Source organism: Anarhichas minor, unplaced genomic scaffold (genome assembly GCF_050575085.1).
Source record: "Anarhichas minor isolate MPS153535 unplaced genomic scaffold, ASM5057508v1 ptg000086l, whole genome shotgun sequence".
NCBI lineage: Eukaryota > Metazoa > Chordata > Actinopteri > Perciformes > Anarhichadidae > Anarhichas > Anarhichas minor.
Window position 1 is genome coordinate 2,279,752 of NW_027466532.1, and position 72,089 is coordinate 2,351,840.

Below are 72,089 nucleotides of genomic sequence, written 5' to 3' on the forward strand. Positions count from 1 at the left end.
CCTGAGCCAGTTTTCTGAAACTATGTTGACTTTCACAAAATCCACTTTTGGCCTCTTCCAAGCCTGAAACGTATTTTAACAACATAAAAGGCTACATTAAACCAGTAAAGGTGGGTATGCATCAGGTTCTAATGAAAACATCATGAAACAATGAAATCAACTGCCCTGAGCCAGTGTTTTGAAGAACATCCTTGAAACTATGTTTACTTTCACAAAATCCACTTTTGGTCTCTTCCAAGCCTGAAACGTATTTTAAGAGCAGAAAAGGCTGAGAATGTACCGTAAACCAGTAAAGGTGGGTAAGAATCAGTTTCTATCGAAAACATCATGAAACAGTGAAATCAACTGCCCTAAGCCAGTTTTTTGAAACTATGTTGACTTTCAGAAAATGCACTTTTGGCCTCTTCCAAGCCTGAAACGTATTTTAAGAGCATAAAAGGCTGAGAATGTACCGTAAACCAGTAAAGGTGGGTAAGAATCAGTTTCTATCGAAAACATCATGAAACAGTGAAATCAACTGCCCTAAGCCAGTTTTTTGAAACTATGTTGACTTTCAGAAAATGCACTTTTGGCCTCTTCCAAGCCTGAAACGTATTTTAAGAGCATAAAAGGCTGAGAATGTACCGTAAACCAGTAAAGGTGGGTAATCATCAGGTTCTAATGAAAACATCATAAACTGAACTGCCCTGAGCCAGTTTTTTGATGAAAACCTTTGAAAGTATTTTGACTGTCACAAAATCCACTTTTTTTTTTCTTCCAAGCCTGAAACGTATTTTAAGAGCATAACAGGCTAAGAATGTACCGTAAACCAATAAAGGTGTGTAAGAATCAGTTTCTATCGAAAACATCATGAAACAGTGAAATCAACTGCCCTAAGCCAGTTTTTTGAAACTATGTTGACTTTCAGAAAATGCACTTTTGGCCTCTTCCAAGCCTGAAACGTATTTTAAGAGCATAAAAGGCTGAGAATGTACCGTAAACCAGTAAAGGTGGGTAAGCAGGTTGTAATGAAAACATCATGAAACAGTGAAATCAACTGCCCTAAGCCAGTTTTTTGAAACTATGTTGACTTTAAGAAAATGCACTTTTGGCCTCTTCCAAGCCTGAAACGTATTTTAAGAGCATAAAAGGCTGAGAATGTACCGTAAACCAGTAAAGGTGGGTAAGAATCAGTTTCTATCGAAAACATCATGAAACAGTGAAATCAACTGCCCTAAGCCAGTTTTTTGAAACTATGTTGACTTTCAGAAAATGCACTTTTGGCCTCTTCCAAGCCTGAAACGTATTTTAAGAGCATAAAAGGCTGAGAATGTACCGTAAACCAGTAAAGGTGGGTAATCATCAGGTTCTAATGAAAACATCATGAAACTGAACTGCCCTGAGCCAGTTTTTTGAAGAACATCCTTGAAACTATGTTGACTTTCACAAAATCCACTTTTGGCCTCTTCCAAGTCTGAAATGTATTTTAAGAGCAGAAAAGGCTGAGAATGTACCGTAAACCAGTAAAGGTGGGTAATCATCAGGTTCTAATGAAAACATCATAAACTGAACTGCCCTGAGCCAGTTTTTTGATGAAAACCTTTGAAAGTATTTTGACTGTCACAAAATCCACTTTTTTTTTTCTTCCAAGCCTGAAACGTATTTTAAGAGCATAACAGGCTAAGAATGTACCGTAAACCAATAAAGGTGTGTAAGAATCAGTTTCTATCGAAAACATCATGAAACAGTGAAATCAACTGCCCTGAGCCAGTTTTCTGAAACTATGTTGACTTTCACAAAATCCACTTTTGGCCTCTTCCAAGCCTGAAACGTATTTTAAGAGCATAAAAGGCTACATTAAACCAGTAAAGGTGCCTGAAACGTATTTTAAGAGCATAAAAGGCTGAGAATGTACCGTAAACCAGTAGAGGTGGGTAATCATCAGGTTCTAATGAAAACATCATGAAACTGAACTGCCCTGAGCCAGTTTTTTGAAGAAAACCTTTGAATGTATTTTGACTTTCACAAAATCCACTTTTGGCCTCTTCCAAGCCTGAAACGTATTTTAAGAACATAAAAGGCTACATTAAACCAGTAAAGGTGGGTACGCATCAGGTTCTAATGAAAACATCATGAAACAATGAAATCAACTGCCCTGAGCCAGTTTTTTAAAGAACATCCTTGAAACTATGTTTACTTTCACAAAATCCACTTTTGGCCTCTTTCAAGCCTGAAACGTATTTTAAGAACATAAAAGGCTACATTAAACCAGTAAAGGTGGGTACGCATCAGGTTCTAATGAAAACATCATGAAACAATGAAATCAACTGCCCTGAGCCAGTTTTTTGAAGAACATCCTTGAAACTATGTTGACTTTCACAAAATCCACTTTTGGCCTCTTCCAAGCCTGAAACGTATTTTAAGAGCATAAAAGGCTGAGAATGTACCGTAAACCAGTAAAGGTGGGTAAGCAGGTTGTAATGAAAACATCATGAAACAGTGAAATCCACTGCCCTAAGCCAGTTTTTTGAAACTCTGTTTACTTTCACAAAATCCACTTTTGGCCTCTTTCAAGCCTGAAACGTATTTTAACAACATAAAAGGCTACATTAAACCAGTAAAGGTGGGTACGCATCAGGTTCTAATGAAAACATCATGAAACAATGAAATCAACTGCCCTGAGCCAGTTTTTTGAAGAACATCCTTGAAACTATGTTGACTTTCACAAAATCCACTTTTGGCCTCTTCCAAGCTTGAAACGTATTTTAAGAGCATAAAAGGCTGAGAATGTACCGTAAACCAGTAAAGGTGGGTAAGCAGGTTGTAATGAAAACATCATGAAACAGTGACATCAACTGCCCTGAGCCAGTTTTCTGAAACTATGTTGACTTTCACAAAATCCACTTTTGGCCTCTTCCAAGCCTGAAATGTATTTTAAGAGCATAAAAGGCTGATAATGTACCGTAAACCAGTAAAGGTGGGTAATCATCAGGTTCTAATGAAAACATCATGAAACTGAACTGCCCTGAGCCAGTTTTTTGAAGAACATCCTTGAAACTATGTTGACTTTCACAAAATCCACTTTTGGCCTCTTCCAAGCCTGAAACGTATTTTAAGAACATAAAAGGCTACATTAAACCAGTAAAGGTGGGTAAGCATGTTGTAATGAAAACATCATGAAAGAGTGAAATCAACTGCCCTGAGCCAGTTTTTTGAAGAACATCCTTGAAACTATGTTGACTTTCACAAAATCCACTTTTGGCCTCTTCCAAGCCTGAAACGTATTTTAAGAACATAAAAGGCTACATTAAACCAGTAAAGGTGGGTACGCATCAGGTTCTAATGAAAACATCATGAAACAATGAAATCAACTGCCCTGAGCCAGTTTTTTGAAGAACATCCTTGAAACTATGTTGACTTTCACAAAATCCACTTTTGGCCTCTTCCAAGCCTGAAACGTATTTTAAGAACATAAAAGGCTACATTAAACCAGTAAAGGTGGGTACGCATCAGGTTCTAATGAAAACATCATGAAACAATGAAATCAACTGCCCTGAGCCAGTTTTTTGAAGAACATCCTTGAAACTATGTTGACTTTCACAAAATCCACTTTTGGCCTCTTCCAAGCCTGAAACGTATTTTAAGAGCATAAAAGGCTGATAATGTACCGTAAACCAGTAAAGGTGGGTAATCATCAGGTTCTAATGAAAACATCATGAAACAATGAAATCAACTGCCCTGAGCCAGTTTTTTGAAGAACATCCTTGAAACTATGTTGACTTTCACAAAATCCACTTTTGGCCTCTTCCAAGCCTGAAACGTATTTTAAGAACATAAAAGGCTACATTAAACCAGTAAAGGTGGGTAATCATCAGGTTCTAATGAAAACATCATGAAACTGAACTGCCCTGTGCCAGTTTTTTTGAAGAACATCCTTGAAACTATGTTGACTTTCACAAAATCCACTTTTGGCCTCTTCCAAGCCTGAAACGTATTTTAAGAACATAAAAGGCTACATTAAACCAGTAAAGGTGGGTAAGCATGTTGTAATGAAAACATCATGAAAGAGTGAAATCAACTGCCCTGAGCCAGTTTTTTGAAGAACATCCTTGAAACTATGTTTACTTTCACAAAATCCACTTTTGGCCTCTTCCAAGCCTGAAACGTATTTTAAGAGCATAAAAGGCTGAGAATGTACCGTAAACCAGTAAAGGTGGGTAAGCAGGTTGTAATGAAAACATCATGAAAAAGTGAAATCCACTGCCCTAAGCCAGTTTTTTGAAACTCTGTTTACTTTCACAAAATCCACTTTTGGCCTCTTTCAAGCCTGAAACGTATTTTAACAACATAAAAGGCTACATTAAACCAGTAAAGGTACGCATCAGGTTCTAATGAAAACATCATGAAACAATGAAATCAACTGCCCTGAGCCAGTGTTTTGAAGAACATCCTGAAACTATGTTTACTTTCACAAAATCCACTTTTGGCCTTTTCCAAGCCTGAAACGTATTTTAAGAGCAGAAAAGGCTGAGAATGTACCGTAAACCAGTAAAGGTGGGTAAGCAGGTTGTAATGAAAACATCATGAAATAGTGAAATCAACTGCCCTGAGCCAGTTTTCTGAAACTATGTTTACTTTTACAAAATCCACTTTTGGCCTCTTCCAAGCCTGAAACGTATTTTAAGAGCATAAAAGGCTGATAATGTACCGTAAACCAGTAAAGGTGGGTAATCATCAGGTTCTAATGAAAACATCATGAAACTGAACTGCCCTGAGCCAGTTTTTTGAAGAAAACCTTTGAATGTATTTTGACTGTCACAAAATCCACTTTTTTTCTTTCTTCCAAGCCTGAAACATATTTTAAGAGCATAAAAGGCTACATTAAACCAGTAAAGGTGGGTACGCATCAGGTTCTAATGAAAACATCATGAAACAATGAAATCAACTGCCCTGAGCCAGTTTTTTAAAGAACATCCTTGAAACTATGTTTACTTTCACAAAATCCACTTTTGGCCTCTTCCAAGCTTGAAACATATTTTAAGAGCATAAAAGGCTGAGAATGTACCGTAAACCAGTAAAGGTGGGTAAGCAGGTTGTAATGAAAACATCATGAAACAGTGAAATCAACTGCCCTGAGCCAGTTTTCTGAAACTATGTTGACTTTCACAAAATCCACTTTTGGCCTCTTTCAAGCCTGAAACGTATTTTAACAACATAAAAGGCTACATTAAACCAGTAAAGGTGGGTACGCATCAGGTTCTAATGAAAACATAATGAAACAATGAAATCAACTGCCCTGAGCCAGTGTTTTGAAGAACATCCTTGAAACTATGTTTACTTTCACAAAATGCACTTTTGGCCTCTTCCAAGCCTGAAACGTATTTTAAGAGCATAAAAGGCTGAGAATGTACCGTAAACCAATAAAGGTGTGTAAGAATCAGTTTCTATCGAAAACATCATGAAACAGTGAAATCAACTGACCTGAGCCAGTTTTTTGACACTATGTTGACTTTCACAAAATCCACTTTTGGCCTCTTCCAAGCCTGAAATGTATTTTAAGAGCATAAAAGGCTGATAATGTACCGTAAACCAGTAAAGGTGGGTAATCATCAGGTTCTAATGAAAACATCATGAAACTGAACTGCCCTGAGCCAGTTTTTTGAAGAACATCCTTGAAACTATGTTGACTTTCACAAAATCCACTTTTGGCCTCTTCCAAGCCTGAAACGTATTTTAAGAACATAAAAGGCTACATTAAACCAGTAAAGGTGGGTAAGCATGTTTTAATGAAAACATCATGAAAGAGTGAAATCAACTGCCCTGAGCCAGTTTTTTGAAGAAAATCTTTGAAACTATGTTGACTTTCACAAAATCCACTTTTGGCCTCTTTCAAGCCTGAAATGTATTTTAACAACATAAAAGGCTACATTAAACCAGTAAAGGTGGGTACGCATCAGGTTCTAATGAAAACATCATGAAACAATGAAATCAACTGCCCTGTTTTGAAGAACATCCTTGAAACTATGTTGACTTTCACAAAATCCACTTTCGGCCTCTTCCAAGTCTGAAATGTATTTTAAGAGCAGAAAAGGCTGAGAATGTACCGTAAACCAGTAAAGGTGGGTAATCATCAGGTTCTAATGAAAACATCATGAAACTGAACTGCCCTGAGCCAGTTTTTTGACTGTCACAAAATCCACTTTTTTTCTTTCTTCCAAGTCTGAAACATTTTTAAAGGTTTTCTTAAAAAAACTGGCTCAGGGCAGTTCAGTTCCATGATGTTTTCATTAGAACCTGATGATTACCCACCTTTACTGGTTTACGGTACATTCTCAGCCTTTTATGCTCTTAAAATACGTTTCAGGCTTGGAAGAGGCCAAAAGTGGATTTTGTGAAAGTCAACATAGTTTCAGAAAACTGGCTCAGGGCAGTTGATTTCACTGTTTCATGATGTTTTCATTACAACCTGCTTACCCACCGTTTCTGGTTTACGGTACATTCTCAGCCTTTTATGCTCTTAAAATACGTTTCAGGCTTGGAAGAGGCCAAAAGTGGATTTTGTGAAAGTCAACATAGTTTCAGAAAACTGACTCAGGGCAGTTGATTTCACTGTTTCATGATGTTTTCATTACAACCTGCTTACCCACCTTTACTGGTTTACGGTACATTCTCAGCCTTTCTGCTCTTAAAATACGTTTCAGGCTTGGAAGAGGCCAAAAGTGGATTTTGTGAAAGTCAACATAGTTTCAGAAAACTGACTCAGGGCAGTTGATTTCACTGTTTCATGATGTTTTCATTACAACCTGCTTACCCACCTTTACTGGTTTACAGTACATTCTCAGCCTTTCTGCTCTTAAAATACGTTTCAGGCTTGGAAGAGGCCAAAAGTGGATTTTGTGAAAGTCAACATAGTTTCAGAAAACTGGCTCAGGGTAGTTGATTTCACTGTTTCATGATGTTTTCGATAGAAACTGATTCTTACACACCTTTATTGGTTCACGGTACATTCTTAGCCTTTTATGCTCTTAAAATACGTTTCAGGCTTGGAAGAAAAGAAAAAAAGTGGATTTAGTGACAGTCAAAATACATTCAAAGGTTTTCTTCAAAAAAATGGCTCAGGGCAGTTCAGTTTCATGATGTTTTCATTAGAACCTGATGATTACCCACCTCTACTGGTTTACGGTACATTCTCAGCCTTTTATGCTCTTAAAATACGTTTCAGGCACCTTTACTGGTTTAATGTAGCCTTTTATGCTCTTAAAATACGTTTCAGGCTTGGAAGAGGCCAAAAGTGGATTTTGTGAAAGTCAACATAGTTTCAGAAAACTGGCTCAGGGCAGTTGATTTCACTGTTTCATGATGTTTTCATTACAACCTGCTTACCCACCGTTTCTGGTTTACGGTACATTCTCAGCCTTTTATGCTCTTAAAATACGTTTCAGGCTTGGAAGAGGCCAAAAGTGGATTTTGTGAAAGTCAACATAGTTTCAGAAAACTGACTCAGGGCAGTTGATTTCACTGTTTCATGATGTTTTCATTACAACCTGCTTACCCACCTTTACTGGTTTACGGTACATTCTCAGCCTTTCTGCTCTTAAAATACGTTTCAGGCTTGGAAGAGGCCAAAAGTGGATTTTGTGAAAGTCAACATAGTTTCAGAAAACTGACTCAGGGCAGTTGATTTCACTGTTTCATGATGTTTTCATTACAACCTGCTTACCCACCTTTACTGGTTTACGGTACATTCTCAGCCTTTCTGCTCTTAAAATACGTTTCAGGCTTGGAAGAGGCCAAAAGTGGATTTTGTGACAATCAAAATACATTCAAAGGTTTTCTTAAAAAAACTGGCTCAGGGCAGTTCAGTTCCATGATGTTTTCATTAGAACCTGATGATTACCCACCTTTACTGGTTTACGGTACATTCTCAGCCTTTTATGCTCTTAAAATACGTTTCAGGCACCTTTACTGGTTTAATGTAGCCTTTTATGCTCTTAAAATATGTTTCAGGCTTGAAAGAGGCCAAAAGTGGATTTTGTGAAAGTAAACATTGTTTCAAAAAACTGGCTTAGGGCAGTTGATTTCACTGTTTCATGATGTTTTCGATAGAAACTGATTCTTACACACCTTTATTGGTTCACGGTACATTCTTAGCCTTTTATGCTCTTAAAATACGTTTCAGGCTTGGAAGAAAAGAAAAAAAGTGGATTTAGTGACAATCAAAATACTTTCAAAGGTTTTCTTCAAAAAACTGGCTCAGGGCAGTTCAGTTTCATGATGTTTTCATTAGAACCTGATGATTACCCACCTTTACTGGTTTACGGTACATTATCAGCCTTTTATGCTCTTAAAATACGTTTCAGGCTTGGAAGAGGCCAAAAGTGGATTTTGTGAAAGTCAACATAGTTTCAGAAAACTGGCTCAGGGCAGTTGATTTCACTGTTTCATGATGTTTACATTACAACCTGCTTACCCACCTTTAATGGTTTACGGTGCATTCTCAGCCTTTTCTGCTCTTAAAATACGTTTTAGGCTTGGAAGAGGCCAAAAGTGGATTTTGTGAAAGTAAACATAGTTTCAAAGATTTTCTTCAAAAAACTGGCTCAGGGCAGTTGATTTCATTGTTTCATGATGTTTTCATTAGAACCTGATGCGTACCCACCTTTACTGGTTTAATGTAGCCTTTTATGTTCTTAAAATACGTTTCAGGCTTGAAAGAGGCCAAAAGTGGATTTTGTGAAAGTAAACATTGTTTCAAAAAACTGGCTTAGGGCAGTTGATTTCACTGTTTCATGATGTTTTCGATAGAAACTGATTCTTACACACCTTTATTGGTTCACGGTACATTCTTAGCCTTTTATGCTCTTAAAATACGTTTCAGGCTTGGAAGAAAAAAAAAAGTGGATTTTGTAACAATCAAAATACATTCAAAGGTTTTCTTCAAAAAACTGGCTCAGGGCAGTTCCGTTCCATGATGTTTTCATTAGAACCTGATGATTACCCACCTTTACTGGTTTACGGTACATTCTCAGCCTTTTATGCTCTTAAAATACGTTTCAGGCACCTTTACTGGTTTAATGTAGCCTTTTATGCTCTTAAAATACGTTTGAGTCTTGGAAGAGGCCAAAAGTGGATTTTGTGAAAGTAAACATAGTTTCAGAAAACTGGCTCAGCACAGTTGATTTAACAGTCTGATGATGTTCATGAATATCTGCAGCTTTCAGCACTTTCCTGCCTAGAGATGCATTTTCACTTTTTATGCTCTTAAAAGACGTTTCAGGCAGAGAGGAGGCCAAAAGTTGATTTTGTGAAAGTAAGCATAGTTTCAAAGATTTTCTTCAAAAAACTTCCTCAAGACAGTTGATTTCACAGTCTGATGTCATGTTCATGAATTTATGCAGCTTTCAGCACTTTCCTGCCTAGAGATGCATTTTCACTTTTTATGCTCTTAAAAGACGTTTCAGGCAGAGAGGAGGCCAAAAGTTGATTTTGTGAAAGTAAGCATAGTTTCAAAGATTTTCTTCAAAAAACTTTCTCAAGACAGTTAATTTCACAGTCTGATGTCATGTTCATGAATATCTGCAGCTTTCAGCACTTTCCTGCCTAGAGATGCATTTTCACTTTTTATGCTCTTAAAAGACGTTTCAGGCAGAGAGGAGGCCAAAAGTTGATTTTGTGAAAGTAAGCATAGTTTCAAAGATTTTCTTCAAAAAACTTCCTCAAGACAGTTGATTTCACAGTCTGATGTCATGTTCATGAATATCTGCAGCTTTCAGCACTTTCCTGCCTAGAGATGCATTTTCACTTTTTATGCTCTTAAAAGACGTTTCAGGCAGAGAGGAGGCCAAAAGTTGATTTTGTGAAAGTAAGCATAGTTTCAAAGATTTTCTTCAAAAAACTTCCTCAAGACAGTTGATTTCACAGTCTGATGTCATGTTCATGAATATCTACCAGCTTTCAGCACTTTCCTGCCTAGAGATGCATTTTCACTTTTTATGCTCTTAAAAGACGTTTCAGGCAGAGAGGAGGCCAAAAGTTGATTTTGTGAAAGTAAGCATAGTTTCAAAGATTTTCTTCAAAAAACTTCCTCAAGACAGTTGATTTCACAGTCTGATGTCATGTTCATGAATATCTGCAGCTTTCAGCACTTTCCTGCCTAGAGATGCATTTTCACTTTTTATGCTCTTAAAAGACGTTTCAGGCAGAGAGGAGGCCAAAAGTTGATTTTGTGAAAGTAAGCATAGTTTCAAAGATTTTCTTCAAAAAACTTCCTCAAGACAGTTGATTTCACAGTCTGATGTCATGTTCATGAATATCTGCAGCTTTCAGCACTTTCCTGCCTAGAGATGCATTTTCACTTTTTATGCTCTTAAAAGACGTTTCAGGCAGAGAGGAGGCCAAAAGTTGATTTTGTGAAAGTAAGCATAGTTTCAAAGATTTTCTTCAAAAAACTTCCTCAAGACAGTTGATTTCACAGTCTGATGTCATGTTCATGAATATCTGCAGCTTTCAGCACTTTCATGCCTAGAGATGCATTTTCACTTTTTATGCTCTTAAAAGACGTTTCAGGCAGAGAGGAGGCCAAAAGTTGATTTTGTGAAAGTAAGCATAGTTTCAAAGATTTTCTTCAAAAAACTTCCTCAAGACAGTTGATTTCACAGTCTGATGTCATGTTCATGAATATCTACCAGCTTTCAGCACTTTCCTGCCTAGAGATGCATTTTCACTTTTTATGCTCTTAAAAGACGTTTCAGGCAGAGAGGAGGCCAAAAGTTGATTTTGTGAAAGTAAGCATAGTTTCAAAGATTTTCTTCAAAAAACTTCCTCAAGACAGTTGATTTCACAGTCTGATGTCATGTTCATGAATATCTGCAGCTTTCAGCACTTTCCTGCCTAGAGATGCATTTTCACTTTTTATGCTCTTAAAAGACGTTTCAGGCAGAGAGGAGGCCAAAAGTTGATTTTGTGAAAGTAAGCATAGTTTCAAAGATTTTCTTCAAAAAACTTCCTCAAGACAGTTGATTTCACAGTTTGATGTCATGTTCATGAATATCTGCAGCTTTCAGCACTTTCCTGCCTAGAGATGCATTTTCACTTTTTATGCTCTTAAAAGACGTTTCAAGAGAGGAGGCCAAAAGTTGATTTTGTGAAAGTAAGCATAGTTTCAAAGATTTTCTTCAAAAAACTTCCTCAAGACAGTTGATTTCACAGTCTGATGTCATGTTCATGAATTTATGCAGCTTTCAAGCACTTTCCTGCCTAGAGATGCATTTTCACTTTTTATGCTCTTAAAAAGACGTTTCAGGCAGAGAGGAGGCCAAAAGTTGATTTTGTGAAAGTAAGCATAGTTTCAAAGATTTTCTTCAAAAAACTTTCCTCAAGACAGTTGATTTCACAGTCTGATGTCATGTTCATGAATTTATGCAGCTTTCAGCACTTTCCTGCCTAGAGATGCATTTTCACTTTTTATGCTCTTAAAAGACGTTTCAGGCAGAGAGGAGGCCAAAAGTTGATTTTGTGAAAGTAAGCATAGTTTCAAAGATTTTCTTCAAAAAACTTTCTCAAGACAGTTGATTTCACAGTCTGATGTCATGTTCATGAATATCTGCAGCTTTCAGCACTTTCCTGCCTAGAGATGCATTTTCACTTTTTATGCTCTTAAAAGACGTTTCAGGCAGAGAGGAGGCCAAAAGTTGATTTTGTGAAAGTAAGCATAGTTTCAAAGATTTTCTTCAAAAAACTTTCCTCAAGACAGTTGATTTCACAGTCTGATGTCATGTTCATGAATATCTGCAGCTTTCAGCACTTTCCTGCCTAGAGATGCATTTTCACTTTTTATGCTCTTAAAAGACGTTTCAGGCAGAGAGGAGGCCAAAAGTTGATTTTGTGAAAGTAAGCATAGTTTCAAAGATTTTCTTCAAAAAACTTCCTCAAGACAGTTGATTTCACAGTCTGATGTCATGTTCATGAATATCTACCAGCTTTCAGCACTTTCCTGCCTAGAGATGCATTTTCACTTTTTATGCTCTTAAAAGACGTTTCAGGCAGAGAGGAGGCCAAAAGTTGATTTTGTGAAAGTAAGCATAGTTTCAAAGATTTTCTTCAAAAAACTTCCTCAAGACAGTTGATTTCACAGTCTGATGTCATGTTCATGAATATCTGCAGCTTTCAGCACTTTCCTGCCTAGAGATGCATTTTCACTTTTTATGCTCTTAAAAGACGTTTCAGGCAGAGAGGAGGCCAAAAGTTGATTTTGTGAAAGTAAGCATAGTTTCAAAGATTTTCTTCAAAAAACTTCCTCAAGACAGTTGATTTCACAGTCTGATGTCATGTTCATGAATATCTACCAGCTTTCAGCACTTTCCTGCCTAGAGATGCATTTTCACTTTTTATGCTCTTAAAAGACGTTTCAGGCAGAGAGGAGGCCAAAAGTTGATTTTGTGAAAGTAAGCATAGTTTCAAAGATTTTCTTCAAAAAACTTCCTCAAGACAGTTGATTTCACAGTCTGATGTCATGTTCATGAATATCTGCAGCTTTCAGCACTTTCCTGCCTAGAGATGCATTTTCACTTTTTATGCTCTTAAAAGACGTTTCAGGCAGAGAGGAGGCCAAAAGTTGATTTTGTGAAAGTAAGCATAGTTTCAAAGATTTTCTTCAAAAAACTTCCTCAAGACAGTTGATTTCACAGTCTGATGTCATGTTCATGAATATCTGCAGCTTTCAGCACTTTCATGCCTAGAGATGCATTTTCACTTTTTATGCTCTTAAAAGACGTTTCAGGCAGAGAGGAGGCCAAAAGTTGATTTTGTGAAAGTAAGCATAGTTTCAAAGATTTTCTTCAAAAAACTTCCTCAAGACAGTTGATTTCACAGTCTGATGTCATGTTCATGAATATCTACCAGCTTTCAGCACTTTCCTGCCTAGAGATGCATTTTCACTTTTTATGCTCTTAAAAGACGTTTCAGGCAGAGAGGAGGCCAAAAGTTGATTTTGTGAAAGTAAGCATAGTTTCAAAGATTTTCTTCAAAAAACTTCCTCAAGACAGTTGATTTCACAGTCTGATGTCATGTTCATGAATATCTGCAGCTTTCAGCACTTTCCTGCCTAGAGATGCATTTTCACTTTTTATGCTCTTAAAAGACGTTTCAGGCAGAGAGGAGGCCAAAAGTTGATTTTGTGAAAGTAAGCATAGTTTCAAAGATTTTCTTCAAAAAACTTCCTCAAGACAGTTGATTTCACAGTTTGATGTCATGTTCATGAATATCTGCAGCTTTCAGCACTTTCCTGCCTAGAGATGCATTTTCACTTTTTATGCTCTTAAAAGACGTTTCAGGCAGAGAGGAGGCCAAAAGTTGATTTTGTGAAAGTAAGCATAGTTTCAAAGATTTTCTTCAAAAAACTTCCTCAAGACAGTTGATTTCACAGTCTGATGTCATGTTCATGAATATCTGCAGCTTTCAGCACTTTCCTGCCTAGAGATGCATTTTCACTTTTTATGCTCTTAAAAGACGTTTCAGGCAGAGAGGAGGCCAAAAGTTGATTTTGTGAAAGTAAGCATAGTTTCAAAGATTTTCTTCAAAAAACTTCCTCAAGACAGTTGATTTCACAGTCTGATGTCATGTTCATGAATATCTGCAGCTTTCAGCACTTTCCTGCCTAGAGATGCATTTTCACTTTTTATGCTCTTAAAAGACGTTTCAGGCAGAGAGGAGGCCAAAAGTTGATTTTGTGAAAGTAAGCATAGTTTCAAAGATTTTCTTCAAAAAACTTCCTCAAGACAGTTGATTTCACAGTCTGATGTCATGTTCATGAATATCTGCAGCTTTCAGCACTTTCCTGCCTAGAGATGCATTTTCACTTTTTATGCTCTTAAAAGACGTTTCAGGCAGAGAGGAGGCCAAAAGTTGATTTTGTGAAAGTAAGCATAGTTTCAAAGATTTTCTTCAAAAAACTTCCTCAAGACAGTTGATTTCACAGTCTGATGTCATGTTCATGAATATCTGCAGCTTTCAGCACTTTCATGCCTAGAGATGCATTTTCACTTGTTATGCTCTTAAAAGACGTTTCAGGCAGAGAGGAGGCCAAAAGTTGATTTTGTGAAAGTAAGCATAGTTTCAAAGATTTTCTTCAAAAAACTTCCTCAAGACAGTTGATTTCACAGTCTGATGTCATGTTCATGAATATCTGCAGCTTTCAGCACTTTCCTGCCTAGAGATGCATTTTCACTTTTTATGCTCTTAAAAGACGTTTCAGGCAGAGAGGAGGCCAAAAGTTGATTTTGTGAAAGTAAGCATAGTTTCAAAGATTTTCTTCAAAAAACTTCCTCAAGACAGTTGATTTCACAGTCTGATGTCATGTTCATGAATATCTGCAGCTTTCAGCACTTTCCTGCCTAGAGATGCATTTTCACTTTTTATGCTCTTAAAAGACGTTTCAGGCAGAGAGGAGGCCAAAAGTTGATTTTGTGAAAGTAAGCATAGTTTCAAAGATTTTCTTCAAAAAACTTCCTCAAGACAGTTGATTTCACAGTCTGATGTCATGTTCATGAATATCTGCAGCTTTCAGCACTTTCCTGCCTAGAGATGCATTTTCACTTTTTATGCTCTTAAAAGACGTTTCAGGCAGAGAGGAGGCCAAAAGTTGATTTTGTGAAAGTAAGCATAGTTTCAAAGATTTTCTTCAAAAAACTTCCTCAAGACAGTTGATTTCACAGTCTGATGTCATGTTCATGAATATCTACCAGCTTTCAGCACTTTCCTGCCTAGAGATGCATTTTCACTTTTTATGCTCTTAAAAGACGTTTCAGGCAGAGAGGAGGCCAAAAGTTGATTTTGTGAAAGTAAGCATAGTTTCAAAGATTTTCTTCAAAAAACTTCCTCAAGACAGTTGATTTCACAGTTTGATGTCATGTTCATGAATATCTGCAGCTTTCAGCACTTTCCTGCCTAGAGATGCATTTTCACTTTTTATGCTCTTAAAAGACGTTTCAGGCAGAGAGGAGGCCAAAAGTTGATTTTGTGAAAGTAAGCATAGTTTCAAAGATTTTCTTCAAAAAACTTCCTCAAGACAGTTGATTTCACAGTTTGATGTCATGTTCATGAATATCTGCAGCTTTCAGCACTTTCCTGCCTAGAGATGCATTTTCACTTTTTATGCTCTTAAAAGACGTTTCAGGCAGAGAGGAGGCCAAAAGTTGATTTTGTGAAAGTAAGCATAGTTTCAAAGATTTTCTTCAAAAAACTTCCTCAAGACAGTTGATTTCACAGTCTGATGTCATGTTCATGAATATCTGCAGCTTTCAGCACTTTCCTGCCTAGAGATGCATTTTCACTTTTTATGCTCTTAAAAGACGTTTCAGGCAGAGAGGAGGCCAAAAGTTGATTTTGTGAAAGTAAGCATAGTTTCAAAGATTTTCTTCAAAAAACTTCCTCAAGACAGTTGATTTCACAGTCTGATGTCATGTTCATGAATATCTGCAGCTTTCAGCACTTTCCTGCCTAGAGATGCATTTTCACTTTTTATGCTCTTAAAAGACGTTTCAGGCAGAGAGGAGGCCAAAAGTTGATTTTGTGAAAGTAAGCATAGTTTCAAAGATTTTCTTCAAAAAACTTCCTCAAGACAGTTGATTTCACAGTCTGATGTCATGTTCATGAATATCTGCAGCTTTCAGCACTTTCCTGCCTAGAGATGCATTTTCACTTTTTATGCTCTTAAAAGACGTTTCAGGCAGAGAGGAGGCCAAAAGTTGATTTTGTGAAAGTAAGCATAGTTTCAAAGATTTTCTTCAAAAAACTTCCTCAAGACAGTTGATTTCACAGTTTGATGTCATGTTCATGAATATCTACCAGCTTTCAGCACTTTCCTGCCTAGAGATGCATTTTCACTTTTTATGCTCTTAAAAGACGTTTCAGGCAGAGAGGAGGCCAAAAGTTGATTTTGTGAAAGTAAGCATAGTTTCAAAGATTTTCTTCAAAAAACTTCCTCAAGACAGTTGATTTCACAGTCTGATGTCATGTTCATGAATATCTGCAGCTTTCAGCACTTTCCTGCCTAGAGATGCATTTTCACTTTTTATGCTCTTAAAAGACGTTTCAGGCAGAGAGGAGGCCAAAAGTTGATTTTGTGAAAGTAAGCATAGTTTCAAAGATTTTCTTCAAAAAACTTCCTCAAGACAGTTGATTTCACAGTCTGATGTCATGTTCATGAATATCTGCAGCTTTCAGCACTTTCCTGCCTAGAGATGCATTTTCACTTTTTATGCTCTTAAAAGACGTTTCAGGCAGAGAGGAGGCCAAAAGTTGATTTTGTGAAAGTAAGCATAGTTTCAAAGATTTTCTTCAAAAAACTTCCTCAAGACAGTTGATTTCACAGTCTGATGTCATGTTCATGAATATCTGCAGCTTTCAGCACTTTCCTGCCTAGAGATGCATTTTCACTTTTTATGCTCTTAAAAGACGTTTCAGGCAGAGAGGAGGCCAAAAGTTGATTTTGTGAAAGTAAGCATAGTTTCAAAGATTTTCTTCAAAAAACTTTCTCAAGACAGTTAATTTCACAGTCTGATGTTATGTTCATGAATATCTACCAGCTTTCAGCACTTTGCTGGCTAGCCCTTGTGTTGTCCTCCCGATTGCCATACACTTGTTGTCCTCTGGGGTCAAAAATGACCCCACCTGGTTTGACTGTTTTTAAAGCATATAGTATAAATTGTCAATCAATTCTGTTTTACACCTTTAGTCTTACTTCAGTCCAACACATTTTTACCTTCGTTTTGGAATTTAGGCCCAATAGACCTTGTTTACATAAAAGTATACCCTGTTTTTGAGTGAAAATACAATGAAACAATGAATTATTTTGACTTTATATTATTTTTGACTATTTGACTTATCACAGAGAGGTATATATCAAAGTTTAGTGAGGATGCTGTTCTTGAATCATTTGAATTTTTTTAATGGCAGCAAATAATAACACCTGTTGTCCTCTGGGGTCAAAAATGACCCCGTCTGGTTTGACTGTTTATAAAGTATAAATTATCACCCAACTCTGTGTTTCAACTTTTTAGTCAACTTTATTCCAACTCATTACTGACATAAAACATGTCAACATTCATTTCCAAAACATTTAACTTTTCAAAACTAACTTTTCAGAAAAAAACAGTCTGAATGTGAATGTGTGCCTGGATCGTACATCAGATGCATGCAAGGCAGGTTGTAATGGCATGACTTTTGCAGATGTATGCATTGCATTTTTGGCACGTTTGTGTTGTTTTGAGATCACTCTGGCACAATTGGCACCTTCCCCTTTTGCATGGAGGGGCAGCTGGGCGAGGGGGAGCTGCTGCAGAGGTAGAGCTGGAGTAGAGCTGCTGGATAGACATAACCATTCTGGCAGCGGCTGGCGTGCGGGGAATAACCTGTCAAGTCAAGTCAAGTCAAACTTTATTATAACAAATCACAGTACAAATACAAATAGTTCAAATTGTGAGGTCACTACAGAAGGAAGAGCAACATAAATGTAGCTTAATGCTGACCATGCGTCGCTTGATGTGAGGTATCACCAGTTGTCGCCCAAGCTCCTCCATGAACAGTCTCCTCCTGTTGGACTTCCCCTGATTCCAGGCTGGCTTGATCTCAGACCACAGGACAAATGAGTTGTATGCAGACACGTCGAGAATGTTGAAGAAGACAACGAGGGGCCAACGGGCTGTCTTCCTTTTGCACGTGTACACACTGTAACCTGAAACAAAAGAAACAAACCAAAAAATATTCAGAAATGTAGGTTTATTTTCCTACATACAAATTCAATGCATTATCCTTTCCATATATAATATTATAAATATTATGAATAATAAATGTGCATTACCTTGTCAAGGTTATCGACACCCCCTTTGTTGTGATTGTAATCTTCGATGATTTTTGGCCTTTTGTCATCCCTGTTGCTCACAGCAGCATCCCGATGCAGAGTGCTCATCAGAAGAACATTTCTCTGTTTTTTGGGGTGATAGGACACCAGAGCATGGGTCTCGGTGAAGGCAAACTTCGATGAGAACAGAGCCCTGTCCGTTTTTGACACCAGTGCAGGGGGAAGCTCAGGCTTATTCCTCCGTACTGTTCCCACCATGTACAGCTTTCTTTTCAGCAGCTGCAGGCCAAGGGCATGTGAAGTGAAGAAGTTGTCACAGGTGATCGTTTTCCCCTGGAGACCTCCTGTCATGTCAAGGACAACTCGCATGCCCTGATTTTTTTCTGACTGCGCACCAGCAGGTTTGCCAGTGTATATTTGCATGTTCCATGCATAGCTGGACCTGGCATCGCATGCTGCCCATATTTTGATCCCATATTTCCCTGGTTTACTCGGGATGTACTGTTTGAATGGACAGCGACCTCTGAAGGGGACCAGGCGCTCATCCACAGTCACATTTGTGCCTGGATCGTACATCAATGGCAGGAGAGACACCCACTTGTCCCATACGTCTCGAATGTGAGCAAGTTTGTCTCGTGCACGGCGGTCTTCTCTTGTGTCTTTATCATCAAATCGAATCACTCTTGAGATTTTATGAAACATCTTGAGTGTCATGGTAGCACGGAAAATTGCCCTACCAGACTCGGCATGCCATAAACTAGATGTAGCTTCTTTACTGGATCGGTACACGCCTGCGAGAATCAACAAACCCACATATGCCTGCAGGTCCATTCGATCCATCTTTCTCCACTTGTTGCCATACACACGTCGCCCCTCCTTGTTTGTCATGTTCAGCACCACCTCTTCAATAGGCTTGGGCAGAAACAGGTCAAAAGTGGACTTTATGTCATCAATACGAGACCTTGCATATGCGGTTGGACCATGGTGGCTTGTCTCTCTCTCTGCTCTCTCGACTGTCAACATGCGTCGTCTGTCACTGGGAGGGATGGAAGACCAGATCATTTTTTCATCCTTTGACTGGAAATATTCTTCTTCATCATAAGTGCAGTCCTCCACTTCTGACACTTCTTCCATTTCAGCTTCAGATTTTACCTCATCAGTTGATTCTTCCTCTTCATCATAATAAGTGCAGTTCTCCACTTCTGACACTTCTTCCATTTCAGCTTCAGATTCTACCTCATCATGGTCATCATTTTCCTTCACTTCATGCCCTTCTTCCATTTCAGCGGGCGATGTGGGGGCTTCTTCAGAGGAAGTAGTAGCATGTGGTCTGTAGGTTGGATCCATCGCCTCATCATTATTTTCCGTCTCTTCTGACCCTGAATTGTCCTCATCAGTTGATTCTTCCTCCTCATTATGTTCAGCATTGTCCTCCTGGTTATTCTTTTCCACATCATAGTTCAAAATTACCTCACAAGCCTCCTGTGCAGTATAGCGCTTCTGCCTCCTCATTGTGCTGCCTGTCTCTCTCTAAAATGTGAAATGCCCCAACACCTGTGAGAAAAGACCTATTTTTTTATTGTCATAACCATTGCTTGACCCCACACATCAAACATCCAAGATCAAAGATGTTTTGGAAAGCAGTATGGTGTGACAACTTGCCTCATTGAGCCACTTTTTGCTGCGGGGTCTTTTTGACCCCAGAGGACAACAGAAGTTATTCAATTCAATAAATCACCGTTAATTCAATCAAATTACCTCCACCTTTACTGGTTTACGGTATATTCTCAGCCTTTTCTGCTCTTAAAATACGTTTCAGGCTTGGAAAAGGCCAAAAGTGGATTTTGTGAAAGTAAACATAGTTTCAAGGATGTTCTTCAAAAAACTGGCTCAGGGCAGTTCAGTTTCATGATGTTTTCATTAGAACCTGATGATTACCCACCTTTACTGGTTTACGTTATATTCTCAGCCTTTTCTGCTCTTAAAATACGTTTGAGGCTTGGAAGAGGCCAAAAGTGGATTTTGTGAAAGTAAACATAGTTTCAGAAAACTGGCTCAGGGCAGTTGATTTCACTGTTTCATGATGTTTTCATTACAACCTGCTCACCCACCTTTACTGGTTTACGGTATATTCTCAGCCTTTTCTGCTCTTAAAATACGTTTCAGGCTTGGAAGAGGCCAAAAGTGGATTTTGTGAAAGTAAACATAGTTTCAAAAAACTGGCTTAGGGCAGTTGATTTCACTATTTCATGATCTTTTCATTACAACCTGCTCACCCACCTTTACTGGTTTAATGTAGCCTTTTATGTTGTTAAAATACGTTTCAGGCTTGAAAGAGGCCAAAAGTGGATTTTGTGAAAGTAAACATAGTTTCAAAAAACTGGCTTAGGGCAGTTGATTTCACTATTTCATGATCTTTTCATTACAACCTGCTCACCCACCTTTACTGGTTTAATGTAGCCTTTTATGTTGTTAAAATACGTTTCAGGCTTGAAAGAGGCCAAAAGTGCATTTTCTTAAAGTCAACATAGTTTCAAAAAACTGGCTTAGGGCAGTTGATTTCACTGTTTCATGATGTTTTCATTACAACCTGCTTACCCACCTTTACTGGTTTACGGTACATTCTCAGCCTTTTATGCTCTTAAAATACGTTTCAGGCTTGGAAGAGGCCAAAAGTGCATTTTCTGAAAGTCAACATAGTTTCAAAAAACTGGCTTAGGGCAGTTGATTTCACTGTTTCATGATGTTTTCGATAGAAACTGATTATTACACACCTTTATTGGTTTACGGTACATTCTTAGCCTGTTATGCTCTTAAAATATGTTTCAGGTTTGGAAGAAAAAAAAAAGTGGATTTTGTGACAGTCAAAATACTTTCAAAGGTTTTCATCAAAAAACTGGCTCAGGGCAGTTCAGTTTATGATGTTTTCATTAGAACCTGATGATTACCCACCTTTACTGGTTTACGGTACATTCTCAGCCTTTTCTGCTCTTAAAATACATTTCAGACTTGGAGAGGCCAAAAGTGGATTTTGTGAAAGTCAACATAGTTTCAAGGATGTTCTTCAAAAAACTGGCTCAGGGCAGTTCACTTTCATGATGTTTTCATTAGAACCTGATGATTACCCACCTTTACTGGTTTACGGTACATTCTCAGCCTTTTATGCTCTTAAAATACGTTTCAGGCTTGGAAGAGGCCAAAAGTGCATTTTCTGAAAGTCAACATAGTTTTAAAAAACTGGCTTAGGGCAGTTGATTTCACTGTTTCATGATGTTTTCGATAGAAACTGATTCTTACCCACCTTTACTGGTTTACGGTACATTCTCAGCCTTTTCTGCTCTTAAAATACGTTTCAGGCTTGGAAGAGGCCAAAAGTGGATTTTGTGAAAGTAAACATAGTTTCAAGGATGTTCTTCAAAACACTGGCTCAGGGCAGTTGATTTCATTGTTTCATGATGTTTTCATTAGAACCTGATGCGTACCCACCTTTACTGGTTTAATGTAGCCTTTTATGTTGTTAAAATACGTTTCAGGCTTGAAAGAGGCCAAAAGTGGATTTTGTGAAAGTAAACATAGTTTCAAGGATGTTCTTCAAAACACTGGCTCAGGGCAGTTGATTTCATTGTTTCATGATGTTTTCATTAGAACCTGATGCGTACCCACCTTTACTGGTTTAATGTAGCCTTTTATGTTGTTAAAATACGTTTCAGGCTTGAAAGAGGCCAAAAGTGGATTTTGTGAAAGTAAACATAGTTTCAAAAAACTGGCTTAGGGCAGTTGATTTCACTATTTCATGATGTTTTCATTACCACCTGCTCACCCACCTTTACTGGTTTACGGTACATTCTCAGCCTTTTATGCTCTTAAAATACATTTCAGACTTGGAAGAGGCCAAAAGTGGATTTTGTGAAAGTCAACATAGTTTCAAGGATGTTCTTCAAAAAACTGGCTCAGGGCAGTTCAGTTTCATGATGTTTTCATTAGAACCTGATGATTACCCACCTTTACTGGTTTACGGTACATTCTCAGCCTTTTATGCTCTTAAAATACGTTTCAGGCTTGGAAGAGGCCAAAAGTGCATTTTCTGAAAGTCAACATAGTTTCAAAAAACTGGCTTAGGGCAGTTGATTTCACTGTTTCATGATGTTTTCGATAGAAACTGATTCTTACCCACCTTTACTGGTTTACGGTACATTCTCAGCCTTTTATGCTCTTAAAATACGTTTCAGGCTTGGAAGAGGCCAAAAGTGCATTTTCTGAAAGTCAACATAGTTTCAGAAAACTGGCTCAGGGCAGTTGATTTCATTGTTTCATGATGTTTTCATTAGAACCTGATGCGTACCCACCTTTACTGGTTTAATGTAGCCTTTTATGTTGTTAAAATACGTTTCAGGCTTGAAAGAGGCCAAAAGTGGATTTTGTGAAAGTCAACATAGTTTCAGAAAACTGGCTCAGGGCAGTTGATTTCATTGTTTCATGATGTTTTCATTAGAACCTGATGCGTACCCACCTTTACTGGTTTAATGTAGCCTTTTATGTTGTTAAAATACGTTTCAGGCTTGAAAGAGGCCAAAAGTGGATTTTGTGAAAGTCAACATAGTTTCAGAAAACTGGCTCAGGGCAGTTGATTTCACTGTTTCATGATGTTTTCATTACAACCTGCTTACCCACCTTTACTGGTTTACGGTACATTCTCAGCCTTTTATGCTTTTAAAATACGTTTCAGACTTGGAAGAGGCCAAAAGTGGATTTTATGAAAGTCAACATAGTTTCAGAAAACTGGCTCAGGGCAGTTGATTTCACTGTTTCATGATGTTTTCATTACAACCTGCTTACCCACCTTTACTGGTTTACGGTACATTCTCAGCCTTTTATGCTCTTAAAATACGTTTCAGGCTTGGAAGAGGCCAAAAGTGCATTTTCTGAAAGTCAACATAGTTTCAAGGATGTTCTTCAAAACACTGGCTCAGGGCAGTTGATTTCATTGTTTCATGATGTTTTCATTAGAACCTGATGCGTACCCACCTTTACTGGTTTAATGTAGCCTTTTATGTTGTTAAAATACGTTTCAGGCTTGAAAGAGGCCAAAAGTGGATTTTGTGAAAGTAAACATAGTTTCAAAAAACTGGCTTAGGGCAGTTGATTTCACTATTTCATGATGTTTTCATTACAACCTGCTCACCCACCTTTACTGGTTTACGGTACATTCTCAGCCTTTTATGCTCTTAAAATACGTTTCAGGCTTGGAAGAGGCCAAAAGTGCATTTTCTGAAAGTCAACATAGTTTCAAGGATGTTCTTCAAAACACTGGCTCAGGGCAGTTGATTTCATTGTTTCATGATGTTTTCATTAGAACCTGATGCGTACCCACCTTTACTGGTTTAATGTAGCCTTTTATGTTGTTAAAATACGTTTCAGGCTTGAAAGAGGCCAAAAGTGGATTTTGTGAAAGTAAACATAGTTTCAAAAAACTGGCTCAGGGCAGTTGATTTCACTGTTTCATGATGTTTTCATTACAACCTGCTTACCCACCTTTACTGGTTTACGGTACATTCTCAGCCTTTTATGCTCTTAAAATACGTTTCAGGCTTGGAAGAGGCCAAAAGTGCATTTTCTGAAAGTCAACATAGTTTCAAGGATGTTCTTCAAAACACTGGCTCAGGGCAGTTGATTTCATTGTTTCATGATGTTTTCATTAGAACCTGATGCGTACCCACCTTTACTGGTTTAATGTAGCCTTTTATGTTGTTAAAATACATTTCAGGCTTGAAAGAGGCCAAAAGTGGATTTTGTGAAAGTAAACATAGTTTCAAAAAACTGGCTTAGGGCAGTTGATTTCACTATTTCATGATGTTTTCATTACAACCTGCTTACCCACCTTTACTGGTTTACGGTACATTCTCAGCCTTTTATGCTCTTAAAATACGTTTCAGGCTTGGAAGAGGCCACAAGTGGATTTTGTGAAAGTCAACATAGTTTCAGAAAACTGGCTCAGGGCAGTTGATTTCACTTTTTCATGATGTTTTCATTACAACCTGCTTACCCACCTTTACTGGTTTACGGTACATTCTCAGCCTTTTATGCTCTTAAAATACGTTTCAGACTTGGAAGAGGCCAAAAGTGGATTTTGTGAAAGTCAACATAGTTTCAGAAAACTGGCTCAGGGCAGTTGATTTCACTGTTTCATGATGTTTTCATTACAACCTGCTTACCCACCTTTACTGGTTTACGGTACATTCTCAGCCTTTTATGCTCTTAAAATACGTTTCAGGCTTGGAAGAAAAAAAAAAGTGGATTTTGTGACAGTCAAAATACTTTCAAAGGTTTTCATCAAAAAACTGGCTCAGGGCAGTTCAGTTTATGATGTTTTCATTAGAACCTGATGATTACCCACCTTTACTGGTTTACGGTACATTCTCAGCCTTTTCTGCTCTTAAAATACATTTCAGACTTGGAAGAGGCCAAAAGTGGATTTTGTGAAAGTCAACATAGTTTCAAGGATGTTCTTCAAAAAACTGGCTCAGGGCAGTTCAGTTTCATGATGTTTTCATTAGAACCTGATGATTACCCACCTTTACTGGTTTACGGTACATTCTCAGCCTTTTATGCTCTTAAAATACGTTTCAGGCTTGGAAGAGGCCAAAAGTGCATTTTCTGAAAGTCAACATAGTTTCAAAAAACTGGCTTAGGGCAGTTGATTTCACTGTTTCATGATGTTTTCGATAGAAACTGATTCTTACCCACCTTTACTGGTTTACGGTACATTCTCAGCCTTTTCTGCTCTTAAAATACGTTTCAGGCTTGGAAGAGGCCAAAAGTGGATTTTGTGAAAGTAAACATAGTTTCAAGGATGTTCTTCAAAACACTGGCTCAGGGCAGTTGATTTCATTGTTTCATGATGTTTTCATTAGAACCTGATGCGTACCTTTACTGGTTTAATGTAGCCTTTGATGTTCTTAAAATACGTTTCAGGCTTGGAAGAGGCCAAAAGTGGATTTTGTGAAAGTCAACATAGTTTCAAGGATGTTCTTCAAAAAACTGGCTCAGGGCAGTTCAGTTTCATGATGTTTTCATTAGAACCTGATGATTACCCACCTTTACTGGTTTAAGGTACATTCTCAGCCTTTTCTGCTCTTAAAATACATTTCAGGCTTGGAAGAGGCCAAAAGTGGATTTTGTGAAAGTCAACATAGTGTCAAAAAACTGGCTCAGGTCAGTTGATTTCAATGTTTCATGATGTTTTCGATAGAAACTGATTCTTACACACCTTTATTGGTTTACGGTACATTCTTAGCCTTTTATGCTCTTAAAATACGTTTCAGGCTTGGAAGAAAAGAAAAAAAGTGGATTTTGTGACAGTCAAAATACATTCAAAGGTTTTCTTCAAAAAACTGGCTCAGGGCAGTTCAGTTTCATGATGTTTTCATTAGAACCTGATGATTACCCACCTTTACTGGTTTACGGTACATTCTCAGCCTTTTCTGCTCTTAAAATACATTTCAGGCTTGGAAGAGGCCAAAAGTGGATTTTGTAAAAGTAAACATAGTTTCAGAAAACTGGCTCAGGGCAGTTGATTTCACTGTTTCATGATGTTTTCGATAGAAACTGATTCTTACACACCTTTATTGGTTTACGGTACATTCTTAGCCTTTTATGCTCTTAAAATACGTTTGAGGCTTGGAAGAGGCCAAAAGTGGATTTTGTAAAAGTAAACATAGTTTCAGAAAACTGGCTCAGGGCAGTTGATTTCACTGTTTCATGATGTTTTCATTACAACCTGCTTACCCACCTTTACTGGTTTACGGTACATTCTCAGCCTTTTCTGCTCTTAAAATACGTTTCAGGCTTGGAAAAGGCCAAAAGTGGATTTTGTGAAAGTAAACATAGTTTCAAGGATGTTCTTCAAAACACTGGCTCAGGGCAGTTGATTTCATTGTTTCATGATGTTTTCATTAGAACCTGATGCGTACCTTTACTGGTTTAATGTAGCCTTTGAAGTTCTTAAAATACGTTTCAGGCTTGGAAGAGGCCAAAAGTGGATTTTGTGAAAGTCAACATAGTTTCAAGGATGTTCTTCAAAAAACTGGCTCAGGGCAGTTCAGTTTCATGATGTTTTCATTAGAACCTGATGATTACCCACCTTTACTGGTTTAAGGTACATTCTCAGCCTTTTCTGCTCTTAAAATACATTTCAGGCTTGGAAGAGGCCAAAAGTGGATTTTGTGAAAGTCAACATAGTGTCAAAAAACTGGCTCAGGTCAGTTGATTTCAATGTTTCATGATGTTTTCGATAGAAACTGATTCTTACACACCTTTATTGGTTTACGGTACATTCTTAGCCTTTTATGCTCTTAAAATACGTTTCAGGCTTGGAAGAAAAGAAAAAAAGTGGATTTTGTGACAGTCAAAATACATTCAAAGGTTTTCTTCAAAAAACTGGCTCAGGGCAGTTCAGTTTCATGATGTTTTCATTAGAACCTGATGATTACCCACCTTTACTGGTTTACGGTACATTCTCAGCCTTTTCTGCTCTTAAAATACGTTTCAGGCTTGGAAAAGGCCAAAAGTGGATTTTGTGAAAGTAAACATAGTTTCAAGGATGTTCTTCAAAACACTGGCTCAGGGCAGTTGATTTCATTATTTCATGATGTTTTCATTAGAACCTGATGCGTACCTTTACTGGTTTAATGTAGCCTTTTATGTTCTTAAAATACATTTCAGGCTTGGAAGAGGCCAAAAGTGGATTTTGTGAAAGTCAACATAGTTTCAAAGATTTTCTTCAAAAAACTGGCTCAGGGCAGTTGATTTCACTCTTTCATGATGTTTTCATTACAACATGCTTACCCACCTTTACTGGTTTAATGTAGCCTTTTATGTTCTTAAAATACGTTTCAGGCTTGGAAGAGGCCAAAAGTGGATTTTGTGAAAGTCAACATAGTTTCAAGGATGTTCTTCAAAAAACTGGCTCAGGGCAGTTCAGTTTCATGATGTTTTCATTAGAACCTGATGATTACCCACCTTTACTGGTTTACGGTACATTCTCAGCCTTTTCTGCTCTTAAAATACATTTCAGGCTTGGAAGAGGCCAAAAGTGGATTTTGTGAAAGTAAACATAGTTTCAAGGATGTTCTTCAAAACACTGGCTCAGGGCAGTTGATTTCATTGTTTCATGATGTTTTCATTAGAACCTGATGCGTACCTTTACTGGTTTAATGTAGCCTTTGATGTTCTTAAAATACATTTCAGGCTTGGAAGAGGCCAAAAGTGGATTTTGTGAAAGTCAACATAGTTTCAAAGATTTTCTTCAAAAAACTGGCTCAGGGCAGTTGATTTCACTCTTTCATGATGTTTTCATTACAACATGCTTACCCACCTTTACTGGTTTAATGTAGCCAAGCTACATTTTATGTTCTTAAAATACGTTTCAGGCTTGGAAGAGGCCAAAAGTGGATTTTGTGAAAGTCAACATAGTTTCAAGGATGTTCTTCAAAAAACTGGCTTAGGGCAGTTCAGTTTCATGATGTTTTCATTAGAACCTGATGATTACCCACCTTTACTGGTTTACGGTACATTCTCAGCCTTTTATGCTCTTAAAATACGTTTCAGGCTTGGAAAAGGCCAAAAGTGGATTTTGTGAAAGTCAACATAGTTTCAGAAAACTGGCTCAGGGCAGTTGATTTCACTGTTTCATGATGTTTTCATTACAACCTGCTTACCCACCTTTACTGGTTTACGGTACATTCTCAGCCTTTTCTGCTCTTAAAATACGTTTCAGGCTTGGAAGAGGCCAAAAGTGGATTTTGTGAAAGTCAACATAGTTTCAAGGATGTTCTTCAAAAAACTGGCTCAGGGCAGTTGATTTCATTGTTTCATGATGTTTTCATTAGAACCTGATGCGTACCCACCTTTACTGGTTTAATGTAGTCTTTTATGTTGTTAAAATACGTTTCAGGCTTGAAAGAGGCCAAAAGTGGATTTTGTGAAAGTAAACATAGTTTCAGAAAACTGGCTCAGGGCAGTTGATTTCACTGTTTCATGATGTTTTCATTACAACCTGCTTCCCCACCTTTAGTGGTTTACGGTACATTCTCAGCCTTTTCTGCTCTTAAAATACGTTTGAGGCTTGGAAGAGGCCAAAAGTGGATTTTATTAAAGTCAACATAGTTTCAAAAAACTGGCTTAGGGCAGTTGATTTCACTGTTTCATGATGTTTTCGATAGAAACTGATTCTTACCCACCTTTACTGGTTTACGGTACATTCTCAGCCTTTTCTGCTCTTAAAATACGTTTCAGGCTTGGAAGAGGCCAAAAGTGGATTTTGTGAAAGTAAACATAGTTTCAAGGATGTTCTTCAAAACACTGGCTCAGGGCAGTTGATTTCATTGTTTCATGATGTTTTCATTAGAACCTGATGCGTACCTTTACTGGTTTAATGTAGCCTTTGATGTTCTTAAAATACATTTCAGGCTTGGAAGAGGCCAAAAGTGGATTTTGTGAAATTCAACATAGTTTCAAAGATTTTCTTCAAAAAACTGGCTCAGGGCAGTTGATTTCACTCTTTCATGATGTTTTCATTACAACATGCTTACCCACCTTTACTGGTTTAATGTAGCCTTTTATGTTCTTAAAATACGTTTCAGGCTTGGAAGAGGCCAAAAGTGGATTTTGTGAAAGTCAACATAGTGTCAAAAAACTGGCTCAGGTCAGTTGATTTCACTGTTTCATGATGTTTTCGATAGAAACTGATTCTTACACACCTTTGTTGGTTTACGGTACATTCTTAGCCTTTTATGCTCTTAAAATATGTTTCAGGCTTGGAAGAAAAGAAAAAAAGTGGATTTTGTGACAGTCAAAATACATTCAAAGGTTTTCTTCAAAAAACTGGCTCAGGGCAGTTGATTTCACTCTTTCATGATGTTTTCATTACAACATGCTTACCCACCTTTACTGGTTTAATGTAGCCAAGCTACATTTTATGTTCTTAAAATACGTTTCAGGCTTGGAAGAGGCCAAAAGTGGATTTTGTGACAGTCAAAATACATTCAAAGGTTTTCTTCAAAAAACTGGCTCAGGGCAGTTCAGTTTCATGATGTTTTCATTAGAACCTGATGATTACCCACCTTTACTGGTTTACGGTACATTCTCAGCCTTTTCTGCTCTTAAAATACGTTTCAGGCTTGGAAAAGGCCAAAAGTGGATTTTGTGAAAGTAAACATAGTTTCAAGGATGTTCTTCAAAACACTGGCTCAGGGCAGTTGATTTCATTGTTTCATGATGTTTTCATTAGAACCTGATGCGTAACCACCTTTACTGGTTTAATGTAGCCTTTTATGCTCTTAAAATATGTTTCAGGCTTGGAAGAAAAAAAAAAAGTGGATTTTGTGAAAGTCAACATAGTGTCAAAAAACTGGCTCAGGTCAGTTGATTTCACTGTTTCATGATGTTTTCGATAGAAACTGATTCTTACACAACTTTATTGGTTTACGGTACATTCTTAGCCTGTTATGCTCTTAAAATACGTTTCAGGCTTGGAAGAAAAAAAAAAGTGGATTTTGTGACAGTCAAAATACTTTCAAAGGTTTTCATCAAAAAACTGGCTCAGGGCAGTTCAGTTTCATGATGTTTTCATTAGAACCTGATGATTACCCACCTTTACTGGTTTACGGTACATTCTCAGCCTTTTCTGCTCTTAAAATACGTTTCAGGCTTGGAAAAGGCCAAAAGTGGATTTTGTGAAAGTAAACATAGTTTCAAGGATGTTCTTCAAAAAACTGGCTCAGGGCAGTTGATTTCATTGTTTCATGATGTTTTCATTAGAACCTGATGCGTACCCACCTTTACTGGTTTAATGTAGTCTTTTATGTTGTTAAAATACGTTTCAGGCTTGAAAGAGGCCAAAAGTGGATTTTGTGAAAGTAAACAGAGTTTCAAAAAACTGGCTTAGGGCAGTGGATTTCACTGTTTCATGATGTTTTCATTACAACCTGCTTACCCACCTTTACTGGTTTACGGTACATTCTCTGCCTTTTATGCTCTTAAAAGACGTTTCAGGCAGAGAGGAGGCCAAAAGTTGATTTTGTGAAAGTAAGCATAGTTTCAAAGATTTTCTTCAAAAAACTTCCTCAGCACAGTTCATTTAACAGTCTGATGTCATGTTCATGAATATCTACCAGCTTTCAACACTTTCCTGCCTAGAGATGCATTTTCACTTTTCATGCTCTTAAAAGACGTTTCAGGCAGAGAGGAGGCCAAAAGTTGATTTTGTGAAAGTAAGCATAGTTTCAAAGATTTTCTTCAAAAAACATCCTCAAGACAGTTGATTTCACAGTCTGATGTCATGTTCATGAATATCTGCAGCTTTCAGCACTTTCCTGCCTAGAGATGCATTTTCACTTTTTATGCTCTTAAAAGACGTTTCAGGCAGAGAGGAGGCCAAAAGTTGATTTTGTGAAAGTAAGCATAGTTTCAAAGATTTTCTTCAAAAAACATCCTCAAGACAGTTGATTTCACAGTCTGATGTCATGTTCATGAATATCTGCAGCTTTCAGCACTTTCCTGCCTAGAGATGCATTTTCACTTTTTATGCTCTTAAAAGACGTTTCAGGCAGAGAGGAGGCCAAAAGTTGATTTTGTGAAAGTAAGCATAGTTTCAAAGATTTTCTTCAAAAAACTTCCTCAAGACAGTTGATTTCACAGTCTGATGTCATGTTCATGAATATCTGCAGCTTTCAGCACTTTCCTGCCTAGAGATGCATTTTCACTTTTTATGCTCTTAAAAGACGTTTCAGGCAGAGAGGAGGCCAAAAGTTGATTTTGTGAAAGTAAGCATAGTTTCAAAGATTTTCTTCAAAAAACTTCCTCAAGACAGTTGATTTCACAGTCTGATGTCATGTTCATGAATATCTACCAGCTTTCAGCACTTTCCTGCCTAGAGATGCATTTTCACTTTTTATGCTCTTAAAAGACGTTTCAGGCAGAGAGGAGGCCAAAAGTTGATTTTGTGAAAGTAAGCATAGTTTCAAAGATTTTCTTCAAAAAACTTCCTCAAGACAGTTGATTTCACAGTCTGATGTCATGTTCATGAATATCTGCAGCTTTCAGCACTTTCCTGCCTAGAGATGCATTTTCACTTTTTATGCTCTTAAAAGACGTTTCAGGCAGAGAGGAGGCCAAAAGTTGATTTTGTGAAAGTAAGCATAGTTTCAAAGATTTTCTTCAAAAAACTTCCTCAAGACAGTTGATTTCACAGTCTGATGTCATGTTCATGAATATCTGCAGCTTTCAGCACTTTCATGCCTAGAGATGCATTTTCACTTTTTATGCTCTTAAAAGACGTTTCAGGCAGAGAGGAGGCCAAAAGTTGATTTTGTGAAAGTAAGCATAGTTTCAAAGATTTTCTTCAAAAAACTTCCTCAAGACAGTTGATTTCACAGTCTGATGTCATGTTCATGAATATCTGCAGCTTTCAGCACTTTCCTGCCTAGAGATGCATTTTCACTTTTTATGCTCTTAAAAGACGTTTCAGGCAGAGAGGAGGCCAAAAGTTGATTTTGTGAAAGTAAGCATAGTTTCAAAGATTTTCTTCAAAAAACTTCCTCAAGACAGTTGATTTCACAGTCTGATGTCATGTTCATGAATATCTGCAGCTTTCAGCACTTTCATGCCTAGAGATGCATTTTCACTTTTTATGCTCTTAAAAGACGTTTCAGGCAGAGAGGAGGCCAAAAGTTGATTTTGTGAAAGTAAGCATAGTTTCAAAGATTTTCTTCAAAAAACTTCCTCAAGACAGTTGATTTCACAGTCTGATGTCATGTTCATGAATATCTGCAGCTTTCAGCACTTTCCTGCCTAGAGATGCATTTTCACTTTTTATGCTCTTAAAAGACGTTTCAGGCAGAGAGGAGGCCAAAAGTTGATTTTGTGAAAGTAAGCATAGTTTCAAAGATTTTCTTCAAAAAACTTCCTCAAGACAGTTGATTTCACAGTCTGATGTCATGTTCATGAATATCTACCAGCTTTCAGCACTTTCCTGCCTAGAGATGCATTTTCACTTTTTATGCTCTTAAAAGACGTTTCAGGCAGAGAGGAGGCCAAAAGTTGATTTTGTGAAAGTAAGCATAGTTTCAAAGATTTTCTTCAAAAAACTTCCTCAAGACAGTTGATTTCACAGTCTGATGTCATGTTCATGAATATCTGCAGCTTTCAGCACTTTCCTGCCTAGAGATGCATTTTCACTTTTTATGCTCTTAAAAGACGTTTCAGGCAGAGAGGAGGCCAAAAGTTGATTTTGTGAAAGTAAGCATAGTTTCAAAGATTTTCTTCAAAAAACTTCCTCAAGACAGTTGATTTCACAGTCTGATGTCATGTTCATGAATATCTACCAGCTTTCAGCACTTTCCTGCCTAGAGATGCATTTTCACTTTTTATGCTCTTAAAAGACGTTTCAGGCAGAGAGGAGGCCAAAAGTTGATTTTGTGAAAGTAAGCATAGTTTCAAAGATTTTCTTCAAAAAACTTCCTCAAGACAGTTGATTTCACAGTCTGATGTCATGTTCATGAATATCTGCAGCTTTCAGCACTTTCATGCCTAGAGATGCATTTTCACTTTTTATGCTCTTAAAAGACGTTTCAGGCAGAGAGGAGGCCAAAAGTTGATTTTGTGAAAGTAAGCATAGTTTCAAAGATTTTCTTCAAAAAACTTCCTCAAGACAGTTGATTTCACAGTCTGATGTCATGTTCATGAATATCTGCAGCTTTCAGCACTTTCCTGCCTAGAGATGCATTTTCACTTTTTATGCTCTTAAAAGACGTTTCAGGCAGAGAGGAGGCCAAAAGTTGATTTTGTGAAAGTAAGCATAGTTTCAAAGATTTTCTTCAAAAAACTTCCTCAAGACAGTTGATTTCACAGTCTGATGTCATGTTCATGAATATCTGCAGCTTTCAGCACTTTCATGCCTAGAGATGCATTTTCACTTTTTATGCTCTTAAAAGACGTTTCAGGCAGAGAGGAGGCCAAAAGTTGATTTTGTGAAAGTAAGCATAGTTTCAAAGATTTTCTTCAAAAAACTTCCTCAAGACAGTTGATTTCACAGTCTGATGTCATGTTCATGAATATCTGCAGCTTTCAGCACTTTCCTGCCTAGAGATGCATTTTCACTTTGTATGCTCTTAAAAGACGTTTCAGGCAGAGAGGAGGCCAAAAGTTGATTTTGTGAAAGTAAGCATAGTTTCAAAGATTTTCTTCAAAAAACTTCCTCAAGACAGTTGATTTCACAGTCTGATGTCATGTTCATGAATATCTACCAGCTTTCAGCACTTTCCTGCCTAGAGATGCATTTTCACTTTTTATGCTCTTAAAAGACGTTTCAGGCAGAGAGGAGGCCAAAAGTTGATTTTGTGAAAGTAAGCATAGTTTCAAAGATTTTCTTCAAAAAACTTCCTCAAGACAGTTGATTTCACAGTCTGATGTCATGTTCATGAATATCTGCAGCTTTCAGCACTTTCCTGCCTAGAGATGCATTTTCACTTTTTATGCTCTTAAAAGACGTTTCAGGCAGAGAGGAGGCCAAAAGTTGATTTTGTGAAAGTAAGCATAGTTTCAAAGATTTTCTTCAAAAAACTTCCTCAAGACAGTTGATTTCACAGTCTGATGTCATGTTCATGAATATCTACCAGCTTTCAGCACTTTCCTGCCTAGAGATGCATTTTCACTTTTTATGCTCTTAAAAGACGTTTCAGGCAGAGAGGAGGCCAAAAGTTGATTTTGTGAAAGTAAGCATAGTTTCAAAGATTTTCTTCAAAAAACTTCCTCAAGACAGTTGATTTCACAGTCTGATGTCATGTTCATGAATATCTGCAGCTTTCAGCACTTTCATGCCTAGAGATGCATTTTCACTTGTTATGCTCTTAAAAGACGTTTCAGGCAGAGAGGAGGCCAAAAGTTGATTTTGTGAAAGTAAGCATAGTTTCAAAGATTTTCTTCAAAAAACTTCCTCAAGACAGTTGATTTCACAGTCTGATGTCATGTTCATGAATATCTGCAGCTTTCAGCACTTTCCTGCCTAGAGATGCATTTTCACTTTTTATGCTCTTAAAAGACGTTTCAGGCAGAGAGGAGGCCAAAAGTTGATTTTGTGAAAGTAAGCATAGTTTCAAAGATTTTCTTCAAAAAACTTCCTCAAGACAGTTGATTTCACAGTCTGATGTTATGTTCATGAATATCTACCAGCTTTCAGCACTTTGCTGGCTAGCCCTTGTGTTGTCCTCCCGATTGCCATACACTTGTTGTCCTCTGGGGTCAAAAATGACCCCACCTGGTTTGACTGTTTTTAAAGCATATAGTATAAATTGTCAATCAATTCTGTTTTACACCTTTAGTCTTACTTCAGTCCAACACATTTTTACCTTCGTTTTGGAATTTAGGCCCAATAGACCTTGTTTACATAAAAGTATACCCTGTTTTTGAGTGAAAATACAATGAAACAATGAATTATTTTGACTTTATATTATTTTTGACTATTTGACTTATCACAGAGAGGTATATATCAAAGTTTAGTGAGGATGCTGTTCTTGAATCATTTGAATTTTTTTAATGGCAGCAAATAATAACACCTGTTGTCCTCTGGGGTCAAAAATGACCCCGTCTGGTTTGACTGTTTATAAAGTATAAATTATCACCCAACTCTGTGTTTCAACTTTTTAGTCAACTTTATTCCAACTCATTACTGACATAAAACATGTCAACATTCATTTCCAAAACATTTAACTTTTCAAAACTAACTTTTCAGAAAAAAACAGTCTGAATGTGAATGTGTGCCTGGATCGTACATCAGATGCATGCAAGGCAGGTTGTAATGGCATGACTTTTGCAGATGTATGCATTGCATTTTTGGCACGTTTGTGTTGTTTTGAGATCACTCTGGCACAATTGGCACCTTCCCCTTTTGCATGGAGGGGCAGCTGGGCGAGGGGGAGCTGCTGCAGAGGTAGAGCTGGAGTAGAGCTGCTGGATAGACATAACCATTCTGGCAGCGGCTGGCGTGCGGGGAATAACCTGTCAAGTCAAGTCAAGTCAAACTTTATTATAACAAATCACAGTACAAATACAAATAGTTCAAATTGTGAGGTCACTACAGAAGGAAGAGCAACATAAATGTAGCTTAATGCTGACCATGCGTCGCTTGATGTGCGGTATCACCAGTTGTCGCCCAAGCTCCTCCATGAACAGTCTCCTCCTGTTGGACTTCCCCTGATTCCAGGCTGGCTTGATCTCAGACCACAGGACAAATGAGTTGTATGCAGACACGTCGAGAATGTTGAAGAAGACAACGAGGGGCCAACGGGCTGTCTTCCTTTTGCACGTGTACACACTGTAACCTGAAACAAAAGAAACAAACCAAAAAATATTCAGAAATGTAGGTTTATTTTCCTACATACAAATTCAATGCATTATCCTTTCCATATATAATATTATAAATATTATGAATAATAAATGTGCATTACCTTGTCAAGGTTATCGACACCCCCTTTGTTGTGATTGTAATCTTCGATGATTTTTGGCCTTTTGTCATCCCTGTTGCTCACAGCAGCATCCCGATGCAGAGTGCTCATCAGAAGAACATTTCTCTGTTTTTTGGGGTGATAGGACACCAGAGCATGGGTCTCGGTGAAGGCAAACTTCGATGAGAACAGAGCCCTGTCCGTTTTTGACACCAGTGCAGGGGGAAGCTCAGGCTTATTCCTCCGTACTGTTCCCACCATGTACAGCTTTCTTTTCAGCAGCTGCAGGCCAAGGGCATGTGAAGTGAAGAAGTTGTCACAGGTGATCGTTTTCCCCTGGAGACCTCCTGTCATGTCAAGGACAACTCGCATGCCCTGATTTTTTTCTGACTGCGCACCAGCAGGTTTGCCAGTGTATATTTGCATGTTCCATGCATAGCTGGACCTGGCATCGCATGCTGCCCATATTTTGATCCCATATTTCCCTGGTTTACTCGGGATGTACTGTTTGAATGGACAGCGACCTCTGAAGGGGACCAGGCGCTCATCCACAGTCACATTTGTGCCTGGATCGTACATCAATGGCAGGAGAGACACCCACTTGTCCCATACGTCTCGAATGTGAGCAAGTTTGTCTCGTGCACGGCGGTCTTCTCTTGTGTCTTTATCATCAAATCGAATCACTCTTGAGATTTTATGAAACATCTTGAGTGTCATGGTAGCACGGAAAATTGCCCTACCAGACTCGGCATGCCATAAACTAGATGTAGCTTCTTTACTGGATCGGTACACGCCTGCGAGAATCAACAAACCCACATATGCCTGCAGGTCCATTCGATCCATCTTTCTCCACTTGTTGCCATACACACGTCGCCCCTCCTTGTTTGTCATGTTCAGCACCACCTCTTCAATAGGCTTGGGCAGAAACAGGTCAAAAGTGGACTTTATGTCATCAATACGAGACCTTGCATATGCGGTTGGACCATGGTGGCTTGTCTCTCTCTCTGCTCTCTCGACTGTCAACATGCGTCGTCTGTCACTGGGAGGGATGGAAGACCAGATCATTTTTTCATCCTTTGACTGGAAATATTCTTCTTCATCATAAGTGCAGTCCTCCACTTCTGACACTTCTTCCATTTCAGCTTCAGATTTTACCTCATCAATTGATTCTTCCTCTTCATCATAATAAGTGCAGTTCTCCACTTCTGACACTTCTTCCATTTCAGCTTCAGATTCTACCTCATCATGGTCATCATTTTCCTTCACTTCATGCCCTTCTTCCATTTCAGCGGGCGATGTGGGGGCTTCTTCAGAGGAAGTAGTAGCATGTGGTCTGTAGGTTGGATCCATCGCCTCATCATTATTTTCCGTCTCTTCTGACCCTGAATTGTCCTCATCAGTTGATTCTTCCTCCTCATTATGTTCAGCATTGTCCTCCTGGTTATTCTTTTCCACATCATAGTTCAAAATTACCTCACAAGCCTCCTGTGCAGTATAGCGCTTCTGCCTCCTCATTGTGCTGCCTGTCTCTCTCTAAAATGTGAAATGCCCCAACACCTGTGAGAAAAGACCTATTTTTTTATTGTCATAACCATTGCTTGACCCCACACATCAAACATCCAAGATCAAAGATGTTTTGGAAAGCAGTATGGTGTGACAACTTGCCTCATTGAGCCACTTTTTGCTGCGGGGTCTTTTTGACCCCAGAGGACAACAGAAGTTATTCAATTCAATAAATCACCGTTAATTCAATCAAATTACCTCCACCTTTACTGGTTTACGGTATATTCTCAGCCTTTTCTGCTCTTAAAATACGTTTCAGGCTTGGAAAAGGCCAAAAGTGGATTTTGTGAAAGTAAACATAGTTTCAAGGATGTTCTTCAAAAAACTGGCTCAGGGCAGTTCAGTTTCATGATGTTTTCATTAGAACCTGATGATTACCCACCTTTACTGGTTTACGTTATATTCTCAGCCTTTTCTGCTCTTAAAATACGTTTCAGGCTTGGAAGAGGCCAAAAGTGGATTTTGTGAAAGTAAACATAGTTTCAGAAAACTGGCTCAGGGCAGTTGATTTCATTGTTTCATGATGTTTTCATTAGAACCTGATGCGTACCCACCTTTACTGGTTTAATGTAGCCTTTTATGTTGTTAAAATACGTTTCAGGCTTGAAAGAGGCCAAAAGTGGATTTTGTGAAAGTAAACATAGTTTCAAAAAACTGGCTTAGGGCAGTTGATTTCACTATTTCATGATCTTTTCATTACAACCTGCTCACCCACCTTTACTGGTTTAATGTAGCCTTTTATGTTGTTAAAATACGTTTCAGGCTTGAAAGAGGCCAAAAGTGCATTTTCTTAAAGTCAACATAGTTTCAAAAAACTGGCTTAGGGCAGTTGATTTCACTGTTTCATGATGTTTTCATTACAACCTGCTTACCCACCTTTACTGGTTTACGGTACATTCTCAGCCTTTTATGCTCTTAAAATACGTTTCAGGCTTGGAAGAGGCCAAAAGTGCATTTTCTGAAAGTCAACATAGTTTCAAGGATGTTCTTCAAAACACTGGCTCAGGGCAGTTGATTTCATTGTTTCATGATGTTTTCATTAGAACCTGATGCGTACCCACCTTTACTGGTTTAATGTAGCCTTTTATGTTGTTAAAATACGTTTCAGGCTTGAAAGAGGCCAAAAGTGGATTTTGTGAAAGTCAACATAGTTTCAGAAAACTGGCTCAGGGCAGTTGATTTCATTGTTTCATGATGTTTTCATTAGAACCTGATGCGTACCCACCTTTACTGGTTTAATGTAGCCTTTTATGTTGTTAAAATACGTTTCAGGCTTGAAAGAGGCCAAAAGTGGATTTTGTGAAAGTCAACATAGTTTCAGAAAACTGGCTCAGGGCAGTTGATTTCATTGTTTCATGATGTTTTCATTAGAACCTGATGCGTACCCACCTTTACTGGTTTAATGTAGCCTTTTATGTTGTTAAAATACGTTTCAGGCTTGAAAGAGGCCAAAAGTGGATTTTGTGAAAGTCAACATAGTTTCAGAAAACTGGCTCAGGGCAGTTGATTTCACTGTTTCATGATGTTTTCATTACAACCTGCTTACCCACCTTTACTGGTTTACGGTACATTCTCAGCCTTTTATGCTCTTAAAATACGTTTCAGGCTTGGAAGAGGCCAAAAGTGCATTTTCTTAAAGTCAACATAGTTTCAAAAAACTGGCTTAGGGCAGTTGATTTCACTTTTTCATGATGTTTTCATTACAACCTGCTTACCCACCTTTACTGGTTTACGGTACATTCTCAGCCTTTTATGCTCTTAAAATACGTTTCAGGCTTGGAAGAGGCCAAAAGTGCATTTTCTTAAAGTCAACATAGTTTCAAAAAACTGGCTTAGGGCAGTTGATTTCACTGTTTCATGATGTTTTCGATAGAAACTGATTCTTACACACCTTTATTGGTTTACGGTACATTCTTAGCCTGTTATGCTCTTAAAATACGTTTCAGGCTTGGAAGAAAAAAAAAAGTGGATTTTGTGACAGTCAAAATACTTTCAAAGGTTTTCATCAAAAAACTGGCTCAGGGCAGTTCAGTTTATGATGTTTTCATTAGAACCTGATGATTACCCACCTTTACTGGTTTATGGTACATTCTCAGCCTTTTCTGCTCTTAAAATACATTTCAGACTTGGAAGAGGCCAAAAGTGGATTTTGTGAAAGTCAACATAGTTTCAAGGATGTTCTTAAAAAAACTGGCTCAGGGCAGTTCAGTTTCATGATGTTTTCATTAGAACCTGATGATTACCCACCTTTACTGGTTTATGGTACATTCTCAGCCTTTTCTGCTCTTAAAATACGTTTCAGGCTTGGAAGAGGCCAAAAGTGCATTTTCTGAAAGTCAACATAGTTTCAGAAAACTGGCTCAGGGCAGTTGATTTCATTGTTTCATGATGTTTTCATTAGAACCTGATGCGTACCCACCTTTACTGGTTTAATGTAGCCTTTTATGTTGTTAAAATACGTTTCAGGCTTGAAAGAGGCCAAAAGTGGATTTTGTGAAAGTCAACATAGTTTCAGAAAACTGGCTCAGGGCAGTTGATTTCACTGTTTCATGATGTTTTCATTACAACCTGCTTACCCACCTTTACTGGTTTACGGTACATTCTCAGCCTTTTATGCTTTTAAAATACGTTTCAGACTTGGAAGAGGCCAAAAGTGGATTTTGTGAAAGTCAACATAGTGTCAAAAAACTGGCTCAGGTCAGTTGATTTCACTGTTTCATGATGTTTTCGATAGAAACTGATTCTTACACACCTTTATTGGTTTACGGTACATTCTTAGCCTTTTATGCTCTTAAAATACGTTTCAGGCTTGGAAAAGGCCAAAAGTGGATTTTGTGAAAGTAAACATAGTTTCAAGGATGTTCTTCAAAACACTGGCTCAGGGCAGTTGATTTCATTGTTTCATGATGTTTTTATTAGAACCTGATGCGTACCTTTACTGGTTTAATGTAGCCTTTGATGTTCTTAAAATACATTTCAGGCTTGGAAGAGGCCAAAAGTGGATTTTGTGAAAGTCAACATAGTTTCAAAGATTTTCTTCAAAAAACTGGCTCAGGGCAGTTGATTTCACTCTTTCATGATGTTTTCATTACAACATGCTTACCCACCTTTACTGGTTTAATGTAGCCAAGCTACATTTTATGTTCTTAAAATACGTTTCAGGCTTGGAAGAGGCCAAAAGTGGATTTTGTGAAAGTCAACATAGTTTCAAGGATGTTCTTCAAAAAACTGGCTTAGGGCAGTTCAGTTTCATGATGTTTTCATTAGAACCTGATGATTACCCACCTTTACTGGTTTACGGTACATTATCAGCCTTTTATGCTCTTAAAATACGTTTCAGGCTTGGAAAAGGCCAAAAGTGGATTTTGTGAAAGTAAACATAGTTTCAAGGATGTTCTTCAAAACACTGGCTCAGGGCAGTTGATTTCATTGTTTCATGATGTTTTCATTAGAACCTGATGCGTAACCACCTTTACTGGTTTAATGTAGCCTTTTATGCTCTTAAAATATGTTTCAGGCTTGGAAGAAAAAAAAAAAGTGGATTTTGTGAAAGTCAACATAGTGTCAAAAAACTGGCTCAGGTCAGTTGATTTCACTGTTTCATGATGTTTTCGATAGAAACTGATTCTTACACAACTTTATTGGTTTACGGTACATTCTTAGCCTGTTATGCTCTTAAAATACGTTTCAGGCTTGGAAGAAAAAAAAAAGTGGATTTTGTGACAGTCAAAATACTTTCAAAGGTTTTCATCAAAAAACTGGCTCAGGGCAGTTCAGTTTCATGATGTTTTCATTAGAACCTGATGATTACCCACCTTTACTGGTTTACGGTACATTCTCAGCCTTTTCTGCTCTTAAAATACATTTCAGGCTTGGAAGAGGCCAAAAGTGGATTTTGTGAAAGTCAACATAGTTTCAGAAAACTGGCTCAGGGCAGTTGATTTCACTGTTTCATGATGTTTTCATTACAACCTGCTTACCCACCTTTACTGGTTTACGGTACATTCTCAGCCTTTTCTGCTCTTAAAATACGTTTCAGGCTTGGAAAAGGCCAAAAGTGGATTTTGTGAAAGTAAACATAGTTTCAAGGATGTTCTTCAAAACACTGGCTCAGGGCAGTTGATTTCATTGTTTCATGATGTTTTCATTACAACCTGCTTACCCACCTTTACTGGTTTACGGTACATTCTCAGCCTTTTATGCTCTTAAAATACGTTTCAGGCTTGGAAGAGGCCAAAAGTGGATTTTGTGAAAGTCAACATAGTTTCAGAAAACTGGCTCAGGGCAGTTGATTTCACTGTTTCATGATGTTTTCGATAGAAACTGATTCTTATACACCTTTATTGGTTCACGGCACATTCTTAGCCTTTTATGCTCTTAAAATACGTTTCAGGCTTGGAAGAAAAGAAAAAAAGTGGATTTAGTGACAGTCAAAATACATTCAAAGGTTTTCTTCAAAAAACTGGCTCAGGGCAGTTCAGTTTCATGATGTTTTCATTAGAACCTGATGATTACCCACCTCTTCTGGTTTACGTTACATTCTCAGCCTTTTATGCTCTTAAAATACGTTTCAGGCACCTTTACTGGTTTAATGTAGCCTTTTATGCTCTTAAAATATGTTTCAGGCTTGAAAGAGGCCAAAAGTGGATTTTGTGAAAGTAAACATTGTTTTAAAAAACTGGCTTAGGGCAGTTGATTTCACTGTTTCATGATGTTTTCGATAGAAACTGATTCTTACACACCTTTATTGGTTCACGATACATTCTTAGCCTTTTATGCTCTTAAAATATGTTTCAGGCTTGGAAGAAAAAAAAAAGTGGATTTAGTGACAATCAAAATACTTTCAAAGGTTTTCTTCAAAAAACTGGCTCAGGGCAGTTCAGTTTCATGATGTTTTCATTAGAACCTGATGATTACCCACCTTTACTAGTTTACGGTACATTCTCAGCCTTTTCTGCTCTTAAAATACGTTTGAGGCTTGGAAGAGGCCAAAAGTGGATTTTGTGAAAGTAAACATAGTTTCAGAAAACTGGCTCAGGGCAGTTGATTTCACTGTTTCATGATGTTTTCATTACAACCTGCTTACCCACCTTTACTGGTTTACGGTACATTCTCAGCCTTTTCTGCTCTTAAAATACGTTTCAGGCTTGGAAGAGGCCAAAAGTGGATTTTGTGAAAGTCAACATAGTTTCAAGGATGTTCTTCAAAAAACTGGCTCAGGGCAGTTGATTTCATTGTTTCATGATGTTTTCATTAGAACCTGATGCGTACCCACCTTTACTGGTTTAATGTAGTCTTTTATGTTGTTAAAATACGTTTCAGGCTTGAAAGAGGCCAAAAGTGGATTTTGTGAAAGTAAACAGAGTTTCAAAAAACTGGCTTAGGGCAGTGGATTTCACTGTTTCATGATGTTTTCATTACAACCTGCTTACCCACCTTTACTGGTTTACGGTACATTCTCTGCCTTTTATGCTCTTAAAAGACGTTTCAGGCAGAGAGGAGGCCAAAAGTTGATTTTGTGAAAGTAAGCATAGTTTCAAAGATTTTCTTCAAAAAACTTCCTCAAGACAGTTGATTTCACAGTCTGATGTCATGTTCATGAATATCTGCAGCTTTCAGCACTTTCCTGCCTAGAGATGCATTTTCACTTTTTATGCTCTTAAAAGACGTTTCAGGCAGAGAGGAGGCCAAAAGTTGATTTTGTGAAAGTAAGCATAGTTTCAAAGATTTTCTTCAAAAAACTTCCTCAAGACAGTTGATTTCACAGTCTGATGTCATGTTCATGAATATCTACCAGCTTTCAGCACTTTCCTGCCTAGAGATGCATTTTCACTTTTTATGCTCTTAAAAGACGTTTCAGGCAGAGAGGAGGCCAAAAGTTGATTTTGTGAAAGTAAGCATAGTTTCAAAGATTTTCTTCAAAAAACTTCCTCAAGACAGTTGATTTCACAGTCTGATGTCATGTTCATGAATATCTGCAGCTTTCAGCACTTTCATGCCTAGAGATGCATTTTCACTTGTTATGCTCTTAAAAGACGTTTCAGGCAGAGAGGAGGCCAAAAGTTGATTTTGTGAAAGTAAGCATAGTTTCAAAGATTTTCTTCAAAAAACTTCCTCAAGACAGTTGATTTCACAGTCTGATGTCATGTTCATGAATATCTGCAGCTTTCAGCACTTTCCTGCCTAGAGATGCATTTTCACTTTTTATGCTCTTAAAAGACGTTTCAGGCAGAGAGGAGGCCAAAAGTTGATTTTGTGAAAGTAAGCATAGTTTCAAAGATTTTCTTCAAAAAACTTCCTCAAGACAGTTGATTTCACAGTCTGATGTTATGTTCATGAATATCTACCAGCTTTCAGCACTTTGCTGGCTAGCCCTTGTGTTGTCCTCCCGATTGCCATACACTTGTTGTCCTCTGGGGTCAAAAATGACCCCACCTGGTTTGACTGTTTTTAAAGCATATAGTATAAATTGTCAATCAATTCTGTTTTACACCTTTAGTCTTACTTCAGTCCAACACATTTTTACCTTCGTTTTGGAATTTAGGCCCAATAGACCTTGTTTACATAAAAGTATACCCTGTTTTTGAGTGAAAATACAATGAAACAATGAATTATTTTGACTTTATATTATTTTTGACTATTTGACTTATCACAGAGAGGTATATATCAAAGTTTAGTGAGGATGCTGTTCTTGAATCATTTGAATTTTTTTAATGGCAGCAAATAATAACACCTGTTGTCCTCTGGGGTCAAAAATGACCCCGTCTGGTTTGACTGTTTATAAAGTATAAATTATCACCCAACTCTGTGTTTCAACTTTTTAGTCAACTTTATTCCAACTCATTACTGACATAAAACATGTCAACATTCATTTCCAAAACATTTAACTTTTCAAAACTAACTTTTCAGAAAAAAACAGTCTGAATGTGAATGTGTGCCTGGATCGTACATCAGATGCATGCAAGGCAGGTTGTAATGGCATGACTTTTGCAGATGTATGCATTGCATTTTTGGCACGTTTGTGTTGTTTTGAGATCACTCTGGCACAATTGGCACCTTCCCCTTTTGCATGGAGGGGCAGCTGGGCGAGGGGGAGCTGCTGCAGAGGTAGAGCTGGAGTAGAGCTGCTGGATAGACATAACCATTCTGGCAGCGGCTGGCGTGCGGGGAATAACCTGTCAAGTCAAGTCAAGTCAAACTTTATTATAACAAATCACAGTACAAATACAAATAGTTCAAATTGTGAGGTCACTACAGAAGGAAGAGCAACATAAATGTAGCTTAATGCTGACCATGCGTCGCTTGATGTGCGGTATCACCAGTTGTCGCCCAAGCTCCTCCATGAACAGTCTCCTCCTGTTGGACTTCCCCTGATTCCAGGCTGGCTTGATCTCAGACCACAGGACAAATGAGTTGTATGCAGACACGTCGAGAATGTTGAAGAAGACAACGAGGGGCCAACGGGCTGTCTTCCTTTTGCACGTGTACACACTGTAACCTGAAACAAAAGAAACAAACCAAAAAATATTCAGAAATGTAGGTTTATTTTCCTACATACAAATTCAATGCATTATCCTTTCCATATATAATATTATAAATATTATGAATAATAAATGTGCATTACCTTGTCAAGGTTATCGACACCCCCTTTGTTGTGATTGTAATCTTCGATGATTTTTGGCCTTTTGTCATCCCTGTTGCTCACAGCAGCATCCCGATGCAGAGTGCTCATCAGAAGAACATTTCTCTGTTTTTTGGGGTGATAGGACACCAGAGCATGGGTCTCGGTGAAGGCAAACTTCGATGAGAACAGAGCCCTGTCCGTTTTTGACACCAGTGCAGGGGGAAGCTCAGGCTTATTCCTCCGTACTGTTCCCACCATGTACAGCTTTCTTTTCAGCAGCTGCAGGCCAAGGGCATGTGAAGTGAAGAAGTTGTCACAGGTGATCGTTTTCCCCTGGAGACCTCCTGTCATGTCAAGGACAACTCGCATGCCCTGATTTTTTTCTGACTGCGCACCAGCAGGTTTGCCAGTGTATATTTGCATGTTCCATGCATAGCTGGACCTGGCATCGCATGCTGCCCATATTTTGATCCCATATTTCCCTGGTTTACTCGGGATGTACTATTTGAATGGACAGCGACCTCTGAAGGGGACCAGGCGCTCATCCACAGTCACATTTGTGCCTGGATCGTACATCAATGGCAGGAGAGACACCCACTTGTCCCATACGTCTCGAATGTGAGCAAGTTTGTCTCGTGCACGGCGGTCTTCTCTTGTGTCTTTATCATCAAATCGAATCACTCTTGAGATTTTATGAAACATCTTGAGTGTCATGGTAGCACGGAAAATTGCCCTACCAGACTCGGCATGCCATAAACTAGATGTAGCTTCTTTACTGGATCGGTACACGCCTGCGATAATCAACAAACCCACATATGCCTGCAGGTCCATTCGATCCATCTTTCTCCACTTGTTGCCATACACACGTCGCCCCTCCTTGTTTGTCATGTTCAGCACCACCTCTTCAATAGGCTTGGGCAGAAACAGGTCAAAAGTGGACTTTATGTCATCAATACGAGACCTTGCATATGCGGTTGGACCATGGTGGCTTGTCTCTCTCTCTGCTCTCTCGACTGTCAACATGCGTCGTCTGTCACTGGGAGGGATGGAAGACCAGATCATTTTTTCATCCTTTGACTGGAAATATTCTTCTTCATCATAAGTGCAGTCCTCCACTTCTGACACTTCTTCCATTTCAGCTTCAGATTTTACCTCATCAGTTGATTCTTCCTCTTCATCATAATAAGTGCAGTTCTCCACTTCTGACACTTCTTCCATTTCAGCTTCAGATTCTACCTCATCATGGTCATCATTTTCCTTCACTTCATGCCCTTCTTCCATTTCAGCGGGCGATGTGGGGGCTTCTTCAGAGGAAGTAGTAGCATGTGGTCTGTAGGTTGGATCCATCGCCTCATCATTATTTTCCGTCTCTTCTGACCCTGAATCGTCCTCATCAGTTGATTCTTCCTCCTCATTATGTTCAGCATTGTCCTCCTGGTTATTCTTTTCCACATCATAGTTCAAAATTACCTCACAAGCCTCCTGTGCAGTATAGCGCTTCTGCCTCCTCATTGTGCTGCCTGTCTCTCTCTAAAATGTGAAATGCCCCAACACCTGTGAGAAAAGACCTATTTTTTTATTGTCATAACCATTGCTTGACCCCACACATCAAACATCCAAGATCAAAGATGTTTTGGAAAGCAGTATGGTGTGACAACTTGCCTCATTGAGCCACTTTGTGCTGCGGGGTCTTTTTGACCCCAGAGGACAACAGAAGTTATTCAATTCAATAAATCACCGTTAATTCAATCAAATTACCTCAAATTTATTTTAATCATGAAGAGCATAGTATCGAACGCCCCCCATTATTTTCAGACCATTTGATGAATAAAAAACATATTTTGACAGCAAAAGATTTCTTCTGGGGTCATTAATGACCCCAGGACAACACAAGGGCTAGAGATGCATTTTCACTTTTTATGCTCTTAAAAGACGTTTCAGGCAGAGAGGAGGCCAAAAGTGGATTGTGTGAAAGCAAACAGTTTCAAAGATTTTCTTCTAAAAAGTGGATTTTGTGAAAGTAAACAGTTTAAAAGATTTTCCTCAAAAAAGTGGATTTTGTGAAAGTAAACATAGTTTCAAAGGTTTTCTTCAAAAAACTGCCTCAGGACAGTTGATTTCACAGTTTCATGATGTTTTCATTAGAAGCTGATGCTTACACATCTTTACTGGTTCAAGGTACAATCTCGGCCTTTTATGCTCTTAAAAGACGTTTCAGGCTTGGAAGAGGCCAAAAGTGGATTTTGTGAAAGTCAACATAGTTTCAAGGATGTTCTTTAAAAAACTGGCTCAGGGCAGTTGATTTCATTGTTTCATGATGTTTTCATTAGAACCTGATGCGTACCCACCTTTACTGGTTTAATGTAGCCTTTTATGCTCTTAAAATACGTTTCAGGCTTGGAAGAGGCCAAAAGTGGATTTTGTGAAAGTCAACATAGTTTCAAGGATGTTCTTTAAAAAACTGGCTCAGGGCAGTTGATTTCATTGTTTCATGATGTTTTCATTAGAACCTGATGCGTACCCACCTTTACTGGTTTAATGTAGCCTTTTATGTTCTTAAGAACATAAAAGGCTACATTAAACCAGCAAAGGTGGGTAAGCATGTTGTAATGAAAACATCATGAAAGAGTGAAATCAACTGCCCTGAGCCAGTTTTTTGAAGAAAATCTTTGAAACTATGTTGACTTTCACAAAATCCACTTTTGGCCTCTTCCAAGCCTGAAATGTATTTTAAGAACATAAAAGGCTACATTAAACCAGTAAAGGTACGCATCAGGTTCTAATGAAAACATCATGAAAGAGTGAAATCAACTGCCCTGAGCCAGTTTTTTAAAGAACATCCTTGAAACTATGTTTACTTTCACAAAATCCACTTTTGGCCTCTTCCAAGCCTGAAACGTATTTTAAGAGCAGAAAAGGCTGATAATGTACCGTAAACCAGTAAAGGTGGGTAATCATCAGGTTCTAATGAAAACATCATGAAACTGAACTGCCCTGAGCCAGTTTTTTGAAGAAAACCTTTGAATGTATTTTGACTGTCACAAAATCCACTTTTTTTCTTTTCTTCCAAGCCTGAAACGTATTTTAAGAGCATAAAAGGCTAAGAATGTACCGTAAACCAATAAAGGTGTGTACGAATCAGTTTCTATCGAAAACATCATGAAACAGTGAAATCAACTGACCTGAGCCAGTTTTTTGACACTATGTTGACTTTCACAAAATCCACTTTTGGCCTCTTCCAAGCCTGAAACATATTTTAAGAGCATAAAAGGCTACATTAAACCAGTAAAGGTGGGTACGCATCAGGTTCTAATGAAAACATCATGAAAGAATGAAATCAACTGCCCTGAGCCAGTTTTTTAAAGAACATCCTTGAAACTATGTTTACTTTCACAAAATCCACTTTTGGCCTCTTTCAAGCCTGAAACGTATTTTAAGAACATAAAAGGCTACATTAAACCAGTAAAGGTGGGTACGCATCAGGTTCTAATGAAAACGTCATGAAACAATGAAATCAACTGCCCTGAGCCAGTTTTTTGAAGAACATCCTTGAAACTATGTTTACTTTCACAAAATCCACTTTTGGCCTCTTCCAAGCCTGAAACGTATTTTAAGAGCAGAAAAGGCTGAGAATGTACCGTAAACCAGTAAAGGTGGGTAAGCAGGTTGTAATGAAAACATCATGAAAGAGTGAAATCAACTGCCCTGAGCCAGTTTTCTGAAACTATGTTTACTTTTACAAAATCCACTTTTGGCCTCTTCCAAGCCTCAAACGTATTTTAAGAGCATAAAAGGCTGATAATGTACCGTAAACCAGTAAAGGTGGGTAATCATCAGGTTCTAATGAAAACATCATGGAACTGAACTGCTCTGAGCCAGTTTTTTGAAGAAAACCTTTGAATGTATTTTGACTGTCACAAAATCCACTTTTTTTCTTTTCTTCCAAGCCTGAAACGTATTTTAAGAGCATAAAAGGCTAAGAATGTACCGTAAACCAATAAAGGTGTGTAAGAATCAGTTTCTATCGAAAACATCATGAAACGGTGAAATCAACTGACCTGAGCCAGTTTTTTGACACTATGTTGACTTTCACAAAATCCACTTTTGGCCTCTTTCAAGCCTGAAACGTATTTTAAGAACATAAAAGGCTACATTAAACCAGTAAAGGTGGGTACGCATCAGGTTCTAATGAAAACGTCATGAAACAATGAAATCAACTGCCCTGAGCCAGTTTTTTGAAGAACATCCTTGAAACTATGTTTACTTTCACAAAATCCACTTTTGGCCTCTTCCAAGCCTGAAACGTATTTTAAGAGCAGAAAAGGCTGAGAATGTACCGTAAACCAGTAAAGGTGGGTAAGCAGGTTGTAATGAAAACATCATGAAACAGTGAAATCAACTGCCCTGAGCCAGTTTTCTGAAACTGTGTTTACTTTTACAAAATCCACTTTTGGCCTCTTCCAAGCCTCAAACGTATTTTAAGAGCATAAAAGGCTGATAATGTACCGTAAACCAGTAAAGGTGGGTAATCATCAGGTTCTAATGAAAACATCATGAAACTGAACTGCCCTGAGCCAGTTTTTTGAAGAACATCCTTGAAACTATGTTGACTTTCACAAAATCCACTTTTGGCCTCTTCCAAGCCTGAAATGTATTTTAAGAGCATAAAAGGCTGATAATGTACCGTAAACCAGTAAAGGTGGGTAATCATCAGGTTCTAATGAAAACATCATGAAACTGAACTGCCCTGAGCCAGTTTTTTGAAGAACATCCTTGAAACTATGTTGACTTTCACAAAATCCACTTTTGGCCTCTTCCAAGCCTGAAACGTATTTTAAGAACATAAAAGGCTACATTAAACCAGTAAAGGTGGGTAAGCATGTTGTAATGAAAACATCATGAAAGAGTGAAATCAACTGCCCTGAGCCAGTTTTTTGAAGAAAATCTTTGAAACTATGTTGACTTTCACAAAATCCACTTTTGGCCTCTTCCAAGCCTGAAATGTATTTTAAGAACATAAAAGGCTACATTAAACCAGTAAAGGTACGCATCAGGTTCTAATGAAAACATCATGAAACAATGAAATCAACTGCCCTGAGCCAGTGTTTTGAAGAACATCCTTGAAACTATGTTTACTTTCACAAAATCCACTTTTGGCCTTTTCCAAGCCTGAAACGTATTTTAAGAGCAGAAAAGGCTGAGAATGTACCGTAAACCAGTAAAGGTGGGTAAGCAGGTTGTAATGAAAACATCATGAAACAGTGAAATCAACTGCCCTGAGCCAGTTTTTTGAAGAAAATCTTTGAAACTATGTTGACTTTCACAAAATCCACTTTTGGCCTCTTCCAAGCCTGAAATGTATTTTAAGAACATAAAAGGCTACATTAAACCAGTAAAGGTACGCATCAGGTTCTAATGAAAACATCATGAAACAATGAAATCAACTGTCCTGAGCCAGTGTTTTGAAGAACATCCTTGAAACTATGTTTACTTTCACAAAATCCACTTTTGGCCTTTTCCAAGCCTGAAACGTATTTTAAGAGCAGAAAAGGCTAAGAATGTACCGTAAACCAGTAAAGGTGGGTAAGCAGGTTGTAATGAAAACATCATGAAACAGTGACATCAACTGCCCTGAGCCAGTTTTCTGAAACTATGTTGACTTTCACAAAATCCACTTTTGGCCTCTTCCAAGCCTGAAATGTATTTTAAGAGCATAAAAGGCTGATAATGTACCGTAAACCAGTAAAGGTGGGTAATCATCAGGTTCTAATGAAAACATCATGAAACTGAACTGCCCTGAGCCAGTTTTTTGAAGAACATCCTTGAAACTATGTTGACTTTCACAAAATCCACTTTTGGCCTCTTCCAAGCCTGAAACGTATTTTAAGAACATAAAAGGCTACATTAAACCAGTAAAGGTGGGTAAGCATGTTGTAATGAAAACATCATGAAAGAGTGAAATCAACTGCCCTGAGCCAGTTTTTTGAAGAAAATCTTTGAAATTATGTTGACTTTCAGAAAATGCACTTTTGGCCTCTTCCAAGCCTGAAATGTATTTTAAGAGCATAAAAGGCTGAGAATGTACCGTAAACCAGTAAAGGTGGGTAAGAATCAGTTTCTATCGAAAACATCATGAAACAGTGAAATCAACTGCCCTAAGCCAGTTTTTTGAAACTATGTTGACTTTCAGAAAATGCACTTTTGGCCTCTTCCAAGCCTGAAACGTATTTTAAGAGCATAAAAGGCTGAGAATGTACCGTAAACCAAGAAAGGTGTGTAAGAATCAGTTTCTATCGAAAACATCATGAGACAGTGACATCAACTGCCCTGAGCCAGTTTTCTGAAGAAAATCTTTGAAACTATGTTGACTTTCACAAAATCCACTTTTGGCCTCTTCCAAGCCTGAAATGTATTTTAAGAACATAAAAGGCTACATTAAACCAGTAAAGGTGGGTAAGCATGTTGTAATGAAAACATCATGAAAGAGTGAAATCAACTGCCCTGAGCCAGTTTTTTGAAGAAAATCTTTGAAACTATGTTGACTTTCACAAAATCCACTTTTGGCCTCTTCCAAGCCTGAAATGTATTTTAAGAACATAAAAGGCTACATTAAACCAGTAAAGGTACGCATCAGGTTCTAATGAAAACATCATGAAACAATGAAATCAACTGCCCTGAGCCAGTGTTTTGAAGAACATCCTTGAAACTATGTTTACTTTCACAAAATCCACTTTTGGCCTTTTCCAAGCCTGAAACGTATTTTAAGAGCAGAAAAGGCTGAGAATGTACCGTAAACCAGTAAAGGTGGGTAAGCAGGTTGTAATGAAAACATCATGAAACAGTGAAATCAACTGCCCTGAGCCAGTTTTTTGAAGAAAATCTTTGAAACTATGTTGACTTTCACAAAATCCACTTTTGGCCTCTTCCAAGCCTGAAATGTATTTTAAGAACATAAAAGGCTACATTAAACCAGTAAAGGTGGGTAAGCATGTTGTAATGAAAACATCATGAAAGAGTGAAATCAACTGCCCTGAGCCAGTTTTTTGAAGAAAATCTTTGAAACTATGTTGATTTTCACAAAATCCACTTTTGGCCTCTTCCAAGCCTGAAATGTATTTTAAGAACATAAAAGGCTACATTAAACCAGTAAAGGTACGCATCAGGTTCTAATGAAAACATCATGAAACAATGAAATCAACTGCCCTGAGCCAGTTTTTTGAAGAACATCCTTGAAACTATGTTGACTTTCACAAAATCCACTTTTGGCCTCTTCCAAGCCTGAAACGTATTTTAAGAACATAAAAGGCTACATTAAACCAGTAAAGGTGGGTAAGCATGTTGTAATGAAAACATCATGAAAGAGTGAAATCAACTGCCCTGAGCCAGTTTTTTGAAGAAAATCTTTGAAACTATGTTGATTTTCACAAAATCCACTTTTGGCCTCTTCCAAGCCTGAAATGTATTTTAAGAACATAAAAGGCTACATTAAACCAGTAAAGGTACGCATCAGGTTCTAATGAAAACATCATGAAACAATGAAATCAACTGCCCTGAGCCAGTGTTTTGAAGAACATCCTTGAAACTATGTTTACTTTCACAAAATCCACTTTTGGCCTTTTCCAAGCCTGAAACGTATTTTAAGAGCAGAAAAGGCTAAGAATGTACCGTAAACCAGTAAAGGTGGGTAAGCAGGTTGTAATGAAAACATCATGAAACAGTGACATCAACTGCCCTGAGCCAGTTTTTTGAAGAAAATCTTTGAAACTATGTTGACTTTCACAAAATCCACTTTTGGCCTCTTCCAAGCCTGAAATGTATTTTAAGAACATAAAAGGCTACATTAAACCAGTAAAGGTACGCATCAGGTTCTAATGAAAACATCATGAAACAATGAAATCAACTGTCCTGAGCCAGTGTTTTGAAGAACATCCTTGAAACTATGTTTACTTTCACAAAATCCACTTTTGGCCTTTTCCAAGCCTGAAACGTATTTTAAGAGCAGAAAAGGCTAAGAATGTACCGTAAACCAGTAAAGGTGGGTAAGCAGGTTGTAATGAAAACATCATGAAACAGTGACATCAACTGCCCTGAGCCAGTTTTCTGAAACTATGTTGACTTTCACAAAATCCACTTTTGGCCTCTTCCAAGCCTGAAATGTATTTTAAGAGCATAAAAGGCTGATAATGTACCGTAAACCAGTAAAGGTGGGTAATCATCAGGTTCTAATGAAAACATCATGAAACTGAACTGCCCTGAGCCAGTTTTTTGAAGAACATCCTTGAAACTATGTTGACTTTCACAAAATCCACTTTTGGCCTCTTCCAAGCCTGAAACGTATTTTAAGAACATAAAAGGCTACATTAAACCAGTAAAGGTGGGTAAGCATGTTGTAATGAAAACATCATGAAAGAGTGAAATCAACTGCCCTGAGCCAGTTTTTTGAAGAAAATCTTTGAAATTATGTTGACTTTCAGAAAATGCACTTTTGGCCTCTTCCAAGCCTGAAATGTATTTTAAGAGCATAAAAGGCTGAGAATGTACCGTAAACCAGTAAAGGTGGGTAAGAATCAGTTTCTATCGAAAACATCATGAAACAGTGAAATCAACTGCCCTAAGCCAGTTTTTTGAAACTATGTTGACTTTCAGAAAATGCACTTTTGGCCTCTTCCAAGCCTGAAACGTATTTTAAGAGCATAAAAGGCTGAGAATGTACCGTAAACCAAGAAAGGTGTGTAAGAATCAGTTTCTATCGAAAACATCATGAGACAGTGACATCAACTGCCCTGAGCCAGTTTTCTGAAGAAAATCTTTGAAACTATGTTGACTTTCACAAAATCCACTTTTGGCCTCTTCCAAGCCTGAAATGTATTTTAAGAACATAAAAGGCTACATTAAACCAGTAAAGGTGGGTAAGCATGTTGTAATGAAAACATCATGAAAGAGTGAAATCAACTGCCCTGAGCCAGTTTTTTGAAGAAAATCTTTGAAACTATGTTGACTTTCACAAAATCCACTTTTGGCCTCTTCCAAGCCTGAAATGTATTTTAAGAACATAAAAGGCTACATTAAACCAGTAAAGGTACGCATCAGGTTCTAATGAAAACATCATGAAACAATGAAATCAACTGCCCTGAGCCAGTGTTTTGAAGAACATCCTTGAAACTATGTTTACTTTCACAAAATCCACTTTTGGCCTTTTCCAAGCCTGAAACGTATTTTAAGAGCAGAAAAGGCTGAGAATGTACCGTAAACCAGTAAAGGTGGGTAAGCAGGTTGTAATGAAAACATCATGAAACAGTGAAATCAACTGCCCTGAGCCAGTTTTTTGAAGAAAATCTTTGAAACTATGTTGACTTTCACAAAATCCACTTTTGGCCTCTTCCAAGCCTGAAATGTATTTTAAGAACATAAAAGGCTACATTAAACCAGTAAAGGTGGGTAAGCATGTTGTAATGAAAACATCATGAAAGAGTGAAATCAACTGCCCTGAGCCAGTTTTTTGAAGAAAATCTTTGAAACTATGTTGATTTTCACAAAATCCACTTTTGGCCTCTTCCAAGCCTGAAATGTATTTTAAGAACATAAAAGGCTACATTAAACCAGTAAAGGTACGCATCAGGTTCTAATGAAAACATCATGAAACAATGAAATCAACTGCCCTGAGCCAGTTTTTTGAAGAACATCCTTGAAACTATGTTGACTTTCACAAAATCCACTTTTGGCCTCTTCCAAGCCTGAAACGTATTTTAAGAACATAAAAGGCTACATTAAACCAGTAAAGGTGGGTAAGCATGTTGTAATGAAAACATCATGAAAGAGTGAAATCAACTGCCCTGAGCCAGTTTTTTGAAGAAAATCTTTGAAACTATGTTGATTTTCACAAAATCCACTTTTGGCCTCTTCCAAGCCTGAAATGTATTTTAAGAACATAAAAGGCTACATTAAACCAGTAAAGGTACGCATCAGGTTCTAATGAAAACATCATGAAACAATGAAATCAACTGCCCTGAGCCAGTGTTTTGAAGAACATCCTTGAAACTATGTTTACTTTCACAAAATCCACTTTTGGCCTTTTCCAAGCCTGAAACGTATTTTAAGAGCAGAAAAGGCTAAGAATGTACCGTAAACCAGTAAAGGTGGGTAAGCAGGTTGTAATGAAAACATCATGAAACAGTGACATCAACTGCCCTGAGCCAGTTTTCTGAAACTATGTTGACTTTCACAAAATCCACTTTTGGCCTCTTCCAAGCCTGAAATGTATTTTAAGAGCATAAAAGGCTGATAATGTACCGTAAACCAGTAAAGGTGGGTAATCATCAGGTTCTAATGAAAACATCATGAAACTGAACTGCCCTGAGCCAGTTTTTTGAAGAACATCCTTGAAACTATGTTGACTTTCACAAAATCCACTTTTGGCCTCTTCCAAGCCTGAAACGTATTTTAAGAGCATAAAAGGCTGAGAATGTACCGTAAACCAAGAAAGGTGTGTAAGAATCAGTTTCTATCGAAAACATCATGAGACAGTGACATCAACTGCCCTGAGCCAGTTTTCTGAAACTATGTTGACTTTCACAAAATCCACTTTTGGCCTCTTCCAAGCCTGAAATGTATTTTAAGAGCATAAAAGGCTGATAATGTACCGTAAACCAGTAAAGGTGGGTAATCATCAGGTTCTAATGAAAACATCATGAAACTGAACTGCCCTGAGCCAGTTTTTTGAAGAACATCCTTGAAACTATGTTGACTTTCACAAAATCCACTTTTGGCCTCTTCCAAGCCTGAAACGTATTTTAAGAACATAAAAGGCTACATTAAACCAGTAAAGGTGGGTAAGCATGTTGTAATGAAAACATCATGAAAGAGTGAAATCAACTGCCCTGAGCCAGTTTTTTGAAGAAAATCTTTGAAACTATGTTGACTTTCACAAAATCCACTTTTGGCCTCTTCCAAGCCTGAAATGTATTTTAAGAACATAAAAGGCTACATTAAACCAGTAAAGGTACGCATCAGGTTCTAATGAAAACATCATGAAACAATGAAATCAACTGCCCTGAGCCAGTGTTTTGAAGAACATCCTTGAAACTATGTTTACTTTCACAAAATCCACTTTTGGCCTTTTCCAAGCCTGAAACGTATTTTAAGAGCAGAAAAGGCTGAGAATGTACCGTAAACCAGTAAAGGTGGGTAAGCAGGTTGTAATGAAAACATCATGAAACAGTGAAATCAACTGCCCTGAGCCAGTTTTTTGAAGAAAATCTTTGAAACTATGTTGACTTTCACAAAATCCACTTTTGGCCTCTTCCAAGCCTGAAATGTATTTTAAGAACATAAAAGGCTACATTAAACCAGTAAAGGTACGCATCAGGTTCTAATGAAAACATCATGAAACAATGAAATCAACTGCCCTGAGCCAGTGTTTTGAAGAACATCCTTGAAACTATGTTTACTTTCACAAAATCCACTTTTGGCCTTTTCCAAGCCTGAAACGTATTTTAAGAGCAGAAAAGGCTAAGAATGTACCGTAAACCAGTAAAGGTGGGTAATCATCAGGTTCTAATGAAAACATCATGAAACTGAACTGCCCTGAGCCAGTTTTTTGAAGAACATCCTTGAAACTATGTTGACTTTCACAAAATCCACTTTTGGCCTCTTCCAAGCCTGAAACGTATTTTAAGAGCATAAAAGGCTGAGAATGTACCGTAAACCAAGAAAGGTGTGTAAGAATCAGTTTCTATCGAAAACATCATGAGACAGTGACATCAACTGCCCTGAGCCAGTTTTCTGAAACTATGTTGACTTTCACAAAATCCACTTTTGGCCTCTTCCAAGCCTGAAATGTATTTTAAGAGCATAAAAGGCTGATAATGTACCGTAAACCAGTAAAGGTGGGTAATCATCAGGTTCTAATGAAAACATCATGAAACTGAACTGCCCTGAGCCAGTTTTTTGAAGAACATCCTTGAAACTATGTTGACTTTCACAAAATCCACTTTTGGCCTCTTCCAAGCCTGAAACGTATTTTAAGAACATAAAAGGCTACATTAAACCAGTAAAGGTGGGTAAGCATGTTGTAATGAAAACATCATGAAAGAGTGAAATCAACTGCCCTGAGCCAGTTTTTTGAAGAAAATCTTTGAAACTATGTTGACTTTCACAAAATCCACTTTTGGCCTCTTCCAAGCCTGAAATGTATTTTAAGAACATAAAAGGCTACATTAAACCAGTAAAGGTACGCATCAGGTTCTAATGAAAACATCATGAAACAATGAAATCAACTGCCCTGAGCCAGTGTTTTGAAGAACATCCTTGAAACTATGTTTACTTTCACAAAATCCACTTTTGGCCTTTTCCAAGCCTGAAACGTATTTTAAGAGCAGAAAAGGCTGAGAATGTACCGTAAACCAGTAAAGGTGGGTAAGCAGGTTGTAATGAAAACATCATGAAACAGTGAAATCAACTGCCCTGAGCCAGTTTTTTGAAGAAAATCTTTGAAACTATGTTGACTTTCACAAAATCCACTTTTGGCCTCTTCCAAGCCTGAAATGTATTTTAAGAACATAAAAGGCTACATTAAACCAGTAAAGGTACGCATCAGGTTCTAATGAAAACATCATGAAACAATGAAATCAACTGCCCTGAGCCAGTGTTTTGAAGAACATCCTTGAAACTATGTTTACTTTCACAAAATCCACTTTTGGCCTTTTCCAAGCCTGAAACGTATTTTAAGAGCAGAAAAGGCTAAGAATGTACCGTAAACCAGTAAAGGTGGGTAAGCAGGTTGTAATGAAAACATCATGAAACAGTGACATCAACTGCCCTGAGCCAGTTTTCTGAAACTATGTTGACTTTCACAAAATCCACTTTTGGCCTCTTCCAAGCCTGAAATGTATTTTAAGAGCATAAAAGGCTGATAATGTACCGTAAACCAGTAAAGGTGGGTAATCATCAGGTTCTAATGAAAACATCATGAAACTGAACTGCCCTGAGCCAGTTTTTTGAAGAACATCCTTGAAACTATGTTGACTTTCACAAAATCCACTTTTGGCCTCTTCCAAGCCTGAAACGTATTTTAAGAACATAAAAGGCTACATTAAACCAGTAAAGGTGGGTAAGCATGTTGTAATGAAAACATCATGAAAGAGTGAAATCAACTGCCCTGAGCCAGTTTTTTGAAGAAAATCTTTGAAATTATGTTGACTTTCAGAAAATGCACTTTTGGCCTCTTCCAAGCCTGAAATGTATTTTAAGAGCATAAAAGGCTGAGAATGTACCGTAAACCAGTAAAGGTGGGTAAGAATCAGTTTCTATCGAAAACATCATGAAACAGTGAAATCAACTGCCCTAAGCCAGTTTTTTGAAACTATGTTGACTTTCAGAAAATGCACTTTTGGCCTCTTCCAAGCCTGAATCGTATTTTAACAACATAAAAGGCTACATTAAACCAGTAAAGGTGGGTACGCATCAGGTTCTAATGAAAACATCATGAAACAATGAAATCAACTGCCCTGAGCCAGTTTTTTGAAGAACATCCTTGAAACTATGTTGACTTTCACAAAATCCACTTTTGGCCTCTTCCAAGCTTGAAACGTATTTTAAGAGCATAAAAGGCTGAGAATGTACCGTAAACCAGTTAAGGTGGGTAAGCAGGTTGTAATGAAAACATCATGAAACAGTGAAATCCACTGCCCTAAGCCAGTTTTTTGAAACTCTGTTTACTTTCACAAAATCCACTTTTGGCCTCTTTCAAGCCTGAAACGTATTTTAACAACATAAAAGGCTACATTAAACCAGTAAAGGTGGGTACGCATCAGGTTCTAATGAAAACATCATGAAACAATGAAATCAACTGCCCTGAGCCAGTTTTTTGAAGAACATCCTTGAAACTATGTTGACTTTCACAAAATCCACTTTTGGCCTCTTCCAAGCTTGAAACGTATTTTAAGAGCATAAAAGGCTGAGAATGTACCGTAAACCAGTAAAGGTGGGTAAGCAGGTTGTAATGAAAACATCATGAAACAGTGAAATCAACTGCCCTGAGCCAGTTTTCTGAAACTATGTTGACTTTCACAAAATCCACTTTTGGCCTCTTTCAAGCCTGAAACGTATTTTAACAACATAAAAGGCTACATTAAACCAGTAAAGGTGGGTACGCATCAGGTTCTAATGAAAACATCATGAAACAATGAAATCAACTGCCCTGAGCCAGTGTTTTGAAGAACATCCTTGAAACTATGTTTACTTTCACAAAATCCACTTTTGGCCTCTTCCAAGCCTGAAACGTATTTTAAGAGCAGAAAAGGCTGAGAATGTACCGTAAACCAGTAAAGGTGGGTAAGAATCAGTTTCTATCGAAAACATCATGAAACAGTGAAATCAACTGCCCTAAGCCAGTTTTTTGAAATTATGTTGACTTTCAGAAAATGCACTTTTGGCCTCTTCCAAGCCTGAAACGTATTTTAAGAGCATAAAAGGCTGAGAATGTACCGTAAACCAATAAAGGTGTGTAAGAATCAGTTTCTATCGAAAACATCATGAAACAGTGAAATCAACTGACCTGAGCCAGTTTTTTGACACTATGTTGACTTTCACAAAATCCACTTTTGGCCTCTTCTAAGCCTGAAATGTATTTTAAGAACATAAAAGGCTGATAATGTACCGTAAACCAGTAAAGGTGGGTAATCATCAGGTTCTAATGAAAACATCATGAAACTGAACTGCCCTGAGCCAGTTTTTTGAAGAACATCCTTGAAACTATGGTGACTTTCACAAAATCCACTTTTGGCCTCTTCCAAGCCTGAAACGTATTTTAAGAGCATAAAAGGCTGAGAATGTACCGTAAACCAGTAAAGGTGGGTAAGCAGGTTGTAATGAAAACATCATGAAAAAGTGAAAGCCTAAGCCAGTTTTTTGAAACTCTGTTTACTTTCACAAAATCCACTTTTGGCCTCTTTCAAGCCTGAAACGTATTTTAACAACATAAAAGGCTACATTAAACCAGTAAAGGTACGCATCAGGTTCTAATGAAAACATCATGAAACAATGAAATCAACTGCCCTGAGCCAGTGTTTTGAAGAACATCCTTGAAACTATGTTTACTTTCACAAAATCCACTTTTGGCCTTTTCCAAGCCTGAAACGTATTTTAAGAGCAGAAAAGGCTGAGAATGTACCGTAAACCAGTAAAGGTGGGTAAGCAGGTTGTAATGAAAACATCATGAAACAGTGAAATCAACTGCCCTGAGCCAGTTTTCTGAAACTATGTTTACTTTTACAAAATCCACTTTTGGCCTCTTCCAAGCCTGAAACGTATTTTAAGAGCATAAAAGGCTGATAATGTACCGTAAACCAGTAAAGGTGGGTAATCATCAGGTTCTAATGAAAACATCATGAAACTGAACTGCCCTGAGCCAGTTTTTTGAAGAAAACCTTTGAATGTATTTTGACTGTCACAAAATCCACTTTTTGTCTTTCTTCCAAGCCTGAAACATATTTTAAGAGCATAAAAGGCTACATTAAACCAGTAAAGGTGGGTACGCATCAGGTTCTAATGAAAACATCATGAAACAATGAAATCAACTGCCCTGAGCCAGTTTTTTGAAGAACATCCTTGAAACTATGTTTACTTTCACAAAATCCACTTTTGGCCTCTTCCAAGCCTGAAACGTATTTTAAGAGCATAAAAGGCTGAGAATGTACCGTAAACCAGTAAAGGTGGGTAAGAATCAGTTTCTATCGAAAACATCATGAAACAGTGAAATCAACTGCCCTAAGCCAGTTTTTTGAAACTATGTTGACTTTCAGAAAATGCACTTTTGGCCTCTTTCAAGCCTGAAACGTATTTTAACAACATAAAAGGCTACATTAAACCAGTAAAGGTGGGTACGCATCAGGTTCTAATGAAAACATCATGAAACAATGAAATCAACTGCCCTGAGCCAGTTTTTTGAAGAACATCCTTGAAACTATGTTGACTTTCACAAAATCCACTTTTGGCCTCTTCCAAGCTTGAAACGTATTTTAAGAGCATAAAAGGCTGAGAATGTACCGTAAACCAGTTAAGGTGGGTAAGCAGGTTGTAATGAAAACATCATGAAACAGTGAAATCCACTGCCCTAAGCCAGTTTTTTGAAACTCTGTTTACTTTCACAAAATCCACTTTTGGCCTCTTTCAAGCCTGAAACGTATTTTAACAACATAAAAGGCTACATTAAACCAGTAAAGGTGGGTACGCATCAGGTTCTAATGAAAACATCATGAAACAATGAAATCAACTGCCCTGAGCCAGTTTTTTGAAGAACATCCTTGAAACTATGTTGACTTTCACAAAATCCACTTTTGGCCTCTTCCAAGCTTGAAACGTATTTTAAGAGCATAAAAGGCTGAGAATGTACCGTAAACCAGTAAAGGTGGGTAAGCAGGTTGTAATGAAAACATCATGAAACAGTGAAATCAACTGCCCTGAGCCAGTTTTCTGAAACTATGTTGACTTTCACAAAATCCACTTTTGGCCTCTTTCAAGCCTGAAACGTATTTTAACAACATAAAAGGCTACATTAAACCAGTAAAGGTGGGTACGCATCAGGTTCTAATGAAAACATCATGAAACAATGAAATCAACTGCCCTGAGCCAGTGTTTTGAAGAACATCCTTGAAACTATGTTTACTTTCACAAAATCCACTTTTGGCCTCTTCCAAGCCTGAAACGTATTTTAAGAGCAGAAAAGGCTGAGAATGTACCGTAAACCAGTAAAGGTGGGTAAGAATCAGTTTCTATCGAAAACATCATGAAACAGTGAAATCAACTGCCCTAAGCCAGTTTTTTGAAATTATGTTGACTTTCAGAAAATGCACTTTTGGCCTCTTCCAAGCCTGAAACGTATTTTAAGAGCATAAAAGGCTGAGAATGTACCGTAAACCAATAAAGGTGTGTAAGAATCAGTTTCTATCGAAAACATCATGAAACAGTGAAATCAACTGACCTGAGCCAGTTTTTTGACACTATGTTGACTTTCACAAAATCCACTTTTGGCCTCTTCTAAGCCTGAAATGTATTTTAAGAGCATAAAAGGCTGATAATGTACCGTAAACCAGTAAAGGTGGGTAATCATCAGGTTCTAATGAAAACATCATGAAACTGAACTGCCCTGAGCCAGTTTTTTGAAGAACATCCTTGAAACTATGGTGACTTTCACAAAATCCACTTTTGGCCTCTTCCAAGCCTGAAACGTATTTTAAGAGCATAAAAGGCTGAGAATGTACCGTAAACCAGTAAAGGTGGGTAAGCAGGTTGTAATGAAAACATCATGAAAAAGTGAAAGCCTAAGCCAGTTTTTTGAAACTCTGTTTACTTTCACAAAATCCACTTTTGGCCTCTTTCAAGCCTGAAACGTATTTTAACAACATAAAAGGCTACATTAAACCAGTAAAGGTACGCATCAGGTTCTAATGAAAACATCATGAAACAATGAAATCAACTGCCCTGAGCCAGTGTTTTGAAGAACATCCTTGAAACTATGTTTACTTTCACAAAATCCACTTTTGGCCTTTTCCAAGCCTGAAACGTATTTTAAGAGCAGAAAAGGCTGAGAATGTACCGTAAACCAGTAAAGGTGGGTAAGCAGGTTGTAATGAAAACATCATGAAACAGTGAAATCAACTGCCCTGAGCCAGTTTTCTGAAACTATGTTTACTTTTACAAAATCCACTTTTGGCCTCTTCCAAGCCTGAAACGTATTTTAAGAGCATAAAAGGCTGATAATGTACCGTAAACCAGTAAAGGTGGGTAATCATCAGGTTCTAATGAAAACATCATGAAACTGAACTGCCCTGAGCCAGTTTTTTGAAGAAAACCTTTGAATGTATTTTGACTGTCACAAAATCCACTTTTTGTCTTTCTTCCAAGCCTGAAACATATTTTAAGAGCATAAAAGGCTACATTAAACCAGTAAAGGTGGGTACGCATCAGGTTCTAATGAAAACATCATGAAACAATGAAATCAACTGCCCTGAGCCAGTTTTTTGAAGAACATCCTTGAAACTATGTTGACTTTCACAAAATCCACTTTTGGCCTCTTCCAAGCCTGAAACGTATTTTAAGAGCATAAAAGGCTGAGAATGTACCGTAAACCAGTAAAGGTGGGTAAGAATCAGTTTCTATCGAAAACATCATGAAACAGTGAAATCAACTGCCCTAAGCCAGTTTTTTGAAACTATGTTGACTTTCAGAAAATGCACTTTTGGCCTCTTTCAAGCCTGAAACGTATTTTAACAACATAAAAGGCTACATTAAACCAGTAAAGGTGGGTACGCATCAGGTTCTAATGAAAACATCATGAAACAATGAAATCAACTGCCCTGAGCCAGTTTTTTGAAGAACATCCTTGAAACTATGTTGACTTTCACAAAATCCACTTTTGGCCTCTTCCAAGCTTGAAACGTATTTTAAGAGCATAAAAGGCTGAGAATGTACCGTAAACCAGTAAAGGTGGGTAAGCAGGTTGTAATGAAAACATCATGAAACAGTGACATCAACTGCCCTGAGCCAGTTTTCTGAAACTATGTTGACTTTCACAAAATCCACTTTTGGCCTCTTCCAAGCCTGAAATGTATTTTAAGAGCATAAAAGGATGATAATGTACCGTAAACCAGTAAAGGTGGGTAATCATCAGGTTCTAATGAAAACATCATGAAACTGAACTGCCCTGAGCCAGTTTTTTGAAGAACATCCTTGAAACTATGTTGACTTTCACAAAATCCACTTTTGGCCTCTTCCAAGCCTGAAACGTATTTTAAGAACATAAAAGGCTACATTAAACCAGTAAAGGTGGGTAAGCATGTTGTAATGAAAACATCATGAAAGAGTGAAATCAACTGCCCTGAGCCAGTTTTTTGAAGAAAATCTTTGAAACTATGTTGACTTTCACAAAATCCACTTTTGGCCTCTTCCAAGCCTGAAATGTATTTTAAGAACATAAAAGGCTACATTAAACCAGTAAAGGTACGCATCAGGTTCTAATGAAAACATCATGAAACAATGAAATCAACTGCCCTGAGCCAGTGTTTTGAAGAACATTCTTGAAACTATGTTTACTTTCACAAAATCCACTTTTGGCCTTTTCCAAGCCTGAAACGTATTTTAAGAGCAGAAAAGGCTGCGAATGTACCGTAAACCAGTAAAGGTGGGTAAGCAGGTTGTAATGAAAACATCATGAAACAGTGAAATCAACTGCCCTGAGCCAGTTTTCTGAAACTGTTTACTTTCACAAAATCCACTTTTGGCCTCTTCCAACCCTCAAACGTATTTTAAGAGCAGAAAAGGCTGAGAATGTACCGTAAACCAGTAAAGGTGGGTAATCATCAGGTTCTAATGAAAACATCATGAAACTGAACTGCCCTGAGCCAGTTTTTTGAAGAACATCCTTGAAACTATGTTTACTTTCACAAAATCCACTTTTGGCCTCTTTCATGCCTGAAACGTATTTTAACAACATAAAAGTCTACATTAAACCAGTAAAGGTGTGTACGCATCAGGTTCTAATGAAAACATCATGAAACAATGAAATCAACTGCCCTGAGCCAGTGTTTTGAAGAACATCCTTGAAACTATGTTTACTTTCACAAAATCCACTTTTGGCCTTTTCCAAGCCTGAAACGTATTTTAAGAGCAGAAAAGGCTAAGAATGTACCGTAAACCAGTAAAGGTGGGTAATCATCAGGTTCTAATGAAAACATCATGAAACTGAACTGCCCTGAGCCAGTTTTTTGAAGAACATCCTTGAAACTATGTTGACTTTCACAAAATCCACTTTTGGCCTCTTCCAAGCCTGAAACGTATTTTAAGAGCATAAAAGGCTGAGAATGTACCGTAAACCAAGAAAGGTGTGTAAGAATCAGTTTCTATCGAAAACATCATGAGACAGTGACATCAACTGCCCTGAGCCAGTTTTCTGAAACTATGTTGACTTTCACAAAATCCACTTTTGGCCTCTTCCAAGCCTGAAATGTATTTTAAGAGCATAAAAGGCTGATAATGTACCGTAAACCAGTAAAGGTGGGTAATCATCAGGTTCTAATGAAAACATCATGAAACTGAACTGCCCTGAGCCAGTTTTTTGAAGAACATCCTTGAAACTATGTTGACTTTCACAAAATCCACTTTTGGCCTCTTCCAAGCCTGAAACGTATTTTAAGAACATAAAAGGCTACATTAAACCAGTAAAGGTGGGTAAGCATGTTGTAATGAAAACATCATGAAAGAGTGAAATCAACTGCCCTGAGCCAGTTTTTTGAAGAAAATCTTTGAAACTATGTTGACTTTCACAAAATCCACTTTTGGCCTCTTCCAAGCCTGAAATGTATTTTAAGAACATAAAAGGCTACATTAAACCAGTAAAGGTACGCATCAGGTTCTAATGAAAACATCATGAAACAATGAAATCAACTGCCCTGAGCCAGTGTTTTGAAGAACATCCTTGAAACTATGTTTACTTTCACAAAATCCACTTTTGGCCTTTTCCAAGCCTGAAACGTATTTTAAGAGCAGAAAAGGCTGAGAATGTACCGTAAACCAGTAAAGGTGGGTAAGCAGGTTGTAATGAAAACATCATGAAACAGTGAAATCAACTGCCCTGAGCCAGTTTTTTGAAGAAAATCTTTGAAACTATGTTGACTTTCACAAAATCCACTTTTGGCCTCTTCCAAGCCTGAAATGTATTTTAAGAACATAAAAGGCTACATTAAACCAGTAAAGGTACGCATCAGGTTCTAATGAAAACATCATGAAACAATGAAATCAACTGCCCTGAGCCAGTGTTTTGAAGAACATCCTTGAAACTATGTTTACTTTCACAAAATCCACTTTTGGCCTTTTCCAAGCCTGAAACGTATTTTAAGAGCAGAAAAGGCTAAGAATGTACCGTAAACCAGTAAAGGTGGGTAAGCAGGTTGTAATGAAAACATCATGAAACAGTGACATCAACTGCCCTGAGCCAGTTTTCTGAAACTATGTTGACTTTCACAAAATCCACTTTTGGCCTCTTCCAAGCCTGAAATGTATTTTAAGAGCATAAAAGGCTGATAATGTACCGTAAACCAGTAAAGGTGGGTAATCATCAGGTTCTAATGAAAACATCATGAAACTGAACTGCCCTGAGCCAGTTTTTTGAAGAACATCCTTGAAACTATGTTGACTTTCACAAAATCCACTTTTGGCCTCTTCCAAGCCTGAAACGTATTTTAAGAACATAAAAGGCTACATTAAACCAGTAAAGGTGGGTAAGCATGTTGTAATGAAAACATCATGAAAGAGTGAAATCAACTGCCCTGAGCCAGTTTTTTGAAGAAAATCTTTGAAATTATGTTGACTTTCAGAAAATGCACTTTTGGCCTCTTCCAAGCCTGAAATGTATTTTAAGAGCATAAAAGGCTGAGAATGTACCGTAAACCAGTAAAGGTGGGTAAGAATCAGTTTCTATCGAAAACATCATGAAACAGTGAAATCAACTGCCCTAAGCCAGTTTTTTGAAACTATGTTGACTTTCAGAAAATGCACTTTTGGCCTCTTCCAAGCCTGAAACGTATTTTAACAACATAAAAGGCTACATTAAACCAGTAAAGGTGGGTACGCATCAGGTTCTAATGAAAACATCATGAAACAATGAAATCAACTGCCCTGAGCCAGTTTTTTGAAGAACATCCTTGAAACTATGTTGACTTTCACAAAATCCACTTTTGGCCTCTTCCAAGCTTGAAACGTATTTTAAGAGCATAAAAGGCTGAGAATGTACCGTAAACCAGTTAAGGTGGGTAAGCAGGTTGTAATGAAAACATCATGAAACAGTGAAATCCACTGCCCTAAGCCAGTTTTTTGAAACTCTGTTTACTTTCACAAAATCCACTTTTGGCCTCTTTCAAGCCTGAAACGTATTTTAACAACATAAAAGGCTACATTAAACCAGTAAAGGTGGGTACGCATCAGGTTCTAATGAAAACATCATGAAACAATGAAATCAACTGCCCTGAGCCAGTTTTTTGAAGAACATCCTTGAAACTATGTTGACTTTCACAAAATCCACTTTTGGCCTCTTCCAAGCTTGAAACGTATTTTAAGAGCATAAAAGGCTGAGAATGTACCGTAAACCAGTAAAGGTGGGTAAGCAGGTTGTAATGAAAACATCATGAAACAGTGAAATCAACTGCCCTGAGCCAGTTTTCTGAAACTATGTTGACTTTCACAAAATCCACTTTTGGCCTCTTTCAAGCCTGAAACGTATTTTAACAACATAAAAGGCTACATTAAACCAGTAAAGGTGGGTACGCATCAGGTTCTAATGAAAACATCATGAAACAATGAAATCAACTGCCCTGAGCCAGTGTTTTGAAGAACATCCTTGAAACTATGTTTACTTTCACAAAATCCACTTTTGGCCTCTTCCAAGCCTGAAACGTATTTTAAGAGCAGAAAAGGCTGAGAATGTACCGTAAACCAGTAAAGGTGGGTAAGAATCAGTTTCTATCGAAAACATCATGAAACAGTGAAATCAACTGCCCTAAGCCAGTTTTTTGAAATTATGTTGACTTTCAGAAAATGCACTTTTGGCCTCTTCCAAGCCTGAAACGTATTTTAAGAGCATAAAAGGCTGAGAATGTACCGTAAACCAATAAAGGTGTGTAAGAATCAGTTTCTATCGAAAACATCATGAAACAGTGAAATCAACTGACCTGAGCCAGTTTTTTGACACTATGTTGACTTTCACAAAATCCACTTTTGGCCTCTTCTAAGCCTGAAATGTATTTTAAGAACATAAAAGGCTGATAATGTACCGTAAACCAGTAAAGGTGGGTAATCATCAGGTTCTAATGAAAACATCATGAAACTGAACTGCCCTGAGCCAGTTTTTTGAAGAACATCCTTGAAACTATGGTGACTTTCACAAAATCCACTTTTGGCCTCTTCCAAGCCTGAAACGTATTTTAAGAGCATAAAAGGCTGAGAATGTACCGTAAACCAGTAAAGGTGGGTAAGCAGGTTGTAATGAAAACATCATGAAAAAGTGAAAGCCTAAGCCAGTTTTTTGAAACTCTGTTTACTTTCACAAAATCCACTTTTGGCCTCTTTCAAGCCTGAAACGTATTTTAACAACATAAAAGGCTACATTAAACCAGTAAAGGTACGCATCAGGTTCTAATGAAAACATCATGAAACAATGAAATCAACTGCCCTGAGCCAGTGTTTTGAAGAACATCCTTGAAACTATGTTTACTTTCACAAAATCCACTTTTGGCCTTTTCCAAGCCTGAAACGTATTTTAAGAGCAGAAAAGGCTGAGAATGTACCGTAAACCAGTAAAGGTGGGTAAGCAGGTTGTAATGAAAACATCATGAAACAGTGAAATCAACTGCCCTGAGCCAGTTTTCTGAAACTATGTTTACTTTTACAAAATCCACTTTTGGCCTCTTCCAAGCCTGAAACGTATTTTAAGAGCATAAAAGGCTGATAATGTACCGTAAACCAGTAAAGGTGGGTAATCATCAGGTTCTAATGAAAACATCATGAAACTGAACTGCCCTGAGCCAGTTTTTTGAAGAAAACCTTTGAATGTATTTTGACTGTCACAAAATCCACTTTTTGTCTTTCTTCCAAGCCTGAAACATATTTTAAGAGCATAAAAGGCTACATTAAACCAGTAAAGGTGGGTACGCATCAGGTTCTAATGAAAACATCATGAAACAATGAAATCAACTGCCCTGAGCCAGTTTTTTGAAGAACATCCTTGAAACTATGTTGACTTTCACAAAATCCACTTTTGGCCTCTTCCAAGCTTGAAACGTATTTTAAGAACATAAAAGGCTACATTAAACCAGTAAAGGTGGGTAAGCATGTTGTAATGAAAACATCATGAAAGAGTGAAATCAACTGCCCTGAGCCAGTTTTTTGAAGAACATCCTTGAAACTATGTTTACTTTCACAAAATCCACTTTTGGCCTCTTCCAAGCCTGAAACGTATTTTAAGAGCATAAAAGGCTGAGAATGTACCGTAAACCAGTAAAGGTGGGTAAGAATCAGTTTCTATCGAAAACATCATGAAACAGTGAAATCAACTGCCCTAAGCCAGTTTTTTGAAACTATGTTGACTTTCAGAAATTGCACTTTTGGCCTCTTTCAAGCCTGAAACGTATTTTAACAACATAAAAGGCTACATTAAACCAGTAAAGGTGGGTACGCATCAGGTTCTAATGAAAACATCATGAAACAATGAAATCAACTGCCCTGAGCCAGTTTTTTGAAGAACATCCTTGAAACTATGTTGACTTTCACAAAATCCACTTTTGGCCTCTTCCAAGCTTGAAACGTATTTTAAGAGCATAAAAGGCTGAGAATGTACCGTAAACCAGTTAAGGTGGGTAAGCAGGTTGTAATGAAAACATCATGAAACAGTGAAATCCACTGCCCTAAGCCAGTTTTTTGAAACTCTGTTTACTTTCACAAAATCCACTTTTGGCCTCTTTCAAGCCTGAAACGTATTTTAACAACATAAAAGGCTACATTAAACCAGTAAAGGTGGGTACGCATCAGGTTCTAATGAAAACATCATGAAACAATGAAATCAACTGCCCTGAGCCAGTTTTTTGAAGAACATCCTTGAAACTATGTTGACTTTCACAAAATCCACTTTTGGCCTCTTCCAAGCTTGAAACGTATTTTAAGAGCATAAAAGGCTGAGAATGTACCGTAAACCAGTAAAGGTGGGTAAGCAGGTTGTAATGAAAACATCATGAAACAGTGAAATCAACTGCCCTGAGCCAGTTTTCTGAAACTATGTTGACTTTCACAAAATCCACTTTTGGCCTCTTTCAAGCCTGAAACGTATTTTAACAACATAAAAGGCTACATTAAACCAGTAAAGGTGGGTACGCATCAGGTTCTAATGAAAACATCATGAAACAATGAAATCAACTGCCCTGAGCCAGTGTTTTGAAGAACATCCTTGAAACTATGTTTACTTTCACAAAATCCACTTTTGGCCTCTTCCAAGCCTGAAACGTATTTTAAGAGCAGAAAAGGCTGAGAATGTACCGTAAACCAGTAAAGGTGGGTAAGAATCAGTTTCTATCGAAAACATCATGAAACAGTGAAATCAACTGCCCTAAGCCAGTTTTTTGAAATTATGTTGACTTTCAGAAAATGCACTTTTGGCCTCTTCCAAGCCTGAAACGTATTTTAAGAGCATAAAAGGCTGAGAATGTACCGTAAACCAATAAAGGTGTGTAAGAATCAGTTTCTATCGAAAACATCATGAAACAGTGAAATCAACTGACCTGAGCCAGTTTTTTGACACTATGTTGACTTTCACAAAATCCACTTTTGGCCTCTTCTAAGCCTGAAATGTATTTTAAGAGCATAAAAGGCTGATAATGTACCGTAAACCAGTAAAGGTGGGTAATCATCAGGTTCTAATGAAAACATCATGAAACTGAACTGCCCTGAGCCAGTTTTTTGAAGAACATCCTTGAAACTATGGTGACTTTCACAAAATCCACTTTTGGCCTCTTCCAAGCCTGAAACGTATTTTAAGAGCATAAAAGGCTGAGAATGTACCGTAAACCAGTAAAGGTGGGTAAGCAGGTTGTAATGAAAACATCATGAAAAAGTGAAAGCCTAAGCCAGTTTTTTGAAACTCTGTTTACTTTCACAAAATCCACTTTTGGCCTCTTTCAAGCCTGAAACGTATTTTAACAACATAAAAGGCTACATTAAACCAGTAAAGGTACGCATCAGGTTCTAATGAAAACATCATGAAACAATGAAATCAACTGCCCTGAGCCAGTGTTTTGAAGAACATCCTTGAAACTATGTTTACTTTCACAAAATCCACTTTTGGCCTTTTCCAAGCCTGAAACGTATTTTAAGAGCAGAAAAGGCTGAGAATGTACCGTAAACCAGTAAAGGTGGGTAAGCAGGTTGTAATGAAAACATCATGAAACAGTGAAATCAACTGCCCTGAGCCAGTTTTCTGAAACTATGTTTACTTTTACAAAATCCACTTTTGGCCTCTTCCAAGCCTGAAACGTATTTTAAGAGCATAAAAGGCTGATAATGTACCGTAAACCAGTAAAGGTGGGTAATCATCAGGTTCTAATGAAAACATCATGAAACTGAACTGCCCTGAGCCAGTTTTTTGAAGAAAACCTTTGAATGTATTTTGACTGTCACAAAATCCACTTTTTGTCTTTCTTCCAAGCCTGAAACATATTTTAAGAGCATAAAAGGCTACATTAAACCAGTAAAGGTGGGTACGCATCAGGTTCTAATGAAAACATCATGAAACAATGAAATCAACTGCCCTGAGCCAGTTTTTTGAAGAACATCCTTGAAACTATGTTGACTTTCACAAAATCCACTTTTGGCCTCTTCCAAGCTTGAAACGTATTTTAAGAACATAAAAGGCTACATTAAACCAGTAAAGGTGGGTAAGCATGTTGTAATGAAAACATCATGAAAGAGTGAAATCAACTGCCCTGAGCCAGTTTTTTGAAGAACATCCTTGAAACTATGTTTACTTTCACAAAATCCACTTTTGGCCTCTTCCAAGCCTGAAACGTATTTTAAGAGCATAAAAGGCTGAGAATGTACCGTAAACCAGTAAAGGTGGGTAAGAATCAGTTTCTATCGAAAACATCATGAAACAGTGAAATCAACTGCCCTAAGCCAGTTTTTTGAAACTATGTTGACTTTCAGAAAATGCACTTTTGGCCTCTTTCAAGCCTGAAACGTATTTTAACAACATAAAAGGCTACATTAAACCAGTAAAGGTGGGTACGCATCAGGTTCTAATGAAAACATCATGAAACAATGAAATCAACTGCCCTGAGCCAGTTTTTTGAAGAACATCCTTGAAACTATGTTGACTTTCACAAAATCCACTTTTGGCCTCTTCCAAGCTTGAAACGTATTTTAAGAGCATAAAAGGCTGAGAATGTACCGTAAACCAGTTAAGGTGGGTAAGCAGGTTGTAATGAAAACATCATGAAACAGTGAAATCCACTGCCCTAAGCCAGTTTTTTGAAACTCTGTTTACTTTCACAAAATCCACTTTTGGCCTCTTTCAAGCCTGAAACGTATTTTAACAACATAAAAGGCTATATTAAACCAGTAAAGGTGGGTACGCATCAGGTTCTAATGAAAACATCATGAAACAATGAAATCAACTGCCCTGAGCCAGTTTTTTGAAGAACATCCTTGAAACTATGTTGACTTTCACAAAATCCACTTTTGGCCTCTTCCAAGCTTGAAACGTATTTTAAGAGCATAAAAGGCTGAGAATGTACCGTAAACCAGTAAAGGTGGGTAAGCAGGTTGTAATGAAAACATCATGAAACAGTGACATCAACTGCCCTGAGCCAGTTTTCTGAAACTATGTTGACTTTCACAAAATCCACTTTTGGCCTCTTCCAAGCCTGAAATGTATTTTAAGAGCATAAAAGGATGATAATGTACCGTAAACCAGTAAAGGTGGGTAATCATCAGGTTCTAATGAAAACATCATGAAACTGAACTGCCCTGAGCCAGT